The 72,089-nt window shown below is 34.4% G+C and overlaps 1 protein-coding gene across 2 annotated transcripts; it reads left to right on the plus strand.

The window, feature by feature from the left end:
• Nucleotides 1-3,525: 3,525 nt before the first annotated feature.
• On the plus strand, nucleotides 3,526-60,300 carry LOC102118731 (UDP-glucuronosyltransferase 2A2). 2 transcript variants are annotated; one of them, XM_045392536.2, is made up of 7 exons: nucleotides 3,535-4,294; nucleotides 12,421-13,050; nucleotides 48,840-48,988; nucleotides 52,257-52,388; nucleotides 53,390-53,477; nucleotides 53,937-54,156; nucleotides 59,047-60,300. In XM_045392536.2, exons 1-7 carry the CDS (start codon nucleotides 3,580-3,582, stop codon nucleotides 59,324-59,326), a joined length of 2,214 nt encoding a protein of 737 aa, XP_045248471.1. In that variant the 5' UTR covers nucleotides 3,535-3,579; the 3' UTR covers nucleotides 59,327-60,300. The 2 variants fall into 2 exon arrangements, with proteins under 2 accessions (XP_045248469.1, XP_045248471.1); XM_045392534.2 differs by lacking the exon at nucleotides 12,421-13,050 and having other exon boundaries at nucleotides 3,526-4,294.
• Nucleotides 60,301-72,089: the final 11,789 nt, after the last annotated feature.

Genomic DNA, 72,089 nt, shown 5'->3' on the forward strand with positions numbered 1-72,089 from the left:
AAGGGCAGATTAGCTTTTCAGTGATTTTAAGATCAGAATAATTACAAACACAAATTCAGACCCACATTTTAGGCAAAATCTTTCTATTTAACAACCTCTTTAAGCCTTTTGTTGTCAATATAACTTCATTTAGTTTTCTATTAAATTTGAAAACACAAATCAATCTAAAATTTAACCTGACTAGTGTGAGAAAGTTTTTAATAATGATCATATTTTTGGCTATTTATGTTGTATCAGCACATCACATATATCACATGAATTTATGCATCTATTTTGTAGTCCACAAAAATTAAAATTGAAAACACTAAAATTCATCAGTGGCATAACACCTTTGTGCACACTGCTTGTCATGTACATCCAGGTACCCTGTACTTCAACACGAGTATCAAATATCATACCTTTCATGAAGACTTTCCTATCCTCCACCCTACCCTTAATCCCCCCAAAAAGCTGTAAGTAATCTCTACGGATCTCTGAAAACACTATACCTATGCCATTTCATATGAAGGCCCTTGTTAATTTCTCTAGGGAAGAGAAGAGAAGGGATTACATGAAAAAGATAATACATTTCAAACATCACTTTTACTCCAGGTAATATACTTGTGGCTTAATAAATACAATTGTATCTATTTAAATATATAGTTTTCTTATATGTTGTATTATTACATAATTTATGGTATTTATTGTATATTCATTTTTAATACATTAACAAATATGCTTATTTTATTTTATTACTTTATATTCTCAAACAAGTTGTTTTTAATTTTCATTTTATATATGAGAAAATTTGGTCTAATAAACGTTAAACAGCATAATGTTAAGCTAGGATTCTTTGGCCTAATTTATTCTAAAATCTAAATTATGTTTATAATATCTTGCTTACTATAATGTATTACAGTGATTTTTGTCGCAGATATGTACGTATTTTTCTTATCTTCCACTGATAGACTATAAAAGTAATATGAGAAAGATCTCTTGGATTCCTCTTCTACCTAGTAGGTACTGCTGTGTGTGAATAATAGGTACCCAATAAACACATAGTGAAGCAGCTTAAGGTCACTGGAGCAGTCTCCCTGTCGGAGGTATTACCCAGAGGTCTTTGTCTTAGGACCAAGAAAATTAAGGTGCATGGACATCAAGGGTGAGGTTGGAGTGAAAGTCTAGTAAGTGAAAGGGGAAATTTCTCTACAACAGAGAGGGGGACCGAGAGGATTGCCATTTCTCAGTTGAATGCAAAGACTTTTATAAACAAGTCAATGGGGTGGGGTGTTTTTTATTTGCAAAGGTGCAAATTTCTCACAACTCCACCCACTCCCTCTTGTGTGCATGCAGGCCCTGAGTTATTCCATATTATCCTGTTTCCTTACTGCGCATGTATCAGGAGATGGAATTTTCCATTGCAGACACGCCTGGTTCTGTGTAACTAATCTTATCTGTGCACATGCAGGCATGTCTTAGGCAAGCCTCCCTGTGTAAGTTCTCTTATCTGAAGAGGATAGGAACAAAAAAGAAAAGGAACATGCTCACTGAAGCCCACAGTGTGTATATGTATATGTCTTTTGCTGGTTACAAAAGACAAGGGTCTTTTATGGTTGACCTTGCCTCTTTATCTGTGCTTGAAGGTTGTGCAGCTTCAGTCTGCCCTTTTGTTAGAAAGAATTTTACCAAAGGACCTTGTTCTAACTATCTGCCTAACTGGTTTCTTGATTTCTCCTCTCTCAATAGTACTTGAATAAAATACCATATTTTAGTTATCTAAAACTGGATCTGATTCCCAGCCAATAAATAAAATGAAGAAAATAACATCAGTGAATCATGACATCCTAATGAATCATGACAATTATTTTAAAGTTTCTTGCCAAGTCACTATGAACCAGGCTGACACCAGGAAGGCAGAAATTTTGTGCACACCATAACATCTTCTGCAGAGAGCCTAGAATGGAAATAAATTCAAGGAATTTTATGATCACTCTGTTAAACTTTGAACAGTACTTTATAAAAGTAATTGTTTGAATGAAACAGTTGATGTTTTCATACAGATTATCTTTGGTAATGGGAGAGCTTAGAAGAGACGATTTTATGATATCACTAAGAATATAGCATTTATAATTTCAGAAGGTTTATTAACACAAAAAAGATAACTCTGCTTATTCACAGACACATGCATACAAACATAATATTTTCACAGAGATCGCTTTACTTAAATTACTTGATCCGATATTATCCAATGTGTGTTACAAAATTTTGTATTGTGTTATCTTGCTTTTGGAAGGCTGCTATTCATATAGATTCCTTAGTTGGTAAGGGCACATGATACATTTTAATGGGACGATCTATCCCAGTGGTTAATACAATAGGCTGTGGGAGTTAGAGATCCTTAAGATTGCTACCATTAGTTCCCATCTTTTATTTATTCTTATTTTAGGGGTTCAAGTGCAGTTGTGCTGTCTGGGTACATTGTGTAGTGGTGAAATCTGAGCTTTTAGTGTACCCATCACCCAAGTAGTGTACACTGTATTTTCATTGTACCCAATAAGTAGTATTTTCTTATTTTGCTGTAGGAACATGGCAAGTTATTCAATCTCTTTGGGCAATGGTTTCTTTTTCTTTGATGTGGGAATAATTATAAAAGATCCATAATTGGATTTTTTTTTTAAATAAGCAATAAATGAAATTAACGTGTTAAAGAGTTTGCATGATGTCTGACATACAACGAGGACTTAATAAACGCTAGCAATCATTGAAGGGTGAGTCTAGGTGTCAAGGAGCTGTTTTTCATGCAGGCTAGATAGCTTTTGAGCAGCACTTTTGTAGATGTATGCTTGACTTAGTAATTCTCTTTAAATAGCTCCTATTCACTAGTAACATAACCTATAATCTCTTGCACATCTTTTATTTTATTCATTTATTTATAATATTTACTTGGTGATTAACATAAACTATTTTTGTAAACATGTTACTAAAGTAGTTGTAAATATAGTATATATGTTATACATATTATTTATAAGTATTTGAATTTATACATATTTATAGTAATATATATTTATAAATATCATTTGACATAATGTTATATATTATAACTATTATTATAATGTCTAATTGTGACAAATGAAATTATATTAATGCATTAAAAATTTTAAAACTTACAGTATCAACAACTTTAAATTTCTGAATGAGTTTTGGTCCTAACTAAGGTTTCAATATCTAGACCTGAATGTAGAGTGGACATATACAGAAGCTTTATCTAATTTAATTGTAAAAATTTAACAATTATGAAACACACAAAAAAGGGTTGGAGGATTAAGTTCAAAAGGAGGATTAGACAGCAGGAATCATACTAAAACATTAAAATTAAAGCAACAGGTTGAGAAGTAAGACACATTACCCATACATCTGTAAATACCCTAAAATATGGAGCTACTGTGACTAGTATCACTTTATAGCGAGAAGGGTTTTAAGGGTATTAATGGTTTGCCTCAAAACTGAGAAATCCTTTTGTCTTTCCTTTTCTTTTTCCTTTAAAAGCAGAGAAAAAGTTTTGCTTCACATCTCATCAAATCTTCTGCATCAAGCCACATCATGTTAAACAACCTTCTCCTGTTCTCCCTTCAGATAAGTCTCATAGGAACCACTCTTGGTGGAAATGTTTTGATTTGGCCAATGGAAGGTAGTCATTGGCTAAATGTTAAGATAATTATAGATGAGCTCATTAAAAAAGAGCATAATGTGACTGTCCTAGTTGCCTCGGGTGCACTTTTCATCACACCAACCTCTAACTCATCTCTGACATTTGAAATATATAAGGTGCCCTTTGGCAAAGAAAGAATCGAAGGAGTAATCAACGACATCGTTTTGACATGGCTGGAAAATAGACCATCTCCTTCAACCATTTGGAGATTCTATCAGAAGATGGCCAAAGCAATCAAGAACTTCCATATAGTGTCTCGGGAGATCTGTGATGGTGTTCTTAAAAACCAACAGCTGATGGAAAAGCTAAAGAAAAGCAAGTTTGAAGTCCTGGTGTCAGATCCAGTATTTCCTTGTGGCGATATAGTAGCTTTAAAACTTGGAATTCCATTTATGTACTCCTTGAGGTTTTCTCCAGCCTCAACAGTGGAAAAGCACTGTGGGAAGGTACCATACCCACCTTCCTATGTTCCTGCTGTTTTATCAGAACTCACCGACCAAATGTCTTTCACTGACAGAATAAGAAATTTCATCTCCTACCACCTACAGGACTACATGTTTGAAACTCTTTGGAAATCCTGGGATTCATACTATAGTAAAGCTTTAGGTATGTAACAAATTTTGTTTCTATTACTTGAATTTGAAAAAACAGAACTTTGTGGAGCCCCTTCTTTATTTCTCTATGTCTACTCTTTTTTAATTCCAAGTATTGATATACTATGTATTACTATCACTGCACAAAAGAAGATAAAAGACATTGTACTTCAGAAGTACAGTGTGTTGTTTTCTAATTGCGTGGACTTAAAGATATCAATTTAGTTCTTTTAAGGATAAAATATAGTGACAAATACTTTAGTCTAAAAGTCAGGCTGTATCTTATGTAGATATTATGCTCAAAATAGAAATTGCCTAGAAACTACAGGGATGTGTGGAGAAAGCCAGAAAATGTTAAACTTTCCACAAGCCTATTATTAATACAGACATTATTATGCATGTTTAAGAGCATACATGTATGTTGATAATCTCTGATCATCATTTAATAAATATTAAGGCTCATAAAGAAACAAAATACATTAAGGCTTTATCACCTTTAATTGTAAGGTGTGAACTAAAACCATTGATCTGGATGATTTATCCATGCTAAGCTTATTTAACTTGCTTAAGTGTGATATGGTGTTTACCTGATAAATAAAAATGTAATCAATGGTACTAACATCAAAAAGCCTATATTGATCGTGTTGATATATTTATGAACATATTTGTCTAAAAATCAAACAGGCTTTGTCCATTTTTTTGCTTTTGAATTTTATCATTTATTCCTCATTAATTATAGATTTCTTACTCTTTACTAAGCACTCTTTTAGATAGGAAGACTAAAATAAAGTCCATCGGTTCAAGGATTTCACAAACAGATAAATCAGACATTAAAAGGAATATTTATTATGTGAATTACGTAAATATGGAAATATGTACCAATTACAAAATGTAGAGGAGTTAGGTATTATGTTGACAGACAGAGTGTGTTATTTTGAAAAACTTCAGAGTTCAGGTGATGCATAAGGATACTTTAAAATACTGAATGTGAGTTTTCCTGCAAAGTAAGAACGGGGAAAGAAAAAGCATGCTCAAAGTTGAAGACAAAACAGCACAGGTGCGATGGGTATTTCCGATAATTTAGTATTGCTGAAGGTTCAAGTGTAAGGTAGGGAGGCATGGGGGAAGATGCTAATGACGTTGAAACCACAAGAATGAGTGAATGAATTCAATGAATATTTAAAAGTCTCCTGTACATCATTCGAAAAACATCTTAATCTAATAAGCAATTGAGAACCATCTAAAGGGAAATATTATGACCTGATTTTCATTTTATATAAAACACTTGGACTGATGTGGCGGTAGAGTTGAGAGGTGTGAGACTAGACTAAGTTATCACTCTAGGAAAGACATGGTAAGAGCCTGCCCTACACAAGTGGCGAATAAATGGAGGAAAATAGTGCAGTATGAGACTACATAGCAACACAATTAGGATAGCAGGAGCTTACAGACAACATCCACATAGCCGTCTGTAGCTTTGAAAAGTAATTCAGTCTCCTTGCACCTGAACCTCATTTATGTCATCTCTGACAAGGCTACTAAAAGGACTAAATTAGTTTACATCTGAAAGGATTTAGAATAGGGTGGCCCAATCAGCCATGACAGTGAATATGGGAGAATAAAAATGGATACTGTATTGAATTTTGGACATGTTGTGTATGTGACACTTTGGGGAATATTTAGCAAAATCCAATAAGCAGCTGGATATAAGGGGTGAGATCTCAGAGGTAATCTCCTGGGTTAGAGATTGAAGTGTCATCTAAATAAAGATGACACATATATACTTTTATCTCTCTTATGGTAATCTAGTTTCCATGTTTTCTGCTATCTTATTGCATGCAGGTCACCTGCTATTTTTCTGCTTTCATACATAACATATTTCTGAAATTGTCAACAATCAAAATATTTGAACTCAAGCAATACATTTACATATTCTAAACATGATTTTCTTCCCAGGCAGGTAAAATTATTTCACAATACACAGTTGCAGCTGATACTTTGTATGTAGGGTGAAGTATTATATATTTAATGTTTACTTTGCTTTCTTGCTAAACCTTACAAATGCAGACATAAACCCAATGATAATCAGATAGAGGAGGAATGTTTTTCAAATTTGATAAGTTATATTTCTCTAAGATTTTTTATCTTATTGATACATGATAGATGTACATATTTTGGGGATACATGTGCTATTTTGATACATACAATATGTAAAGATCAAATGAGGATAATTGGGATATCTGTCACCTTAAATATCCATCTTTTCTTGATAACAGGAACATTCAAATTATCATCTAGCAATTTTGAAATGTACAACAGGTTTATCAAAGACTGGGCTCAACTGTCTATTTGTACCCATTAATCAACCTCTCTTCATCCTCCCTCTCCTTACTCTTCCTAGCTGTTATTAAGTTCTGAGGCTGTAGTTTCTCATTAGTAACATTGGCACATTAATTTATGTGCATTCATTTATTGATAACAAAGTAATAATGCACAGACTGCAGAGACTGTAATGTTTGCTAAGCAGAGCTTGTAAGGCCTAGAAATGGTTACTAGCTAATGAATGAACATCCTACATGCTATTGAAAATAATTTAAAGATGACAAAGTGTACTAGGTAAAACAGTGGGTTACATGAATGTTGGCAAAAGAAGAAAGTGAGATTTCTGTGTAGTGATGCTTACTGATACGTTAGTTTCATTTCTACAGACCTCTGTTCTAAAAAAACTGTAAAGTTGACCTATATCAATCAAAATAAATATGCATAGGTTGGTATGTGAATGAAGACATGAGATACTACAGCCATGTGAATGATTATTATCAAAAGCTGGTAAGCCAGTTATAATTAACACCGATAGCAAAAGTCATAAACTCCTCTGGGTGTGTTAAGTAATTGGCCTAAAATTCAAAAACAGATCTTTATCTCTTGAGAAGTAAAAGAAAAACTAGTTATTCTCTTATTCAGAGAATACAAACTTTGCTACGATGATTATAGATGAACCTTCAAGTGTCCTATAGAGATAAAAATGAATGGGAAACATCTTATGGCTGAAACTAGATCTTAAAAGAGAGAGGAGAAAAAAATTGAAGTTTTATGAAGCAATGAAACTGTCAAGATGGCAAAATATCCTTCATATCCTCATATATGTGGTAAACTAAAAGGGACATCGGAGTAAGTGCAGCATCTCAGTTCAGGTAAGAGCGGAATGTACATAGACAGTCTCTTGGTCACAATTTATGTTTATATTTTCAATCCTACCGCTTCAGTTTTGTCAACTCCTCATCATCAACCTTGGAATTCTAATTCTCATGATTACTAATCTCTTTATTTGTGAAGTTATCTGACAGTTTACTTTACCTAGGCTGGCAGTCTCAGAATCACATGTTCCATTTTATTTTGCCTGTAAGTAAATACTGGTAATAAAAGCACACTATTCTTTCAGTCTTAATACATGAGGCTAATCTTTCTTAACAATTTGTTCAGAGGAATATAATGCAGATTTCTAAAGATGTTCTTATCCTCTGATTTTGATATATCATGTTTCTGATCAAATTACCCGCTTTTGACTTAGAATGACTACTTAAGTTTGTCTTTATTAAAACACAATATTCTTACTGATGCCAGGAACATGAACAGTCATATTTAAAAGACGAGGTAAGAAGTATTGACATGACAGAGTAACTTATTTCTGTGCAAGACTTTGTGGATGTAGAATGAGAAAGGAGAATGATAAATGGAACTGACTTGTAAAAATAACTCCTTTCCAATTTGTAATTTGAATTGATGTTCCACATTTACTTAAAATTCGTTAATCAAATCATTGTAACAAATTTATATCCACTTAGACCTCGAACAGTCTCACCTGAGTAAATAAATAGAACAAGTCCCTAAGTTTACTTCTCTGCAGTGGAATGCAACAAGAAGCTCAGAGTGAGTCCTTAATCTCTGATAATTGGTAGAAATTGGATATTTATAATGTAAAATTACTCATTTTATTTCAGATCATGGGAATTTAGCTCAAACGGATGGATATCATAATAGTGATAGCAGTATATATTAATATCTTTCTATGCACTAGCCACTGTGATAAGTGATTTACATATATTTTCTCTCAATCCTTGAACTATTGCAGTTCATTGCAAGAAAAAAGTTGTAACACAGAAAAGAATGTTGAGACTTGGAAATATCAAACATGTTAAATTATGAGAAAATAGTATTCAAATGAAAATCTTTCTCATATCAAAGCTTTGATGTCATATTTCCTAGTTCTAGAAATTGTTTTTTCTTCTTTTTAAATTTCAGGTGCAAATCTATGAACTGTTCAGAATATTTTAGGTTAAATTTTTCTTGGATACTTTTCTTCTTTTCAATGTGTTTAGCTTTTAAAATGTGCTATTCTATTTCTTGCCTATTTTTGATTTGTCAAATGAACACAATTGGGCCATTGTATCACTAGGTAACCTACTATTCATTAAGGGGTAGGTCATCATGCGATTCTGTTGTCTGGGGAGGGTTGTCTAGGGATATATCTTTGGCGTTAAGAGAGCTTTATAAGCCACTTCTAACTGAAAGGAGGTAACAGGTTCCACAGTTTCTAATGTATACATTAAAAATTTTTTGAATTTTCATGCATTTTAAAAAATGGAACCAGGTAAATTTCATTTTCACTTTTATTTAAAAAGAAAAAAAAAAAACACCAAAACTGGGGCACATTTAAGGGGAGAAAAACATAACATTTTTTGTCACTAAAAATACTTATAATCCATAAGCATTACATATTGTTACCAGCAGCACTTTACCCTTTGACCACTGTAAAAGCAAGGTTTTTTTGTGAATAATCTCTCTATATTAGAGGTGTATAACATGTAAAAATACATAACATTATATATGAATAATTAGGTGAATAATCTCTAAGATGAATGTCATCTATAATAACAGACTTTTTTGCAAGTCTATTAAATAAGAAATCTAGATTTTCAAAAAGAATGATCATAGTATCTAGATCTTTGCATGAACTCCGGACTCCCTGAGCATGAGTAATTAATATAAAATAAAGTGCTAGAAATGAAACATGAAATGTGTATACTTCCAGGATGCTTGATTTTCAGCAGTAATTTTAAAGAAGAAAAAATGCACTGGAATCTTTTCCTGTAGAATAATACATTTCTACTTAAGTCTTCCTTTTTTTTTATTTTTCTCTTTCTTACTAATTATTCCTTTGCTTTCTTCTCTCCTTCCTTTTTTCCGTTATTCTTCTTCTGTTTTAATTTACATTACTCTTGATTGGTTAGAATCTTTGAAAAACTTTCTACTATCATTCCCTTTTCTGCAATGACCCATAAGCTGAATGATAGCCACAGGCATTACATTGGAGATGTAATTGAAGTTGGGACATTGGAAATTCTTGGAGATAGTGATCACTCTATCTTTTTTGCTCCCACTAATGAAAAGGTATTAGAAGAAAAGGAAATATGGAAATTATAATTTGTGTGGATATAATCTTGAGTTTTATATGCCTATATTTCTTAAAATAAGTAATTTGTAAACTTTGGTACTCTTTGCATTGTTAATAACCTGTCACTTGTGTTCTGCCGAAAGACTGAGAGGGACTGCCTTGTGGGGAAACTTTCAGTGTTTGAGAAATTCTGCACCAAACCCTAGATTCTCCAGTCTGTCACTGTAGGAGGAGAGAAAGAGTAGAGAAGGGTCAAGTTAATGAGATCTGATTTATTTGATCATTTAAAAAATAAGATTCTCTCCCTAAAACATCATGGGTAGCTATCACTTATGGAGTCCAGGTGCTGTTCTGAATAATTTACCTGCATTGTGTCACACCATACCCAAAACTATAGGAAATAGGTGCCATTGTTCTCATCATTTGGTAAATGAGGAGGCTAAGTAACTTGCTTAGTTACAATTCAGAATGTGGTGAATCATTTGATATTAGACTCCACTCTGAGGTAAAAAGCAAAGTGCTAGAATATACGCAGTTTCTGTTTAGCAAAACAAAGCAAAACTAAAAGTACATCTAAATTTAAGCTTTTAGAGAATTAGGTTAATAAAAATCAAGAAACTCAAATAAAACTGAATCACTCATACCCAAAAGAGTATGAAAACTGGTTTCCTGGCTTTTCTGGCCTTGGGGAGACAATGAAAAAAGAGCCAGCAGAGTTGAATCCTAGCCATCAGGTGCAATGTTCTGGAAGCACTTAGGAAGAGAAGACTTTCAGGCAAGGGCACGTCTTTAGTGGAAAAATATTTTCATACCAGAATGTTGTTTTGCGGATTATCAATTCAGGCTAATGGCATTATATACATTTTACTAAATAAAATGTTGTTTTATTTAGTAAATAATAGGATAATCAATTCAAATTAAAAGCATTATATACATTTTATTGTTCTTCACTAAATTAGATAAATATTTTATCGCCCTGCAGATATTACTTAAAAGTGGAAGTTGACTAAAATCATAATTTTCCCCTTACTCTCGGTAATTTAGGAATATCTATATGTATCGAGATTTTGAAGCATATTTTGATAAGCTTTTATGTACTATTGTAGCTACATTTGTGAGTAATCCCTAATTAATTATTATATTTTCCTTACATGTAACTCAACTTTTGAACAAATCTAAGTATTTTATAGATAGACTTTCATGTTTTCTATAATGCTGTGTTTTCTTTACTTTTTACTGAAAGTTTGACAGCAACAGATTTCTTTATGAAGATTTTTTAATCCCCTTTTCCTGGGCTTATTTTGAAGATCATTAAGATTATTTACACTCTTCTCTGGCTGCCTGGTTTCAAAATCTAATTAATTTTTAAGGTACTGCCACTATATTCAAATTGAGGCTTACTCTTGAAAGGACATAAATGCAAAAATTCTAAAACCATCACTTCTCTCTCTTGTCTTTCCTGTTCTCTGCCCTCCTGGTTCTTTTGTTATTCAAGGGCCTGAAATTACATGATTTAAGGGCAACTGAATATAAATTTAAAATACATCACTTATTTTCTAATCTTAATTTTTGATTATTATCCTTTTAATCACTTTATTTGTTCATATTTCTCGTTTTAATGGTGGCCTCTAACGATTTCAAGACGGAATTCTTACGTAATTGCTACTATTCAGTTTGGAATTCACTAAGAATTGCAACACTATATCCATATCTGATATTGTTATATCCAAGTCTAGCCAGTCATTCTGCAGCCGGCCCATGGATTTCCTCATCAATCTTTAGACAAATTTATTAAACCTTTAACATTACTAAACCCTTGCTCTGTACCAAGAAGGAACAGTAGCTTTACAGATACTATTGTTAATCCACAAAGTAATACAACAAATTAATGTCATTACCTCTCATTTTTCTTTGAGAAAACTTAGAATGGGAGGGTCTCGATAATTCCCTGAGGTCAGAATTCTTATAAAAGGACAATATTTGAATCTGAGTCTATTGAACTCCAGTATCTACCTAACTTCTCTGAATAACAAAGTCTGTGCTTCTTTGGAGTACCAGGCCATATCTTCTTCATTTGTGTCATATGGAAGAAACTGAAAAATTCCCTGTAACAAAGGCATAGGAGACAATGATCAATTGGCTTTATGGAGAAGAAAGCTATTCTATATCAAATGCATAGTATTTTGCTCTGTAATCCATATAATCTAAAACACCTTGAAATCTTTGAGCAAACTTCCTCTGAGAGAAAGTTGTTTAATCAATTTTGCGAAACATGTATTATATTAAAGATGTATTTTATAAATCATAGTTATTATCCCAGAATATACAGATTGTAGGTTTATAACACCCCTGCCTCCTTTTCTTTAACCAAATTTTATTTCTGTTATTGAAATAATTATGTTAGTGCATATAGGAATTTGAATTATATTCTATTTTAATCTGAAGATCAGTTGACCCATAACTGAGTGTAACCATCGCATTAAGTATTATTTTATTTAGAAATTGACCTAGATGTACTTTGAAGTTTTTTTGTTTGTTTTGTTTTTTTACATCTTGAAGGACCTACAGTAGGATGGTTTCCATAATGGATTTCACCATGCCTAAGAAGTTTGTCCAGATGCTGGTTTTTAACTTGACTCTGACTGAAATTGCTCTAAGTGGGAATGTGTTAATTTGGCCTACAGATGGTAGCCATTGGTTAAATATTAAGATTATTCTAGAAGAGTTGATTCAAAGAAATCACAATGTGACTGTACTGGCTTCATCAGCAACTCTATTCATCAACTCCAATCCTGATTCTCCTGTGAATTTTGAAGTGATACCTGTTTCCTACAAGAAGAGCAATGTAGATTCCTTAATTGAGCATATGATAATGCTGTGGATTGACCATAGACCAACTCCTCTCACAATATGGGCTTTCTACAAAGAACTAGGAAACCTTCTAGACACTTTCTTTCAAATTAATATGCAAATCTGTGATGGTGTACTAAACAACCCCAAGTTAATGGAAAGACTTCAGAAAGGTGGTTTTGAAGTGTTAGTAGCAGACCCAGTAACAATCTGTGGTGATCTCATTGCTCTGAAATTAGGAATTCCATTTGTGTACACATTGAGGTTCTCTCCAGCATCAACAGTGGAGAGACACTGTGGGAAAATCCCAGCACCGGTCTCCTATGTACCGGCAGCCTTGTCAGAGCTCACTGACCAGATGACTTTTGGTGAAAGGATTAAAAATATGATATCTTATTCTCTGCAAGACTATATATTTCAGTCCTACTGGGGAGAATGGAATTCATACTATAGCAAAATTTTAGGTAAGTTTAAAATTTTCTCTTTTTAATGACTCCACATCCCTTATTTGTGCTTATTGTTGTACGGCAAAAGATTTCCATTCCACTGCATATGCTGAGCTGAAGATAATGGACTTCTAATATCTCTGTATAAACAACTCCCTGATTATTCTCTTTGAACAAATCCTTAAAAATGAAATGGTGGATTTAATATGTATGCTATTTTCTCTTAATGCAAACAACTTTGTGTCTATTTAGGTAATAGCTTTTCAATGTATAAATCAATTTCAAAATATAAATGAAAGTGCCTGTATTAGGATACATTATAACACTACTCAAAAATACCCTGGCAAATATTTTTGAGGTGATGCATGACTTACTGTCCCTCCTTTGTCCTTCATTATTTTCTTTGTCTGCAGAAAGCTTTGAAAAGCATAGAATCAGGCAATAGAAAACCAGAGTTTACACTCTACTCTAGTTCTCACTGTCTGTCTTTACACTTCTCTGGGTACTTGGGCACCATGTCTCAAATTAACTTCTGTCTATCCTGTGGCCAGCCTCACATTTCCTTTCATGAAGCATTCCTTATGAGAATCAAGCACGATAATATTAACCATCAAGGCCAGTCCTGATTGATTGTTTATATTACTTATTTTTCCTGACTTTTATGAGCCTCCCTATTTTTATTTCCTTCTCTCTTGAATGGTTTTGCCTCCAGATCTCTTAGTACTTGGGACACTAATTAATAGCACGAATTAAAAGATGATGCTACCACTGGTACTTTCTTGCAGAGGTAATGTGAAAGGCTTTTTACATACCTTTTGACTTCCCTTTCTTTCTCCCTCACTCCCCTTGGTCCTTCCATTTTTCCTTCTTTCCTTCCTTCGTTCCTTCCTTCGTTCCTTTCTTCGTTCCTTCCTTGCTTCCTTCCTGCCTTCTTGCCTGCCTGCCTTCCATTTTTACTTTTCTTAGTTCATTCTCTCTTGTTTTCTTTGTGTAAAAAAAAAGTATTTGTTGAATGCCAACCTAGTTCCTACAAATTGGCTAAGTGGTAGGAATACAACAATAAGCAAAGCAGATCAAATTATCTACTCTATCTCATGGAACTTACATTCTAATGAGAGGAGACAACCAATAAATAAAATAAATATATAAAATATGTGGATGTTAACCTGTGATATATGCTATGTAATAAAGTAAGAAGAACAGATAGTTCTTAGAGTGAGGTTGCATATTTAAATAGAGCAGGCAGAGAAAGTATCAAATGAAAGAACGACATCAGGCCAAAGACCTGAGGGAAGTGAAAGTGAGAATTCATAAGATCCCTGGAGGAAAAGCCTTTTAGGAGTAGGTAAGAACAAGTATAAAGACCTGTGGCAAGCCATACACACAAGAATGCTCATCAACTCACTTGATCTTACTCTCATCTTTCACAAGTGGTATTTGTGTGTCTCTTTTTTCTCCTCTTGATATTGCAAAACTCTTGCAATAATTTTTTATCAAAAACTTTTCAACTTTTTCATAGAATTTGTCTGGAGGAAAGATATTAAATATACCACATAAAAAACATATGCAAGTAAATAAAATTTGAGTTTATTTTTGAAGATGAGGTAATTAAAATTTTATAATTCTGTGTTTTTAAAGTTCCTTTAAGGCATAATCTAACCAGATTTCCTTTTTTTTCTGGCTTTCAGATTTTGTATGCCTTCAAACCACATTTTTCTTTTAATTTAGGTGTATGATTCACATGAGTATGTTTCAAGACATTTGAAATGTGTTCTATGATAATTGTCACTAGCCAGGTACGTATTGGATAGTGATTATTATAGTTACTGAATGAGTTAACAATCTATACACCTTAAATAAGAGACATACAAAAAGTAAGAAGGTGAAGGATCCTGAAAAATAAGTGTGGCTCCAGGTTCCGATTCCACTTGCTAACTGTGATCTCAGACAAGTAGCTGAAACTTTTGAGTCACAATGCTTTCTCTTCCTTAAAATAGGGTTAAAAATTTCAGTATACTCGTTAGGAGGATCATATGGCATCATTTGTGACTATTCCATATCAATTATAAAGAATTAAACTTATATTAAATATTATTTACACCAAACTACTTAGGAAGCCTGCAATGGTAAAACCCTAGTTACATGACCATAGGGCTCTGTAAATGGAAAGTAGCCAAAAAAATCTGCAAAAAATAAATGGTTTCTGGTATGTACTAAACCTTCCTTCTCAAAGGAAGCCATAAACAATTAGATAAATGTGAAAAAGACTTTGTAAAACAGCAAGTTCCCAACTTCTCACCTTTACAGAATAATAATCTAGGTTCAGAAATTCTATCATTTCAGAAATTAAATATCCTATTTACTGAAATCCTTCATGCTTCTTATGTTACTAAACATATCTGAACAACAAATAACTGCCTTGAATATTTTATTTCAAATTAAGGTATACTGTGAAGAACTGGTAAAACCACATTTTGTGTTTTGTTTGCCATCACATTCTCAAAGCATTAAGAACACCTGCTAACTGTAAACTGATATTGAAAGAGGGCAGATACACAATTTTACATAATTCTGTTTGACCACAGGAAAGCTATCAACATGTCAAATTTTTGTAGAGTTTCCATTACAGTAGTTGTTCTTCAGTTCTGTGTAGGAAAAATAGACTAGAGAAATGACATGTTAAATTGTGACAAAGAAAAACTCTGTCTTGAAGGACATCGGAATAAGTACAAGGATACATTTGATTGCACCAGTTAAGACACTTGTTTTCTATATCAGTGAGGAAGTCTTAACTGTGACAGATGAAATGAGTAAAACAATTAACATTTTCAAAATACCTTTAATAGCTAAGGGAACAGGGATATCAGGAATTATGAAAATCATTGCTACTCATATCCAGAAGCAAATCTATTAATAAATTTTGGGCAGGCCAAGTGTTCCGCATGGCACTATCAAATTTAACTGAATCTTATTTCTTTCTCTCTCTCTTTTTTATTTTTAAAATTCTTTTTTGAGATGGACTCTCACTCTGTTGCCCAGGCTGGAGTGCAGTGGCGGATCTTGGCTCACTGCAACCTCTGCTTCCCAGGTTCAAGTGATTCTCCTGCCTCAGCCTCCAATGTAGTTGGGATTACAGACATGCCACCAGGACAAGCTAATTTTTGTATTTGTAGGAGAGACGAGGTTTCACTGTGTTGGCCAGGCTAGTCTCAAATTCCTGACCTCAAGTGATCCACCCGCTTTGGCCTCACAAATTGCTGGGATTACATGCTTGAGCCAACGCGCCTGGCCTCTGAACCTTATTTCTTCCTCAACTTCTAAGAGATCTGCTGTACAGCACATAGATAGTTCTCACTGTAGAATTTGAGACTAGCCTTTGCTGCAGCAATAGAAAGGTTAAGCCCTTGAACACTGTAGTGAAAATGGTTAGACAGGTAAGGCAACTGGAAACTGGATGACTCCATTTTGCATGGGTCTTTTGGGTTTCCAGTCTGTCTCCATCCATCCCAGCGCCCTGTAGATCAAGAGAGCAGAAAGCCCAGTAATAAGCTATATGACACTTGGCTGGTATAATTTCGTTTTCACTGTCAGTACTATGTTGGGCTCTCTTTCCCTGCTGATATATTTTATTTATTCGTTTTTATTTTTTGACTTTTAATATTTAATTTAAATCTGAACTTTAATCCTTACTCCTCTTTTTAAATTTATTTTTATTTTTAAACTTTTTTGTGGGTACATAGTAGTATATATTTAGGGGGTACATGCGATGTTTTGGTATAGGCCTGCAATGTAAAATAAGCACATCCTGAAGTCTGGAGTATCCATCCCCTCAAGCATTTCCTGCTGATAAATTTCAGATGGATTCTTAGATCTAATGTTACCTTACCCCAGCCCATGAAGAAAACAAATCTAACAGTTAATGAGACACTCCCGCACAATATAAGATAAAAATGAGGGTAATGGGCCTTTTGTCTCATTCTAGATGTCAATGGAAAATCATTCATTGTTTACCATTAAGTGCGATGTTTGCTCTAGGCTAATTTTAGATACCTCTTATTAGATTGAGGAATCTCCCTTTTTCTTTTTAGTTCAAATATCATCGTGAAAGGATGATGAATTTTATCAAATGTTTTTCTGTGTCTGTTGAAATTATTATATTTTTCTTCTCTTTGTTCTGCCAATATGGTAAAATATATAAAGTGATTATCAGTTGTTAAATCAACTTTTTATTTTTGGAATGAACCCCAATTAACTTAAGAAAAAAATAGCCTCTTAACCTTCCCCCTCTAACCAACTTGTCTGGAACTGAACTAGATTAATCACAGTAATGTATTATTTGTATTTCATCTATAGTTTCTTTTCTGGGCACAGTGTTTTATTTATTGGTTCTCTTCATTTCCTATCCCAACTCTAATTCTCATACCCTACTTCCCACTCTTTCTCTGGAAAACTTGGAGCTTTCTGTTAATCTTTCCTCACAGAAGCCTTCCAGTTCCTTCTTATATGTAGCTTTCCTGCGATCAGTGTTGTGGGTTGTTGTCGTTGTTTTGTTTTGTTTGTTTTTTGAGATGGAGTCTCGCTCTGTCGCCCCCGCTGTAGCGCAGTGGAGAGATCTCGGCTCACTGCAAGCGCCGGTTCCCGGGTTCACGCCATTCTCCTGCCTCAGCCTCCCGAGTAGCTGGGACTACAGGCATCCGCCACCATGCACGGCTAATTTTTTGTATTTTTAGTAGAGACGGGGTTTCACCGTGTTAGGCAGGATGGTCTAGATCTCCTGAACTCGTGATTCGCCCGCCTCGGCCTCCCAAAGTGCTGGGATTACAGGCGTGAGCCACTGCACACGGCCGGGTTTTTAAAATTTTGTGTAATCTTTCTGTAAAACATTAATCCTAAACTTTATAGCTCATTGAAGTTTCACGAAATAACCCCACCCTTGCAACCAGCACTCAAATTAATTACACAAAACATGAATGCAATCCCTAACTCCTCCTTCTTCTGCTTATCAATCCCTACAGCTCCTATCTAAGGGTAAACACTTTCTTGGCTTCTAATACCATATATCAATTTTCCTTGAGTTTAAACGTTATATAGATGAATCACACATTATGTACTCCTTTGTATTTTTTCTTATTTTGATTAATATTATGTTTTTGAAATTCATATAAGTTGTTGCATGTAGATATGTTGTGTTCATTCTTATAGCTATATGGAGTCTATATTGAATTAATATATTGCATTTTATTTATCCATTCTACTGCTGATTGACATTTAGGATATTTTGGTTTTGCCACTTTATGATGAACACTGCTTTGAACATTCTTGTACCTAATATTGGTGAATACATGTATGCTATACTGTTGGATATATTCTTGAGAGTGGAATTGACAGGTCATAGATACCATTAAAATTTAGTTTCCCAAACGGTTATACACACTAGTAAACCTACTAGCCATATACTAGGGTTCCAGCTGTTCTCCATTGTCATCACACTTGATATTGTTCTCTTTGTTATTTATTTTCATTGTAACCATTTTGTTGATCTGTATTGTTTTTATTAAGGTATAGTTTTTATGTGATAAAAAGTACATAAAGTGTACAGTGTGATTTGTTTCATCAGATATGTTATGTGTGTAACTAACATATCAATCATTCTCTGGGATTCCTTTCTAACAAGGCCACTACCCAGACCTTTTCGGATACTTAGGCTGAATAACTCCCACCTCTTAGTTTTAATTCTTCATTCTTACTCTCTTTTAGTTTTCTTTGGTGAACTTTTTACTACATTCTCTTATCATTTTGACTTTAACATCAAGATTAAATTGTCACCCATGTCCGGTTTGTAAGCCATCAAGAATCTCTAGTGCATAACGTATTCCTTGATTAAAAATAAAAAGTTGTCTTAAATATAGTTACTTTTTTTTTTTTTTTGACCTAGTCTTACACTGTTGCTCGGGCTGGAGTACAATGGTGCGATCTCGGCTCACTGCAACCCCTGCCTCCCGGGTTCAAGCGATTTTCCTGCCTCAGCCTCCTGAGTAGCTGGGATTACAGGCTCCCGTCACCATGTCTGGCTAATTGTTGTATTTTTAGTAGAGACGGGGTTTCACTATGTTGGCCAAGCTAGTCTCGAACTCCTGACCTCGTGATCTGCCTGCCTCTGCCTCCAAAAGTGCTGGGATTACAGGCGTGAGTCACCACGCCCGGTCAGTTAATTATTTTTAAAAATATATTCACTAAGGCTGATTTCCATATTTACTGTTGTCATGCTTAAAAAGTTTGCCACCTGCCTGTTTTTAGTTGGTCATAAATAGAAATTGTCCTCAATGAGATTGTACTCTTTTGGCCTAAATGATGAAGCCACTGGATGTTTCAAAGAAATCATAATGTGGGTGTACTGGCATCATCAGCAACTCAATTTTGACTCTGAAAGGTGCTGTACATAAACTAAAAAATAATTTCCCTAGTTGTGGGAAAAAAATTACCTTATCTTTAATACAGGCCCCTTATTAACCCCCAAACCTAGTTCTTTTGAGCTTTGTAACATTACATGTTATGCCTTCCCTCTTCCTTCATGGTAGCGAATCAAATTATTTTGTAATTTCTTTTATATTTATAGCAAAACAACTTGAACCTTTTAAAAATTTATTTTAATGTAATTATCTTTGAATTCATAGGCCATTTTGTGATTACAAATAAACATATAGGAATAGATCTTTCATTTTTGTGAATCTCAAAGATACAGATAAAAATATACATCATATAAGTGAACAATTTTAGGAATAAATAAAAACTAATAACTATAATGTGGTATTTATTGGATTCATACAAATTGTGGTACTTTTATTGTCCTTTTAATGACATTATTTTGGAATCCATGTTTCCACATATTTTCTGTCTTTTCTTGACAAAAGTGCCAACTAAAGGTAGTGTGAAGTGGTAGCCTTGTGTTAAAATAGAAATTGAATTCAATCAATCTTTGTTTTTAGCTCAATTGTGACTTCCTTAAAATTAGTATCCCAACATCAGTGGAACCTAGTAGCATGTCAGTAGTCTTCAAATTCCCAAAATATCCTGATGTAGTGGCTACAGTTGTTCTCATTTTCAGGTTGTCAGCTGGGATAATTAGTGGACACATCCAGCAATGCCCATGTACACACTCCTCTCCTTGCTTGGCTGGTTTAGATACACAAATATCTGACTATATTGAAGTTATGGCCCCTCATCTCAAATAGTATTCTTCATTCTGTTATATTTTGGTATATTCTGTTATACACCTTGGAAAGATAACTAAACTATTTCTCAATATTGATGATTAGGCAGTAAATCTGTGGACAGTCTACTTGCTGGTGCTATAATCTTCAGTTTAGTATTAAAATTTATGATGACTAAACTCTCCACTGAAGCTTTTTTCTACACATTTGGATTATTATTACTAATTTTCACAATATATTTATAAAATATTATGATAAAATAAAAAAAGAGAAAAATTAAGTAACTCATTGACAAACATCATTTTGAAAAAAAATATGGGAAATAGATCTATTTACCTCCAAAGTCCACATAACTAATTTCCCTAAAATTGTATAGGTATCTTTGTGATTCTAGGATTCACTCAAGCCCTAGCTCTCTGCTTTTCCAAAGAAAAGTTGCCAATAGGAAGTGAAAAATGGAGCATTTGATATTGAAACAAGTATCACTGATTCTCTTTTTCAGATGAGAAAGTAGTGTCATAGTTTAAGAAAGAGAACAATAGAAATGTTATGTCAGTGGTTCCATATCTGGAGAGCTAAGACATCCTATCACAGAAATCAGATTCAAGTTATTAATAACATGTAAATAGTATTGTTAACTCTGCCACTTAGTCGTGTATTCTTTAGCACACACCACAGTGTAATAATTCTTACATGTATGCATATATATAATATATGTATAATTGATATAGAGTGTAATTGTGTGTTGTGTGAATGTGGGTGTGCTGGAGACTTGGTAAGTTAGGACTTCCTCCAGCAATAGAATTGCATTCACGGTTTCATCTTTAGGGTCTGTATACCACTTCACTAACATAATAAAACATATATAATTTTCATACATCCTTGGCAACTTGGCTGTAATAAATAGTTTTTATTTTGTGACCAGTTTGACTGTTGAAAATATGTGTCTCATTTTAATTTGCATTCCTTGGGGTTTTCTTAGAGGCCTATTATATAATTCCGTGTTTATAACCCTTTTCTACTTGGAGGAATATTAATATTCACATTGACTTGTAGTAGCTCAGAGTAGAATGTGTAAATATCATTGATTCTGCAAAATTCAAATGAAGGTGGTTTAAAGGAGAGGGAATAGTAATGCTTGATAAAAACTATGGCTTGTGGTGCTGGGGAAATGACGAAGGTAGCTTTAACATAGTCAGGATAAGAGTGTAACCAGGAAGAGGTAGGAATGGAGAGTTATAGAGAATAAAGATACTGCATGGCAAATCTGGGAAGAGGGAAATTGCTTAAAGACCCTGTTGCATATGGCCTCACTCCAACTACGTCAAAAATTGCGGGAGAAAAAAAATATATAGTGGCGAACTGCAGATGGAGCTATTACTATTGGTATATCCTCATTAAAACAAAGAGAAAGACAAATGTCTACAAGAATAGAAACTTAGAGCTCTGATCTATATGGCTGGATTTTAGTTACATATTTTAATATAATCTTCAATATCTTTAATCGTGTAATTTAAAGTCACATTTAAATATGAGAAATAAATTCCAGTAAATTATTTTTCATGTGGTATTTTGGAATTTTAACTATAGTTGTACATTCAAGATTAAGGAAAAAATATTTTACAAAGAAATTTCTATTGCAATGATAATATAAATTTTGTTTTACCAAATTATTCACAATGTCTTACTGATTGTTCTTATGCATCTACTCTGAGACTTGATGATCCACTAGAAGGACTCACAGGACTCAGAAGCTGCTAGACTCATGGTTGTGGTTTATTATAACAAAATAATACAGATTAAAATAAGAAGAGAGAAAAGACCCATGAAGGGTAGCCCAGAAAAGATCAGTTGCAAGCTTGCAGGGGTCCTCTTCCAGTAGACTTGCACAGGATTTATTTAATATTCCTAGCAAGGATATGTGTGACAGGATGCAGTTTTATCAACCAGCTTACCTGAACCTTGATGTCTTGGGTTATTGTTAAAGCTCAATCACACAGATGTCTAGAGCCTGTTTGACTAACCTCAGCTACCCAGACTCCAGACCCTCAGAGCAAAAACTGGTGATCATGGTAAATCACATTGATAACATAAACTATCTGGTTAAACTACTGTGGACCAAGACCTCAGATATACAAAACCCTCTTATTAGGCACTGTATTCCAAAAGATTGGAACTCAGCTCTTAGGAGACGGGTATGAGCCCGTCTTGAATATAAGAACATGAACCTTTTTTTGGGAATGTACAAGCTGAGACATCAAGACCTGCAAAGTAAACCCTTTGCAGTACACTTCCTGAATGAACGCTATTCAAAGTCCTAGGAAGCTACTGTTATTGACTGTACCACTTGGCTCCCTTTCTACTTGGAGGAGTATTAATATTCCCATCATTTGTAGTAGCTCAGAGTAGAATGTATGAATATCATTGAATCTGCAAAATTCAAATGAAGGTGGTTTAAAGGAGAGAGAATAGCAATGCTTGAAAAAAACTATGGTTTGTGGTGCTGGGGAAATGACAAAGGTGGCTTTAACATAGTCAGGAGAAGAGTGTAACCATGTATCACCTGGTATCACCTGGCTCCCTTTCTCTTTGCTATCAATTTGGGTTCAGTCAATGAATCCCCTTTGAGACTAATAGTTGAAGTAAATTGAAAGATTGTCTCTCTCAGTGTAGACTATAACTTAATAGTGGCTATAGGTTCCTTTGAATTTCAATATAGACCATAATAGCATGTAAAGGTTATGGCAGTCTTTTTTCTTTTATTCAGTTTTTAGGCATTTCACATGTATTTTATTTTGTAAGCTGAAACTTTGCATTTAGTATTAAGTAGAAGTGGACATTCTGGATCATTCATATATTTGCTTTTAAAGAAAACACTTTTTCTTTCCTCCCATTTAACTTATGTTAAATATATAACCATTTGTATTAATTCAAAAAAGTTCTCTTTTCTAAGTTTTAAGGATTGTTTTCATCAAATTTGAAGAGGTGTGGTTTAAGATAAGGCTCGAATTTCCTGCTTTTGCTTGTGGATATTTAGTGTTCCCGGCATCATTTATTGAAGATACTACTCTTTGTTCATCATGTATTCTTGACATCTTGTTGAAAGACCAGCTGACCATATATGGGTGGGTTTCTTTTAGGCTACCCATTTTATTCCCTTAGTCTATATGTGTGTTTTAATACTGTTTGGATTCTTGTCACTTTGTAGTGTATTTTGAAATTAGGGAGTGTGATGTCTCCAACTTTGCTCTTCTTGCATAAATTTGCTTTGACTATTTTTTTTTTTTATGGCTCCATATACATTTTGGATTTGTCTTTTCTATTTCTTTAAAAAATGCCAAGGGGATTTTGATATGGATTCATTAATCTGGATTGCTTTCGGTAATGTGGACATTTTGATGCCCTGAGATAAATTAAATATTCAACCAAAGACCTAAAACCACAAAAATCCTGGAAAAAAACATAGGGAAATGCTTCTTGACATTGACCTTGGTAATAATTTCTTGGATATAACACCAAAAGTAAAAACAGACAAGTGGGATTATATCCATCTTAATAGGTTCTGGCCAGCAAAAGAGACAATCAACAAACTTAAAAGCCAATCTGTAGAATGGAAGTAAATATTTGTAAAACATATATATGATAAAGGGTCACTATGCAAAACTTAATAATATTTTAATATTTTTCTCTCCATTCTCTTTTTAACCGCTAATATTGTCTATGACATTTACAAATTTTCTATTTATCCGTCCCTCCATCTTGAGTTAATTTCAATGTGATACTAATATTTCATATTTTCTTTCTCATCATTAATTACAATTTGCTTATAATTTGATATAGGAACACTTGCCTTTGTATTCATGAGTGATTATGAACCTTAAATATATTTGTTCTTCAGTCCTTTTCTGAACAGTTTGAATTGGCCTTCGGAGACTCTTTCTTTCTTTCTCTTTCTTTCTCTTCCTTCATTCCTTCCTTCCTTCCTTCCTTCCTTCCATCTTTGGAAGAAAAAATATTTATTATTTGGAATTTTGTTATAATATATACATAAAATAAAATATGAGTCTAGTATGTACTAGTATAGTATGTAGTATGAGTCTAGTAGTACTGTTTCAATGCTGTTAAGAGACTCATTTATCAGACAAGTATTTTTCCATAAGCAGTAAATTTGATTTTTTTACAAATCTCTGAGTAATTCTAAAACAAATTTCATGTGTTTATTAAGGCTTATCAAATAGGTAAATATTGTGTTATTATGGCAAAGGTTTTTTACTGTTAAAAATGATTTAGAAATAGAGAATAGAAAATGTGTATGTGTGTATCAGTACGTGCAAATATATTTTCTCTCTTTGTCCACTGAAAATATGTGAAACCCGGTAACAATGAATTGACCTAAAATGTACATCTTGAGTTTTATATGCCATTATCTAATAAAATAAAATATCATTCGCTGGAGAAATGGTTAATTTTAAGTTTGAGGCAGTGAAAACAGAAGTTGAGTCTAAACTATCTAGTAATGCCAAAAAGTCAAAAGTGCTCAGAAATAATGGAGCTATGTCAAAAGAATACAGGAACTACTGTGAAGAAGTTTCCAAAATCTGGGACAATTTGAGACACCAAATAAATAATCAGTATGATTTAATAGAACATATAAAATTCATTAATATTTTATTTTATACTGTATAAATAAAACATTCAAGCAACAAGCTATCTCTTAATTCAAATTAATGAGTATAAAAGGAATAATGAAAATTTTTTAAATGACCAGCTTTCTTTAGTATTTTATTTTTTATCTTCTGCTTTTATTTTAGCTTCCAAGCGTATATTGCAAGTTTGTTATCAGAGTATATTGCGTGTCACTAAGGCTTGATGTATGAATAATCCCATCACCCAGGTAGTGAACATTTTACCCAATAAGTGTCCTCAAGTCTGTTTTGGAATACTGATCTGCACATGCATTTAAGGAAACTACTGAAACAGGGCATAAAACCACTAGAAATTGTAGGTGGTCCAATAATAGTTACTTCATATATATGTACATATATAAAAATCATATATATGTACGTAGTTTTTTTCACCATGGTTAAAAGTCTCCAAACATCAAAACAGAGTCTTTAGATGTGTATGGCCTCTTTGGTGGAATAAAATTTACTCTGAAATAAAATGTTAGAATATGATCTAATAAACTTAAAAGCAAGCCCTAGTGGATGAAATTACAAATATCTCTCTACCAGATCGAAGTGTCCAAATATTTAAAATAATTTTTTAAAAAATAGCCCAGTATCCAACAAGGTAAAATCAGAAAAAAAGTTATGAAGCATTTGACAAAGCATAAATATATAAGTGACAGCAACAAATGGCATATTATTAAATAGATAAGTTCACAGTAATGACATAGATGATAGAATTAGTAGACAAGTACTCTAAAACTGCTGTTATAAATAGCTTGTGGTTATTGAGTAACTTTAAGATAACTCTGATGATAGTTTTTGTTGCAATTCTAAACATCTCATTTTGTAACATTTTGTAGTTGTATCTGGATTAGATAATGCTATTGAATTTTGTAATTTGATATTATGTTGGACAACTTGCAAGACTCTTTAATTAATTTTAATATTTGTTTACTGATTTTTTAAGTCTTCCTGCCTGGGACTTTTGAAAAGATACATCTTTACACCACTTAGCAGTTGCTCTGTATTTCTGTAAGTAAATTTTAAATTTACATAAGTGATAAAGTGTAGACCTAAAAAAAAAAAATAGTGTATGGCCAAAAGAACATAAAAGTAAGCATATAAAGAGAAAAATAAAATATCTAAAAATAAGCCTATATTAAACTACCAGAGATGAAATGCACAATATCTAAAATTAAAAATATATTGGATAGTATTTATAGATTGGACACAACATAGAAAAAAGAATTTAAAGATATAGTAATAGAAACTATACAAAATGGAAAACAAAGAAAAATAATCACTTCTCCCTTCCCCACAAAATAAACAGAGCATCCTAACGTATAGTATTTCAAGATCCTAAAGGAAGGAGTATCAGCAGAAAAAAAAATTACAATAAATAATGCCCCCAAATTTTTCAAATTTCGTGAATTCCATATATGAATAGATCCAAGAAGCTCAATTAATGAAGTGAAAAGAAAAATAAAATGCCTCTATCACATTATAATCAATATATTGAACAGTGATAAAGAGAAAATCTGAAAAATGGAAGGGAAATTTTAAAAATACTTCATCTAACAAAGAAAAAAAGAAAAGAATGAAAACAGACTTCTCATTAAAATCAATGCAAGCTACAAAACAGCAGTTACACCTAAAAAGTACTAAAATAAATTAAAATTATCATAATTAATACATATATTCCCAGCAAATGTAATACCCAGCCAATATAATTTTAAAAATAAAGGCTGATTTTTTTATTGTTGCTACAAGAACCAAGAAAATTAATCTTCTATAGACCACCACTTCTTGAAGAAATGTTAAAGGCAGAAGAAAAATGATCTCTAGTAAAAATTTGGATCTAGATAAAAGAATGGAAAGACAAAAATTGTAAATAAGTCAATGAATAAAAAAGGCATTACAATTTTTATTTAATATTACTAAAGGTTAAAAGATGGCTTAGAACCAAAATAGTAACTACTGTTTTTTATTGTATTTTGAAGGTATAATACATAGAAGTAAACTGTATGGCAACAGTAGCACAAAATCCGGGAAGAAATATAGGATGTATACTGTTGTAAAGTTGTTATGCTAAAAATGATACTAACTGCAAATTTTACATACTACCCCAAAAAAGTAGAGCAAAAAAAGAATATTTAATAAGCTAATAAAAATATCAACTAGGATCATAAAATGTGTTCAACTAATAAAAATGAAGGTAGGAAGGAAAAAAAAAGAGATGAGATAAATTTAAAAAAAATAACAAAATGATAAATTCCAACTCAAACATGTAGATAATCACATTAAATGTAAAGTGCTCACAACCCTCACCAATAGTTAGACATTGTCAAATTGGATTATTTTTTTTTTTTTAAAGCAAGACTAAACTCTCTTCTATCTTAAAAAAACTCATAAAGAAAAAGGTTAAAAATAAAATGAGAATATACCTATGATGCTAACAGTAAAGCAAAGGTGGAGTGGCTGTATCAATATTAGATAAAGTAGATCTTCAGAGAAATGATTATTATGAGAATAAAGGTCATTTTATAAGTAAAGGTGTTAATTCATCAAGAAGACATAATAATCACAAATATGTATGTACCTAAGAGGACCAAAGTAAAGAAAGCAAATTGATGAAGATTAAAGGAGAAATAGACAGATTCCCATTTACACTTGGAGATTATGATGGTCCTCTCTCAGTAATTGATAATACAATTACACAGAAAATAAATGAGGAAATAATAGAGTTCATACTGTTCATGGAAAAATAATTTGTGAAAATTACATATTTTTGTTATATTTCACAATATATAAGATACTTCTTTGAGGTGCTTGTTTTGGGCATTTTGGCCGGCATTAATTTTGTAAAATCTTTATTTTTCTGATTTGTATTTTCTGAAATGCTTTTGCTCAAGTCTTTACTTTTATTTAATTTACTTTCAAATGAATCTGTATATAAAAGCATTAAGCTCAATTTTCTACCTTCATCTCAAAAGTTTTATTTGAATTATTTTAATAATGTATCATATATAATTTTACACATTACATGAGATAAATCCTAATCCATTTGATAGCCATCTGAAGAAATTAAACGTTATAATATAATTTTATATCCTGGCTGCTCATTTGCTCTTTAAAACTGTGACTTCAGTTCTTTGCATCTGTTATATTTCTTTGTACATTTTGTATCTATCATTAAATAACATAAAATGTTATTTTATATTTTTTAAAAAAATTATATAAACTACTCTGTTAAATATTATGCTATTTTTTTACATGTATGCACAGTTTCCTGCAGTGGCAAGTGACTTGGTAATGCATTCATATTGGCTTTTGTCTTTTCCCTACCCCATTTTATCCACTGCCTTTGTGGTATTACTTCGGGATGATTCTCAAAGAAATTATTTGTATTCAAATTCTTTTTTCAGTGCTTCTTTCTTGGGGAATCAAAACAGAGTGTTACATTGTAGTAATCCTAGGCTAGGTAGCTGTAAAGACCACATTACTGGTAGAAATGGGGTAGTGGTATCACTTGGCATGTAGTACAATCACAATTACTGCAATTTTCATTTTTGGTGAATTGTCATGAGGAACAGATGGAAGAGGATGAATTACCTTGTGCCAAATCAACAGCTGAAAAGTGTGGAAGCAATAATAATTATAAGAATTATGTAACTGTTAGCTGTGTTTATTGCCTTCAGTAACAGAAGGTAGAAAATTTCAATTAATTCAGACACGTAAAACTCAGGACACAATATAAAGCAGAACACATCCATGACAACTTTTAAAAGACCCTTATGACCCATAACAAGTGGGTATACTGTGTTGAAAATTATAGCCAAGACCTAATTGTTGGCTTAGCGGAATTATAAATTATGCTGAAATTTTAGCAATTTTTTTGTCAGGGAATCTCCTACGCCGAAGTCAAGACATAGGATGTGGACTGCTGGACTAATGTGTTTGAGGACCTTGAACCTCTATATTCCTGTTGACCCTATGGGTCATTCTCTTTGCTAGACAATAGCAGCATCCCATTGTCTGGATGCCATATATAGAATTGAAGCTCATAACACATGAAATCTTCAATACATGCCCCCCTCACCTTTGAACCTCTAGACTAAGAATTGGCAGTACAATATGCAATGCATATATAATATGAAGATATATTATTCATTCAGTATATTGTATCCATTATATGGATTCCCTGTGTCTATTATATAGATAATGCATAATAACAATTTTTTTCAAACCTATTTAGTGAGTTTGTAATTGGTTTTGTTACACATAAAAATACAGTTCTCTTTTACATTCTATGTAGTTAAGAATTGTTTCAGATCATTAATTCAATAATTCATATTTTCCCCATTTCTCAATTGTATGCAATACACTGGCATATTAGCTATAAATACATTTTGATCTCTAACTTTTTGTATGCCAATTTCACATCTTTGTGTTGTTATACATTATATTATTACTTTGTTATGTAACTTGATACACGTTCAGGTAAGTATTCATAACTTTTTTCTTACAATTTCTCTTGGCTATTTTAAACTCATATGTTAATTATTTTTATTTTTATTTTTAGAAAGAACCTTTTTGTTCAGGAGTACATGTGCAGGTTTGTTCTACATGTCATGTGGTACACAGGAGTTTGTTGTACTGATTATTACAAGACCCAGGTATTAAGCCTACAACTCAATGGTTATATTTTCTGTTCGCCTTCCTCCTTCCACCATCCACCCTCAAGTAGGCCTTAGTGTCTCTCGTTCCCCTCTTTGTGTCCATGAGTTCTCATTGTTTAGCTCCAACTTATAAGTGAGAGAAAGTGGTATTTGATGTTCTGTGTCTGCATTAGTTTGCTAAGAATAATGACTCTCTCCCCAGCTCCATCTATGTTCCTGCCAAAAAAATTTCTCATTCCTTTTTTTTTTGGCTGTGTAGTTTTCCATGATGAATATATACCACACATTCTTTATCCAATCTGTCATTGATAGACATTTAGGTTGACTTTATGTTTTTGCTATTGTGAATCATGCTGCAATGAACATTCACATGCATGTGTGTTTATAATAGAATGATTTATATTCCTTTAGGTATATACCCATAATGTGATTGCTGAGTTTAATGGTAGTTCTCTTTCTAAGTCTTTGAGGAATCACCACACTGCTTTCTACAATGGGTGAACTGATTTACACTTCTACCAACAGTATATAAGTGTTTCCTTTTCTCTGCAACCTCGCCAGCATCTGTTATTTTTTGATTTTTTAATAAAAGCTATTCTGACTGACATAAAATGGTATCTCACTGTGGTTTTAATCTTCATTTCTCTAATAATCAGTGGTATTTAGGTTTTAACTTTTTAATATACTTGATGGTTGTATGTATGTCTTCTTTTGTAAAGTGTCTGTTAATGTCCTTTGCCCACTATTTAATGATGTTGTTTCTTTCTTGTAAGTTTGTTTAAGTTTCTTATTAATGCTGGATATTAGACCTTTGTCAGGTGCATACTTTGAAAAATGTTGTCTCTCATTCTGTAGATTGTCTATTTACTGTTGATAATTTCTTTTGCTGTGCAGAAGCTCTTAAGTTTAATTAGATACGTTTGTCAAATTTTGCTTTTGTTGTGATTGCTTTTGACATCTTTGTCATAAAGTATTTCCTCTTTCTATGTCCGGAATAGTATTGACTAAGTTGTCTTCTAGGTTTGTATAGTTTTAGGTTTTACATTTATGTTTTTAATACATCTTGAGTTGATATTTGTATGTGTTGTAAGATAGGGGTCCAAGTTTCGATCTTCTGTATATGGCTAGCCATTTATCCCAGCACTGTTTATTGAATAGGGAATCCTTTTCTTATTGCTTGGTTTTGTTAGTTTTGTAGAAGATCAGATGGTTGTTAGTTGTGTAGCCTTATTTCTGAGCTGTCTATTCTGTTTCCTTGGTCTATGTTTCTGTTTTTTTACCTGTGCCATACTGTTCTGGTTACTGTAGCCCTGTAGTATAAAGTTGGATAACTCGATAACTCCATCTTTGTTCTTTTTGTATAGCATTGCCTTGATTTTGGGGGCTTTTTGTTTTCATATATATTTTAAAATAGTTTTCTTTTTATTTCTAATTCTGTGAAGAATGGTATTAATAGTTTAATATGAATAGCCTTGAATCTCTAAATTGCTTTAGACAGTATGGCCATTTTAATGAGATTGATTCTTCCTATCTATGAGCATGAAATGTTTTTTCATTTGTTTGTGTCATCTCTGATTTCTTAGAGCAGTGTTTTGTAATTTTCATTGTAGAGATCTTTCACCTCCATGGCTAGATTTATTCCCAGATATTTTATTCTTTTTTAGAAATTGTGAATGGGATTGCCTTCCTGATTTGTCTCTCAGCTTTGCTGTTGATGTATAGGAATGACAGTGATTTTGTAGATAGATTTTGTTTCCTGAAACTTTGCTGAAGTTTTTTATTATTCTCAAGCAGCTTTGGACCTGAGACTCTGGGGTTTTCTAGGAAAGTTTGACTTTCTCTCTTCCTATTTGGATGCCTCTTATTTCTTTCTCTTGCCTGATTGCTCTGGAAGGCCTTCCAGTACTTTGTTGAATAGGAATGGTGAGAGAGGGCATACTTGTCTTTATCAGTTTATAAGGATAATGCTTACAGATTTTCCCCATTCAGTATGATGTTGGCTGGGGGTTTGTCATATATGGTTCTTATTATTTTGAGGTATGTTTCTTCAATACTTAGTTTATTGAGTTTTTGTATAAAGTTATCAAAGGCTTTTTGTGTACCTATTGAGGTAATCTTGTGGTTTTTGTCTTTCTGTTTACATGATGAACCACATGTATTGATTTGTGTATGTTGAGCCAATCTTGCCTTCTGCAGATAAGGCCTATTTGATTGTCATGGATTAACTTTTAGATATGCTGCTGCATTTGGTTTGGAAGTATTTTGTTGAGGATTTTTGCATCAATACTCATCAAGGTTATTGACCTGAATTTGTGTGTGTGTGTGTGTGTGTTTCTGCCAGGTTTTGGTAACAGGATGATTCTGAGTTCATTATTTTTTATCACAGATTTTAGAATGTGTTTAAGTTTCACACAAACAAGTGGAATAATTTACCTGAAAAAGATTATATTCCTTTTATGTTAGATTTATTTTTGGGTATGTAATTATTTTTAGAGTCTTCTTAAATGTTATTTTAAAATTTCACTTTTATTTTTGTTGGGTATGTAAGACTGCAATTTATTTTTGTACGTTGGTTTTATTTTATTTTATTTTATGTATTTATATATGTATGCATTAAGACAAGATTTTGCTCTGTCACCCAGGCTGAAGTACAGTGCTGCTGATGGTGGCTCACTGTAGTCTCAACCTCCCAGGCTCAAGCAATTCTCCAACTTCAGTCTCCAAAGTAGCTGGACTACAGGCTTGCACCACCACACCTGGCTAATTTTTTATTTTTATTTTTGTAGAGACATGTCTTTCTGTGTTTCTCAGGCTGATCTCAAACTCCTGGGCTCAAGCAATCCTTCTGTGTTGGCTTCCCAAAGTGCTGGGATTGTAGGCATGAAGCACAGCAGGTGGCCTGTATATTAAAATTATATCTATCAATATTGATAAACTTTTTTCTGACATAAATAATGTTAATTCCTACATTTACAAATGTATATACATATATTGTATATTATAATACATAACTTTTTCCATGTATTATTTTATAATTAAATTATAAAAGTCAACATTAATTTAAACTATGTTAAGCAACATCTTTGTCTTGATCCTGAGTTTTTAAAAAATTTCTTCTAAGCTTTCAATGTTGAGTACAAAGTTTTCCGAAGTTTGATTTCTTGCTGGTCTTATTTTGTTTGTTTTATGTCCTTTAATAGTTGTTTCATAATTTTCATCTGTCTAAGAAAGTTCACTTCTATTTTTTAATCAATAATGGTATTGGATTATACTTAAGGCTTTTCTACATTTATTGATATAATCATATAATTAATTGAACTTAGAATTACACTTTTAAAGAAATTTCAACCAAAGTTGAATCTGAAAAGCACGGAGATTTTACTGTATCGAGGATTTCAGGGATTAATGGTCAATATAGTCTTTGTGTACTTGCACATGAAAATATTGTTAATATGAATATGATCTATTTAAATTCTCATTCAATGGCCACATGGTTAAAATAAATTTATTTTTGGCAGCAGAAATAGACAAAGAACCTTTCAATCAATAAAGTTAGAAATGTGTTAGAATTCACCAAGATATTTTTGTGCTTTTTAAATCTCTTCTCTTGTGAAGAAGTCTTTTGCCAACCTTTAGTGGAATCTCCCAATTAGATTGATTAGTTACGAGTTCCTGGGGTTACTGGTTTTATTTAATTTAACACCCCAAAAATATTTTTAAGAGAACTATAACCAGTGTTACCAAATTTAATACATTCTTCCCACTTCAACACACACGCACACAAACATATACACACACACACACACTACTGGCCTATTTCTCTGTGAAATAATATTTTCTCATAGAATTATGATGATTACATACACGGATACTAAATCTCTGTATAAAAACATGTAGTCCAATTTTTCTTTAATTTGAATCTATTTAGACCCCTAATTAAATGATGTCAAACAAACAGATTCTTAAGAACTGGAAAATTTTCTCTCATTAAATCCCAAATGTGAATGATTTCTGAAAAACATATTTAAACACAATAATGTTAGGAATGTAAAGTCTTGTTTATCATTTTTGTTGTTGTTGTTACTGTGTGGTTTTGTTTTTTCCTCAGGAAGCTAAGTATTGAAGATTTTTAGATAAGAATTATTGTTCTGTTCTATTTTGAAACCTAGTTATATTTTATTTCAATTACCTTGAAAATTACATCAGAAAATCTTAGATAGTAAGTGGATTATAATGGAAATATTTTTAGAAATGTTATTTCCCAATAAAGAATAATAATTTATGTTATTTTAGTGTTTAAAATTATTTTAAAGAACGTATTAATGGATCCTGTATGTTGCTAATGAAATCTCCTTAAACTTTTAATGTTAATGTTAATATTTTATAATACTATAAAATAATATCATTATTTTAACTTATAAATAGCCCTAACCCTAATTTGAAACAGTCTTTCTTCCTGAATCTGAAGGAAACTAGTGCTTAGAGAGTGGCTACAATATTTAATATTAAATACGTTGTGTGTGTTCATCTTGGTTTTGTACATCTACTTATACACGCACACATAATGTTTTATAATATACATTTCTTATATGTTATAAACACATATATTATATATTTGTATAAACATAAATAGATCTAAATGAACTTTATTTTTACGCCATCAACAAAATTACTAAACTCCTAATAATCTGGACTCGTCACACTTATTCAGCACTATCAAGCATCATCCACAGGAGGGCAGCACATCCTAAAGCTTGGTAAACTGCTTGACGAAAAAGGAAGTCTCAAATGAGATTTACTTTTAACCTAAGGCCTAACATTCAACAACTGCCAAAGGATGCACATTTTTGTTTTATAGTTATGAAAGTGTTTTTACACATAGTTTATTGTTGAACACTTGCAAAAGTTCTGTGATTCTAATTTTATTTTACAGATGAAGAAATCGAGATCAGAGAAGTTGAGAATTTTCTGGCAATTGGAAACAAATTATATCCCATTTCCACCAGCTACATATTTCTTATTCACCTACATTTTAACTACAAGACAGTAGTGAAAACAGTGTGGGCAGAAACTTATGCAGATATTTCTTTACTCCATTGTCATTGATTATAGATGTCACATACTCAGAAGGCAATTTCAAGTGGGAAAATGAAACTTAGAAACCACTACTCAAAAAATAAAATAAAATAAAATAAAAAATGGCAGAGAAATTTAGAAAGTGTCATTAGCTTTTGATTTTTATTATAATGAGAAGCTACAGTTCCAACTAAATGGAGGATTTATAGCTTACACTTTTCAATTTCTTATCTCCCTAAATGAACTATTGCATATCCTAGTTAGAAGACAAAAATATCATATTTTTCTGGCTTCATTTCTCTCAAATTAATTGAATGAGTAAGCCAGTGGCTTTCCAGGAAATGGTAAACTGGAAGTTTCAAACGCTTCAGTTCCTTTTTGTTGGTGGGATACATGTTATAATTGTTTAAGTTTTCGTTTTCAATTATCATGTATACATAATAGTTGTACCTATTTACAGGAAACGTTGATATTTTGATGCAAGCATAAAATGTGTAATGATCAAATCAGGATAATTGGGATACTCATAACCTCAAGCATTTATCATTTCTATGTTAGGAAAATTCCAATTCCACTCTTAGTTATTTTAAAACACACAATAAATTATTATTAACTATAGTCACCCTATTGTGCTACCAAATACTAGATTTTTTCATTCTAACTATATTTTTGTAGCCATTAATCATGCCTTCTTTATACTCTCCTCACCCTGCAAGACCTTTCCCAGCCTCTGGTAACCATCTTTCTACTCTGTATCTTCTCTATATCTTCATTCTTTAATTATTGTTTTTAGCTTCCACATGTGAATAAAAACACGGCATATTTGTCTTTCTGTGCCTGGCTTATTTCACCTGACTTAACTGGAGGAAACTCTAATTTCATCCAAGTTATTGCAAATGACAGGATTTTCACTTGTTCATTGATTCACCCATTTATGAACATATAGGATGATTCCATATCTTGGCTATTGGGAACAGTACTGCAATAAACAAGGGTGTGCAGGTATTTCTTTGATATACTGGTTCCTTTATTTGGATATATACCCAGCAGTGGGATTGTAGGATTATATGGTAGTTTTATTTTTATTTTTTTTTGAGAAACATCCACACTCTTCTCCACAGTGGCTGTACTCATTTTATATTCCCACCAACAGTGCACAAGGGTTCCCTTTTTCCACATCCTCACCAGCATTTGTTATTGCCTTTTTTTTGGGGGGGTGGAGGGGGGACAGGTAAATACCATTTGAACTGGGCTGAGATGATATCTCATTATAGTTTTTACTTGCGTTTATTTGATGATTAGTGATGGTGACCATTTCTTCATTTGCCTGTTGTCTGTTCTTTTGAGAAATGTCTATTCAGATCTTTTACCCTTTTTTTTTTCTTTTTTTTTTGGGGGGGGGGGATTACTTGTTCTGTCTTTCCTTATTGATTTGTTTGAGCTCCTGATATATTCTACTTATCAATCCCTTGTCAGATTGGTACATGGAAAATATTTTCTCCCATTTTGTAGACTCTTTCTTCAGTTTGTTGATTGTTTTCTTTAATGTGCAGAAACATTTTAGGTTGAGGTTGATGTGATCCCATCTGACCATTTTTGCTCTGGATCCCTATGCTTCTGAGGTCTTACTAACCAAGTCTGCCCAAAACACTGTCTTAGTGTTTCCTCAGAGTTTTGGGTTTTAAATCAGTGAGATTTAACTTAAAGATGAGAAGGATTAGATTTAAATTAGAGTGATTTAATTTTTCAGTGTGATTTGATGTTTGTATATGGTGAGAGATAGAGACTGATGTGGTTTGGCTCCTTCGTCCCCACCCAAATCTCATGTTGAATTGTAATTACCAATGTTGGGGGAGGGACCTGTTGAAAGGTGAGCAGATCATGAGGTCGGGTTTTCCACTTGCTCTTCTAGTGATAGTGAGTTCTCATGAGATATAGTTGTTTAAAAGTGTGTAACACTTTCCCCTTATCTCTTTCTCTCTCCTGCCACCATGTGCTTGCTTCCTCATTGCCCTTCCACTACAATTGTAAGTTGCCTGAGGCCTCCCAACCATGCCTCTTGTACAGCCTGTGGAGTTGTGAGTTAATTAAACCTCTTTTCTTTATAAACTACAGAGTCTCAAGTAGTTCTTTATAGTAATGTGAGAACAGACTACTCAGAGGTCCAGTTTCATTCTTCTACATATACACACCCAGCTTCCCAGCACCATTAAGAGTCCATTCCTTTCCCAATGTATGTATTTGGCAGCTTCGTTGAAAGACAATTTACCGTAGATGTATAGATTTATTTCTGTTTTTATGACAGTGCCATGCTGTTATGGCTACTAGCTTTGAAGTATAATTTGAAGTCAAGTAACATAATTCCTCCAAATTTGTTCTTTTTGCTCAGAATAGCTTTAGCTATTCTTGTCTTTTGTGGTTCCATACAAAGTTTAGATATATATTTTTTTCAATTTGTGAAGAATTTTATTGGTATTTTGATAGGGATTGCATTGAATCTGTAGATTGTTTTGGGTGCTATAGGTGTTTGAATACTTTTTATTCCTCTATTCTATGAACAGAAAACATATTTTCATTTTTTGTGTCCTGTTCAATTTTTTCATCCGTATTTTATATTTTTCATTGTAGATATATTTCTTTTATTTGATTCAGTTTAACAGGTATTTTATTTTATTTGTAGCTGTGGCAAATGGGATTACTTCCTTTTTTAACGTATGGTTCACTGTTGGCATGTAGAAATGCTACTGATATTTGTATGTTGATTTTGTGTCCTGGAACTACTGAATCGGTTTATCAGCTTAAAACAGTTTGTGGTAGGGTTTTTAGGTTTTTCTAGATATAAGATCATATTTTTTGTAAATAAGAATAATTGATTTTATTTTCTTTGCAATTTGAATGCCCTTTACTTCTTTCACTTGTCTAATTGCTCTGTCTAGGACTACTACTATGACGTTAAGTAAAAGTTGTGAAAATGCGTATCCTACTCTTCTTCCAGATCTTAGAAGAAACTTTTTCAATTTATACTCATTCAATATCATGTTTCCTGTAGGTTTGCAGTTTATGGCTTTTATCATGTTGAGCTATGTTCCTTCTATAATCAGTTGTTTTGAGAGTTTTTAATCATGAAGGGATGTTAATGTTCTCAAATTTTTTTTCATCATCAAATAAAATAATCAAATGGGTTTTGTCCTGGTACTGTTGATATGATGTATCACATTTATTGATTTGCATATGTTGAAACATTCTCGCATCCATGAGATGAATCACATGTAATAATGATGAATGATCTTTTGATATGTTGTTGAATTCAGACTGCTAACATTTTGGTAAGATGTTCGTGTCTATGTTCATCACAGATATTGGTCTGCTGTTGTTGTTGTTGTTGTGTCTTTGGTTTCAATATTCTAAACATAGTTGGAATACTATGTTTTGGAACATATTTCAATGATGTTTGGAATAGTTTAAGTAGAATTGACATTAGTTATTCAAATGTTTGGTAGAATTCAGCAGTGAAAGTTTTCAGGTCCTGGGCTTTACTTTGATGGGAGAATTTTTATCACTGCTTTACCCCATTATTTAATATAGGTTTGTTCAGGTTTTGGATTTCTTTTTTTTTTTTTTTTTTTTTTGAGACGGAGTCTCGCTGTGTCTCCAGGCTGGAGTGCAGTGGCGTGATCTCGGCTCACTGCAAGCTCCGCCTCCCGGGTTCACGCCATTCTCCCCCCTCAGCCTCCCAAGTAGCTGAGACTACAGGCGCCCGCCACCACGCCCGGCTAGTTTTTTGTATTTTTAGTAGAGACGGGGTTTCACCATGTTAGCCAGGATAGTCTCGATCTCCTGACCTCGTGATCCACCCGCCTCGGCCTCCCAAAGTGCTGGGATTACAGGCTTGAGCCACCGCGCCCGGCCAGGTTTTGGATTTCTTCACAGTTCAATCTTATGGGTTGTATTTGTCTAGGTAACTGTGTATTTCTAGGTTTTCCAATTTATTTGCATGTAATTGCTCGTAGTGGCCTGTATTTGAATTTCTGTGGCACCAGTCGTAATGTCTACACTTTTTTGCCTCTGCTTTTATTCATTTGAATCTTTCCTTCTTTTCATTAGTCTGGCTAAAGTTCTGTTCATTTTGTTTATCTTCAAATAAATAACTGTTTATCTTTTGTATTATTTTGTTAGACACAATTTTATTTATTATGTTCTAATCTTTATTTTTTTTCTACTAATTTTTGATTTGGTTTTCTCTTTCTTTTCTAGTTTGCATTTCCTAGTTTATTTTTTTTGTTTTGTTTTAAATTTCAACTTTTATTTTAGATGTAGGGATAGGTGTTTAGGTTTGTTACAAGGGTATATTGTGTAACACTAACGTTTGTAGTATGCATTCTGTCACCCTGGTAGTAAACACAGTACCTAAAAGTTAGTATTTTAGTCCACACCCCCCTTCTTCTGTCTCCACTCTGGAAGTCCACAGTGTCTATTGTTCCCATATTTAAGTGCATTTGTGCTCAGTGTTTAGCTCCCACTGATAAGTGAGAACTCAGGATATTTTGGTTTTTGTTCCTGTCTTAATTCACTTAGGAAAATGGATTCCAGCTGTATCCATGTTGCTGTAAAATACATGATTTTGTTCTCTTTATGGCTGCATAGTATTCCATGGTGTATATGTACCATATTTTATTTACCCAATCCACCATTCTTGGCAGATGATTTCTTGTCTTTGGTATTGTGAAAAGCACAATGATGAACGTATTAGTACATGTATCCTTTTATGGAATGATTTATTTTCCTTTGGGTATATACCCAGTAATGGGATGGCTGGGTGAAATGGTAGATCTGTTTTAAGTTTTCTGAGAAACTTTCAAACTGTTACACATGTTGGCTTAACTAATTTACATTCCAACCAACAGTTTCTAAGCCCTTTTCTTCAGAACCTAGTCAGTTTCTGTTGTTTATTAACTTTTTAATAAGAGTCATTGTGACTGGTGTGAGATAATATATCATTGTGATTTTGATTCACATTTCTCTGATGATTAGTAATAATGCACAATTTTTCATATACAGGTTGATTGTATGTCTTCTCTTGTGAAGTGTCTGTTCATGTCTTTTGCCTATTATTTTTTAGTGGGGTTATTTGTTTTTTGCTGGTTAAGTTGTTTAAATTCTTTGTATAATCTGGATATTAGACCCTTATCAAATGCATAGTTTGTAAATGTTTTCTCCTATTTTGTAGGTTGTCTGTGTATTCTCTGGATAGTTTTTTTTTTTTTTTTTTTCTGCAGAAGTTCTTTATTTAATTATGTCCCACATGTCAATTTTTGTTTTTGTTGCAATTGCTTTTGATGATTGAGTCAAAAATTCTTTGCCAAGGCTGATGTCAATAAATAATATCCTAAGTTTTCTTCAGAGATTTTTATACTTTGAGGTCTTCCATTTAAATCTTTGATCCACATTGCATTAATGTTTGTATATGGTAAATTGTGACAATCCAGTTTCTTTCTTCTGCATATGGCTAGCCACTTATCCCAGCACCATTTACGGAATAGGGAGTGCTTTCCCTATTTCTTGTTTTTGTCCATATTGTGAAAAATCAAATGGTTGTATGTGGCTTTATTAATGAGTTTTGTTTTCTGCTCCATTCGTCTATGTGTCTCTTTTCAAACTAGTACCATGCTTTTAAAATTATTGTAGTCTTATCGTTTGAAGTTGGGTAGTATGGTGCTTCTGACTTAGCTCTTTAATTTGACTATCCTTGCTATTTTGGTTCCATATGAATTTTAGTATAGTTTTTTTTTTTTTTTTTTTTTTTTTTGAGACGGAGTCTCGCTCTGTCAACCAGGCTGGAGTGCAGTGGCCGCATCTCAGCTCACTGCAAGCTCCGCCTCCCGGGTTTACGCCATTCTCCTGCCTCAGCCTTCCGAGTAGCTGGGACTACAGGCGCCTGCCACCTCGCCCGGCTAAGTTTTTGTATTTTTAGTAGAGACGGGGTTTCACTGTGTTAGCCAGAATGGTCTCGATCTCCTGACCTCGTGATCCGCTCGTCTCGGCCTCCCAAAGTGCTGGGATTACAGGCTTGAGCCACCGCGCCCGGCCGAATTTTAGTATAGTTTTTATCTAATTATGTGATTATTTTGGTAGTTTGACATGAATATCATTGAATGTGTAAACTACTTTGTGCAATTTAGTCATTTTAATGATACTGATTCTTCCAATTCATGAGCTATCTTCCAACTCACTATAGTATATGGAATAATTTTATATTTTATTTAAAATAATTCTAATATTTGAAATAATTATGCTAATATTCTACTCTCCGTTACTTTTGCTGATTTTCAGACATGAACTCTTGTTTCTTGGTAAACAGGAGCTGCCTACTAACCTTGGAATTTAATTTGTGGGAAGTGTTTGGGGCTAGGGTCAGTTTCTTCCAAAATGCTTTTCTAGCTTGAATTTTAACTGGAACCTCACAAGAGTGCTGACTATGTTAATTCTCAGAGAAGGTATTTTTCTTCCACACAGGGACAAGTCAACACAGGAAATTTTTCTTGCTGTACACTTGCATGTAATGAAATTTATTTGTAAGAGTGAGGGTAGATTTGGGGAGTTGAACTAACATGAATGCATATGTGTAGTGAGGGACACTACGGCAACCCTTTAGGCTTAGCTACTTTCCCACCCTAAAACATACTGTGTATTTTCAGAAGGAACCATTCAAGTTTTACTAAATTGTGTATTTCAGAATTCCTGTTTTTCCTTTTTTTGGCAGTGTGCTGATTTCATTTTCTTGCTGACTCAAAAGTGACTTGCAAAGGGAACAATTTTATATTTCACCCAGCCTAATGAAAAACATTCCCATACTTTTAAATTTATGCAATTAAGTTATACTGCTTAACGTGAGCTAGACTTTAGTTTTCTCAGATAAAATAATTTAGAGGTATTTCTATGCTAACACAAAGATTTGGAGAAAAACTCTGAGCTATATTATGTAGCATTGCTCTTCATTTAAAGTACTTCATAATATATGATGAAACTTGTCATAGTGTGTGCATATGTTTATCAGTTTTTTTCTTATCATTTCTGGTTTATCTTGTAGAAAAGGACTTCCATTCTCTAAGGTTATAATGTTACCTCTGTTTTCTTAGAGTACTTTTATGACCCTGCTATATTTTGTTGTTTCTGACCTTTTTTAAAATTTGGCACAATTAATAGCAATTAAGAATAGCCAGACTTGGCGGTGAACACCTGTGGTTGTAGCTACTGGGAGATTGAGGTAGGAAGATTGCTCGAAACCAGGAGGTCGAGACTGCAGTGAGCTGTGTTGGTGCCACTGCACTCCAGCTTGAGGGACAGAGCAAGATTATGTCTCAAAAAAACAAAAACAAAAACAAAAACCCCCAAAACAGTGGTTTTCTTTTTTAACTTCACTGATAACATTTATTCTCCCTATTTTAAAATTATTTGCCAATTCTGCTAAATAATGGTTTTGCTTTCTAATTTTTATATACACAGCTCTCATCTAAATACATCAACTGAGGTAGGCTTCCACTCCAACTATTATTTTTGAGAATCATAAAGAAATGTGAACTAAGAAACCAAAGATTATACTGGGTATGAAAAATATTAGCTAATTTAACTTCCTAACCAGTGGTGTGTAGCTATAGCAGTGCTAGCAAACTAATACAAGAACTAATAATAACAAAAGTTTATTTTCTCACAGTTCTGATGGTTAGATGTCCAAAATCAGGGTTTGCCAGGTCTGTTTTTTCTTGAAGCTTTTGTGGTCACCATCTTATGTTCTCATATAGCTTTTTCTCTGCATATGGGCATTCCTGGTGTCACTTTCTCTTCTTGGAAGGACACTAGTCATAATGGATTTGAAACCCACCCTTGAATCATTTTAAGCTTAATTATCTCTGAAGGCCCTATCTTCAAATACAGTCAGGCTTCACATACAAATTTTAGTGGAACACAATTCAATTCATAACACTGACTTATAAAATAGATTATTTAAAGTTTATGTTTAAAGTTTTAAAGGGTGCATAATGTTAATCGGTTCATAAGTCAACTGAAAAAATATTTGTAATAGATATCACAGGAAAAAGGCTTAAATTACCTAAAATGCCATAACAGTTACAAGTCAAGAGGAAAGGTGGCCAAATAGAAAATGAAATGATTTGTACCCTGCCCCAGAACATGTCTGAGGGTAAACACTAAATGATTAAACAATTTTAGGCTGCTTCATGCTAATTCATAAAGACAATGAATTAAATGCAACTTATTTTTGGTAATAGCAGAATTGGAACAATGCAAGATTAACCCATGAACTTTAATTTGTGCACATTTAAAAATATTTTATGTATATTTTAAACTATGCATGTATTTTCAGCTTTTAGAAACTATATCAACTTTGATAATATATGAGTGTAAAGTTTTGCCTTCAGTATTAGAAACATGATGCTTCCAATGGAAACCAGAAGCCTGACTGGTTTTAACGTTTTCTCTAAAAATTTTATAGGTCTGCTAATTATGTGTTATTTCCTCAATATTCTATTATTTAGTTTTTTGAAATGTATACAAACACATGGGTAAAATTTCTACTTATGTTCAACATTAGTGTAGAGATACAGTCGTGTATTTCCTTTTTATTTTTCCCCAAGTTCTATAGACAGTTTTCCATCAGGTGACTATATCATGACATTCTGTCAAATGACAATTGACTATAGATTATTGTGTGTGTGTGGAATGCAGTGAACATTTGGTATGTGTCTCCTGTTCCATAAGAACAATTGTATTTACAGGATATAAGCCATTTATTTTCACCCAATAAGTATAGGTATAGGTATAAGTGTAGTTATAGGTATAGGTATCGGTATGGGTATGGGTGTGGGTATGGGTATAGGTATAGGAATATGTATAGGTATAAATAATCTCATCTCAGACAGATTATACTAGTTTATACTTTCACGAGTAGGGTGTTATATTTCCCATTGTTCTGCAAACTATTCAATTCATTTAATGATTTTTATTAACAGTTGTATTGAGATATAATAGACACGCTTTCAAATTCACAGTTTAAGTCTGCAGTTCAATGATTGGTGCACCTGTAATTCCAGCTCTTTAGGAGGCCAAGGTGTATCACTTGAACCCAGGAGTTTGAGGCCAGCCTGGGAAACAGAGAGAGACGTCATCGCTATATAAATAAATAAATAAATAAATAAATAAATAAATAAATAAATATTTTAAAAAAGAAAACAAAAAGAATAGCTAGGTTTGTGGTGTGCAACTCTGGTCCCAGCTACTGAGAGGCTGAGGTAGGAGGATTGCTTGAGCCCATAAGGTCAAGGCTGCAGTGAGCTGTGTCGGCACCACTGCATTCCAGCCTGGAAGACAGAGAAAAACCCTGTGTCAAAAAAAAAAAAAAAGAAAGAAAAAAAATTATCGTATATTCTAAATAAGCCTGGGCCAGTTTTATATATTGCAGATATCCTCCTATAGTTTATGATTGTTTTCTCATTATGTTTTAATATCAGATAATGAATTGTAGATTTTAAATCTAATGGAAGTGAATAATTTTTCTTTATGCTCCTGAGGAAATCCTTTTCTACTATGAAATTAAAAATAATATTTTTTATGCTGTCTTCATGGAAGCTATGGTTTTGCTTTTACTTTAAATATCTGAATTTATTTGCAATTATTCATTTTTTGCAAAACTTACCGGACATGGTGGCATGTGCCTGTGGTCCCAGCTACTCAGGAGGCTGAGGTGGGAGAATGGCTTGAACCCGGGAGGCGGAGGCTGCAGTGAGCTGAGATCATGCCACTGCACTCCAGCCTGGGCAACAAGAGTGAAATTCTGTCTCAAAAATAATACTAATAAAATAAATTATTTTTTGTGTGTATTTTGTAGAGTTGAGTTCATTTCTTTGCATATTTTTCATTTTTTCCCTCTTTCCTTCTTCCCTGACTCCCTCTCAGCCTACCTATTTTATTTTTTTTCACCTTTGCACAAGTAAGGAGTTGTCCCATCACCATTTATTGAAAACATTTTTTCCTGCATATCTGCATCTTTGTCATTCATGAATTTCATTACTTCAGTGGTTTTGTTTATTTTCACTATCTTACCTGCTTTCCTTTATATTAGTTCTTGATATCTGATAAAATAATATTCTTTCCCCTTGTATCTCTTCATCTGGAGTACCTTATTTTTGGCTGTTTGATTTTCCATATGGATTTTAGAATCACATATAAAGTTCTACAAAATTTGTAAAGGTTTATGAAACTTGTAATTTTGAAATTTTAATGTTTTTAAATTTTTAATTTTTTAATTTTTTTAGACAGAGTCTCACTCTGTCACCCAGGCTGGAGTGCAGTGGTGTGATCTTGGCTCACTGCAACCTGCGCCTCCCAGGTTCAAGCAATTCTCTGCCTCAGCCTCTGGAGTAGCTGGGATTACAGGCACCCGCCACCACGCCCAGCTAATTTTTTTGTATTTTTAGTAGAGACTGGGTTTCACCATCTTGGCCATGCTGGTCCTGACCATGCTGGTCAGGAGTTCAAGACTCCTGACCCTTAATAAGATCTCCTGACCCTTAATAAGATTCATAATTAATCTATAAGTTGATTTTAGAGAATGGACATCTTTATGAATTTTGATCTTATCTGTGAACATATTAGCTCTATTTACTTTTCTATTGTGGGTTTTTATACAATTTTGTAATACTAAGCATGAATAGAGTATGTAACTTTTATAAAAATTATTCTAACTTTTCAAGTGGAAATTTAGATTTGAAATTAAATTTTGATCTACTTGTGCGCAGAAATTTCAGTTGCTATGTTACAGTTTTGTATTGAGCAAAACTAAAACTTCTCTTGCTCATTCTGAAGATATATCTGTATATTATTTTGGATTTGTTACACAACATGATATCAGATAGATAGATAGATAGAACTCCTCAATCTTTTTTATTCTAAAAATTGTTTTTCTTGTTTAACTGCAGTAGTGTAAAATATTGCTGAATTAAAGTTGACTTTTTCTCATCTTGATAAGAATGCTCTTACTAGTTTAACATAAAGGTTACATTTGGTGAAACTTTTTTGTTTGGAGTGCCTTTGTTGGTGTAAAGAAATTATTTTCTATTTGTAGTTTACTAATAGAATTTGAAGATTATGAACGACTGTTGAGTTTTTATTGCTTGAGATGGTAAGATTTTTCTCTTTTTACCTTTTAATAAAGTGAACTTATTTATTTTTCGATTTTAAGCTATCATTTCATTGCTATAATGCGTCCAGCTTTTTCATATCTTTTGTTAAAATATTACTAGATTTAGTCAGATAATCATTTTAAGTGTAACAGCATCTATTTTTGAGTATGATTGACTTTTAATTTGATTTCTATTTCAATAATATACTTTTTCTTGATTATATTAATTATTCAAGTTTTCTTAGTTTTACTCTACCCTTTAACTTCTCAAGTTGCATGGGTGTGGTGCAGTCCTACTTTGACTCAGAGTAGGAGTCTCTGAGGGCCAGACTACTATGAATGCTGCTGCTCCTCTGGACCTAGCCACCCAGTGGGACTGTCAGCCTACAGACTGGTGCTAGGGAATGTCTGCAAGGGATGTGACCTGTCCTCTAGTCTCCCATCAGTGGGTACCAGCACCAGCTCTGACAGGGGTGGCAGGGGAATTACATAGACTTTGTGAGATTCCTTGATTATTGACCTTAGCAATGCTGACTTTCTCAAATTACTGTGGTAGTAAGGTACTGGCATGTGGACAAACTCAGGACCTCCTGGTTACCCAAAGTGATGCAGGCAATAGTGATAGCGGAGGTCATGCACAAGTTTTTTCCTTCCTGGCTTTGTGTTATTCTGCCTGCAGATGCTGTAACGGACTATCATTTGGCCTCTAGCCAGGAGGAGGCACTTGAAAAAGAGCTCTAACTGTACTGGTAGAAGTGAGTTTTGTGTTTGCCTTGTGTTACCCAGGATAAGTACTCTTGGTTGGGGGCAGGCCGTGGAGCTCCCCACATTCTCTGTCCTTTCTGTTAAGCTACCAGGGCAGGTGCAGGGGCAAGGACAGGTGGAGGCTGGGTCAGTCAAGTCTGTGCTCTGGCTCCCCCTATGTAGGCACGATCAGTGGTCACAATGAGGATCAGAGCAAAGCTCTCTGTCTGCTGGGGTAATGTTCGAGGGAGAAGTGCAGCTGCCTCTGCTGCACAGAAGAATCCACATGCGGAGTATGTGTAGCAGCAAGAAGTAAACCTCACCTGGCTCTTACACACTTGGCAAGGCAGGTCTCACATTTGCAGTGTTCCACTAGCATGAGGTAACTGGATTCCAGGCACACTACTCTCAAAATTCAAAAATGCCCCAGGTCATAAGCCTTCTCCACTGATATGGTTTGGATCTGTGTTTCTGCCCAAATCTTATGTCAAATTGTAATCCCTAATGTTGGAAGTGGGGCCTGGTTGGAGAGGATTGGATCATGGGGGTAGAGTATTCATGAATGGTTTAGCACCATCCTCCCTTAGTACTGTTCTTGTGATAGTGAGTGGGTTATCATGAGGTCTGCTTTTTTTTTTTTTTTTTTTTTTAAGTGTATATCACCTTTGCCCTCACTCTCTCTCTTGCTCCTGCTCCCATCATGCAAAACAACCTGCTGCTCCGTTGCCTTCTGCCATGCTTAGAAGCTTCCTGAGGCCTCTCCAGAAGCAGAAACCACTATGCTTCCTATACAGCCTATGGGACCATAAGCCAATTCAACCTCTTTTTTTAAAAAATAAATTTCTCAGTTTCAAGTATTTCTTTATAGGAATAAGAGAATGGCCTAACACACCCACTGAGATATAAACTGTTGCTTTCAGGCCATGCTCCTCTGAAGCAGGGGTGTCCATCCCCTGTGGCTGTGGCCATAGCACACTTCCTACTCATTCCTCAATTCTGACCAAAGGGAGTTTGTCCCCACTCAAGACTGTATTGTGATTCTCACTTGGGAGTTTCTCTCAACCTGTGACCACAACCTGAGTTAGTTGGCAGACTTCCGCAAGGTCCCTTGTGATGTAGGATTAGGAGTGACTTTTCTCTGCTCCTGCTGGAGTCTGAGAGTGCACACAAACCACGTCCAGATGCTGCTATTTCACATCTATTTCCCACTGCTCACTGAAGCAGCTCCAGTACTGGGTATGGTTAAGGCATTTCCCCGTGTTCTGGATGGCCAGGTTTCCCAGTGGGAGTATATATCCCATAGGCAGTTTCTCCCCACTCATACTCTTGGGACTCATAATTTTTCATGTGGGTCGCAGGATAGGCTGCTGCCCACCACTTTTTTCAAAGGGTTTATGGTTACTTTTTTGTTGTTGTTGTTAAGTTTCTGTGTTGCTTCTTGTAAAAAAAATTCAGAGCGTGAATCTCTACTCATTATATTGTCTTTTCAAGTGGGAGAGGCATGCTAACAGTGTCTCCAGTATGGTGTCCTGGGGAAAAAAGTTATCTGGCATTTAATTGAAGAGAGAATATGAATGTTAAATTTATCAGTATTTGTAGTTATAGTTTAATTTTAGTTGATTTATTATTGTGAAATGACACTTACACATTACTTCTTTTTCACTAACTAAAAATCCTCCCTCCTTCCTTCCTTTCTCAGGCCCCACTCTACTCCCTCTCTTCTTCCCTGTCTCCATTTCTCCCTCTCTCTCTCTTCCTCTGTCTCTTTAGTTCTACCTCTTTCTTCCTTTTTTCTCCCTTTTTCTTGCTTTTGTCTCTCTCTCCCTCCTTGCTTGCCTGCCTGCCTGCCTTCCTTCCTTCCTCCCTTCTTTTCCCCTTTCTTCCTTCTTTCCTTCCTTCCTCCTTTCTTTTCTCCTTCCTTCCTTCCTTCCTTCCTTCCTTCCTTCCTTCCTTCCTTCCTTCCTTCCTTCCTTCCTTCCTTCCTTCCTTCCTTCCTTCTTTTCTCTCTCCTTCCTTTCTTCCTTCCTTCCTCCCTTTCGTTCTTCTTTTCTTCCTCCCTCCTTCCTTTCTTCCATCCTCTTTAATTTTTCCTTCTCCTTAATATATAAACATGATATGTATTCTAGAAGAACTAACTGAATTTTTTCTTAATAGCTTTCAGGAAATTACTGATAGTTTTTTTCCCTTCAGCAAACATACAAGCTAATTTTGTCCATCCAACTTCTTTCTCCAGGAAGACCCACTACCTTGTGTGAGACTATGGGGAAAGCTGAAATTTGGTTAATCCGAACTTATTGGGATTTTGAATTTCCTCGTCCATACTTACCTAATTTTGAGTTTGTTGGAGGATTACACTGCAAACCTGCCAAATCTTTACCTAAGGTAGGTCTACAACAGTGGAGGACTTTATGCTCCTCATAATAAAATACCTAATTTTCTTTTAAAGTTTATAGCCTCAATAACAAATAAATTTTGCTGGAAATTTCGGTTTGCTACTCCACATCTATTTTCCTCATGATAGAGGTCTCCTATAAGTAATATTAGGTGTTTTAGACTTCACATTGATAATTTAAACTGAAGAATAAAATGATTCAAGTTGTGTGTTACAAATATCAGTGTGACTATACCTTGATGCTGGACCTGGGGAGATAGAAAACCAGATCATAGAAATTACTAAGGAGATTGCCATAGTCTTCTTAACAAGACACATAGCATTATGAACAGGAATATTTACCAAATTTCTTTTTTTTTTCACTTTTTTTATTATACTTTAAGTTCTAGGGTACATGTACACAATGTGCAGGTTTGTTACATATGTACACATGTGCCATGTTGGTGTGCTGCACCCATTAACACATCATTTACATTAGGTATATCTCCTAATGCTATCCCTCCCCCTTCCCTCCACCCCATGACAGGCCCCAGTGTGTGATGTTCCCTTCCTGTGTCCAAGTATTCTCATTGTTCAGTTCCCACCTATGAGTGAGAACATGCGGTATTTGGTTTTCTGTTCTTGCGATAGTTTGCTGAAAATGATGGTTTCCAGCTTCATCCATGTCCCTACAAGGACATGAACTCATCCTTTTTATGGCTGCATAGTATTCCATGGTGTATATGTGCCAAATTTCTTAAGAGATAAAGATGTCTTCATGAAAACTCTTGGGTGAATTCCACATAACTTGGTGAGTAAGAAGTCATTATTGAAGAAAGACAATGAAATGAGGCAAGACTCTTAGGTTTTAATCTTGTGAATTTATTAGATAGTTGTGACTTCTACTGTCAGGAAACAATTGGTAAAAAAAAAAAAAAGAAAAGAAAAGAAAAAGAAAAACTCTTTTGTGTCAACAATGGTGAGTTACTTTTTGACTTATTTACTTTAAGGAGCCAAAAGGATTTTCAGTAATTTCTAGAAATCATTTAAGTAGTACAAAGTGTAAATCCAAGCAGAAAGCATTTAGAAATAGATTCAGATTCATCAGCATAAAGTAACTATTATAAAACTAAGAGACTCAAATATTGTATTGGTTCTTTATAAATATAGTGTCAGGTTTTATGGCATGAAAAAGAAATTGTATACTACAATATGAAGCCTTCAGAGAAGAAATGTAGAATATAAGAAATGTTATACAGAAAAAGTGTTGAGAAGCAAAATAGACTACAGGTACACATGGTAGGAACAACGTATTTAACTATCAATAGGGAGTGAGGAAATAGGCTGTTATTTATTTGGTTCATACACAAACAAAAGCAATCTTTTTAGAAAGTTCCTGGTTCCCATAAGAGTACTAAATTTCTGTTTATGGTAAAAGACATATTTAAGTTTAAAATTTTATTTCAGGATTCTGAAAATTTTATTTAAGGATTTTCTTGCCAGTCAAGTTATGACTGCAGGCAAGCTCTAGTGAATGTTTATTATAGGAGATAATGTGCCAATATCTAAATAAAGACACAGAAATATACATGACATATCCATAGGTCGCTGGATAATAACCCATGCCACACTATTATGTTTTTCCTCCCAAACCCACTTTTTACACAAACACACACAAATACATATGCTCTCACAATTTCACAAAGACAAATCAGTTACATTTTACAACAGCAGACATTATACCATTACGTATTCAATCAATTTAAATATTGATATAGGCTTTGCGAAATATCAATACCAATCATGGATTATATTGATGATAATTACACCAATCACTGGATACACAGAATACAAAAGTAACAAGAGACTGTCAAGTGAAAAATCCATATCAGTATGGTAGGTTTGAATGTGTGTGTATGTGTATGTTGTGTGTGTGTGTGTGTATTATTTTAATTAATGAATACCTGTTTGGAAACTAAACCAATATGGTATAGCACCAATTCCTGGGACTTCAGAAATATTCTCCTGACATTAATCAAAAATTGCAGTCTATTTTCACTTAAGATACTACCCTCCCCTAATAATTTGGCTAGTCAGAAACTGATCCATCAGTGATTCCAGTGTGATCATGACAAATATTTGCACATGTAATGCAGAATACATCTCTAGAAAGTAGCATTCACATAGATATGATGTGAAAGGCCTTAATCTCAGATTTTGCAGCATCAAATTTGCAAAACTATAAGTAATGACCTGGGGAATTTTATTGGCAGAGAAATTTATATTTTACTTTTGCTTTAAGGCTCAAATTAAGGGCACGTAGCTAACATCACACTCATGGCAGCTTATACATCAGGAAGAAGAGATACACTGTCTCATAAGCATCATTGTGATTATAGTTGGAGAAGCACTTTGTTGTCTCGTTCTAAAATATGTTACTATTAGATGACATTTTACACAAATTTTTTCTTAGACCTATTAAACAAGGAAGGCATAAACTTGACAAAATGATCATGAATGCTTAACAGAAACCAGTAAATGTATTAATAATTTATTAGATATAACTGGCATGCTAATAATTTTAAAAGCCTAACTCAGTACCCTTTACTGTGCTTCCTTCCAAAAACTGTTTTTATGAGTTTGCAAACAACCTTGTTGGTTGGTTAAATTAAGCCTTGGGGGTAGCAATTTCAGTTACCATGAGAAAGGTTGTCTCTTATTTAGTGTTCATTTCTGTCATGGTTTTGGTTCCATGCTTGGACTTGTAATCACTGATTTTATATTTAAGTTATACATTTCAGAGACATGTTTCCTCTTAAGGAGACTAGATCTGACTGGGTACAGTGGCTCATGCTTGTAATTCCAGCACTTTGGGAGGCCGAGACAGGTGGATCACTGGAGGTCAGGAGCTCGAGACCAGCCTGGCCAACGTGGTGAAACCCCATCTCTACTAAAAATACAAAACTTAGCCAGGCACGGTGGCATGTGACTATAATTCCAGTTACTCAGGAGGCTGAGGTGTGAGAATCACTTGAACTGGGGAGGTGAGTTTGCAGTGAGCGGAGATCATGCCACTGCGCTCCAGCCTGGGCGACAGACAGAGACTCTGTCAAAAAAAAAAAAAAAAAAAAAGAAACTAGATCTTTCTACATGTCAGAAGACAGACCAGGTTAATAATTTCTCTAACATATATCTTAATTTAACCTACTTAAATGTGTAAGTAAACTTATTTTTTCTTATGACTACACCTTTGTAATAGAAAATATATTATGTATGCAGGAAATGGAAGAATTTATCCAGAGCTCAGGTAAAGATGGTGTTGTGGTGTTTTCTCTGGGATCAATGGTCAAAAACCTTACAGAAGAAAAGGCCAATCTTATTGCCTCAGCCCTTGCCCAGATTCCACAGAAGGTCAGTACAGCCTGGGATCCTGGTACCCAGCTTTTTACTAAGGGGAGACACAGTGCGTCTAGTAACGTTCTTTCCATATGAAAATTGAAACTCATTATACACTGAGTACCATTAGTAACAGTTGTAAGTAAAATTGTGTAATATATTAAAATTATGTACATTAGCACATTGAATCATTTCCCTACTGAGCCTTGGCATTATTTTGGGAACGCATACTTTTTTGAAGTCATTTATTTTTAATGGAATAGAAATGAAAACTTTAAGCCCCCACTGAACTTTTACTATTTGAAATTTTTTGTTCTCCACTGACTACTTTCAAAACTTCTGAAGTTTGTTAGCTCCATGGCCCAGGAAAAGAGAGTGTGTATACACAAAGCAGGGAGAAATTATGCTAAAAATGTAATTCAAATGTCTAGGTTTTATTACAACTCTTATCAAAATGTAGTTGGTTTAGAAGTAGAAGTCTGGATTCAATTAGTCTTTCTAAGTTGAATAATCTCTAGCTAAAACCAATTAAAATTCAAATATTATAGTCCAACAACATGCATCTTCTGATTTATGTTATTCAATTAACCTTCATTTTTATCTCTACAATTTTGCATTACTATTCTTTTTATATTTCTATTCATGAAACATCCTAGGACTCTTTATATTTATGTATTGGTTAAAGCACCTAACACGCTTCATGATTTTTCTCCTCCATGTTGTGATTGATTAAACTGGTCTTGTTTATGTTCTATTTCTTCACTTAAAATATAACTTCCAAAAGCTTTTAAGTGATAAATATCAAAACAATAATACTATACTTAATAGATTATTAGTACAAGACTTTACAAAAAGGTAGATATAACAGTCCTACTATATATCTCAACATTTGTAAACTTCTGCTTACATAATTGCCATCTTCCATGTAGCTGGCTAAATGATTTCTAAATAATTCTACCAACTTAAAATGTCCTCATTGTGTTTTTCTTGCAAAATTAAAGTACAATTTTCCACAGGTTTTATGGAGATACGTAGGAAAGAAACCAGCCACATTAGGAAACAATACTCAGCTCTATGATTGGATACCCCAGAATGATCTTCTTGGTAAGACAGTTGGAAAAGAAAAGCTGTACAGTGGGACAATAGACAAGTTAAGTAACTCTTTAATAGAAAATACATTCCATAAATTTTTAATAATTTAAAATTTTGACACCCAATTTTAAAGCAGATGTAATTACCTAATTGGTGGTTAATTTTATAGATTCATATTTTCTGTTTCACAAAAGAGCATTTTCAGTTAAGATTAATTACACTTCACGTTTCATTTTCAGTTCAGATACCATCTCCTCAGTAATATATTCCCAGAAAATGCAAATGCTGTTAGTTACTGCTTTTCCTGGGATCACAGTTTTCTGAGAGGGCAACGCCCTCTGTGATCTGCTTTTGTAGAAAATGTATCCTTCTTTAGAGAGTTATGTTATAGCTTTTGGACCCCTTCTGTCTCTCAGATTCTGCTAATGTGTTATTATTACACACCCACTTCTCACTCCATCCTCAAATCAGGTCATCCCAAAACCAAAGCTTTTATCACTCATGGCGGAACTAACGGGATCTATGAAGCTATTTACCACGGAGTCCCTATGGTGGGAGTTCCCATGTTTGCTGATCAGCCTGATAACATTGCTCACATGAAGGCCAAAGGAGCAGCTGTGGAAGTGAACCTGAACACAATGACAAGTGTGGATTTGCTTAGCGCTTTGAGAACAGTCATTAATGAACCTTCGTAAGTACTAAGCCTCCTAAAGACTTGTCTAACATTAATTACGTTTTTTATAATACCAGAAAATGTACATTCTTTAATACTTTTGTAATTATTTTCCAGTAACAACCATAACCTGTCCAATATAAAAACTATTTTATTTGCCAAACTGCTGAAGTGATTTCCTGAAATCGGAAAAAAAAGAAAATCCTAAGACTTCAAATATTCTTCCAATATTTTTCAAAATAAAGAATGCTATGATTATATATATTCTCATTTTTTTTCTGGGTAATCTGCTTAATTTTATAAACTAATTAGTAAGTATGTACATATTATAAACTAATCAGTAAATACAAAATTGAAATGATAATATGCCCACTAATAATCATTCAGAAATAACTATTAACACTGAGTATTTACCATTCTATACCTTTCATTAGTGTATGTATACACACAGAGAGAAAATATATAGGGTAGTTAATAATTGTTTAAATATTGATTGGTACTATCTGTGATATTTTAAATAAAATTTAAGTATAATTTTATCTGATTTAGCTTTTAGATTGAAATGAATCTATAAAATATATTGAGCTATATATAGACACATAGCTTAGTATATAATATGTATGTCTCTATATATAGCTTAGTAGATTGTGTGTGTGTGTGTATGTCTATATATATATATATACTTGTGTCTTATCTTTTTTCTCTGAAAGATTTCACCAAATCTGGGAAATAATATGATCTATGTATATGTAATTTTGAGTCTTTATTTTTGATGATATGTTTTAATTTTAGCCACATATAGTTCAACTCCTGCTTTGAAATTTATCTCTATTTCATTCCAAATTTGTATTACTTATATTGTAATTTTACTTTACCAATATTTGTCATTTTTTCTCACATTTATTTAGTCTTTTTCCTATATTTTAAGTGACTCAGTGTTCACCACTGAATTACAGATTATTTATTCTAAAATATTTACAATTTATTTCTTGACTGATTATCTCACATGGAATTTTATTCCAGTAAAGACTTTGATATTGAATTCTCCGAGATAATGTTTAGCAATATTCTCTCACTGCTTTGTTATGAGAATGACTTCTCTCTGAATATAATTTATTTAGCTCTTGCTTTCTTTCCTTCAGACCTGTGGAAATATCACTCATGGCCTTCCATTTCAAATTGTGCTATAGGATTTCTGAGTCATGCCTGACCATTTTATCATTTTGCTTTCTTTTCAATTTGGAAAAAGAAATTGTTACTTTTTAAAAATCAGAAACTCAATTATGGTATATTCTTACAAATTATTTTATATATTTTTCTTCAGTTATACTGTGTCCTTACAGCACTGTTAATCTAGCATTAAAAAAATCCAGTTTTTCTTTTCAGAAATTAATTCTTTTGTGTATTATTTCTTAGAATACCTTTTATGTCCATTTTTTTATCTTTAATTCTGGAGCACCAGTTTAGTCTTCTCTATGATAAAATATTTTGGTATGTTTTCCTCTATTATTTCCTAATTGTTCTAATCAATTTTTACTATTCTTAATTCATTGAGATTGTCTCAAATAGTTCACAAATTAGTAAATTCATTATTTTTACCATGAGCATTGCTTGCTATTTCTAATTTCTTTATTAATTCTTTAAACTGCCATTTTTAACAACTTATTTCATCAGCTCACCTATCTCCTTACCACTTCCTCTTGCTTTATAAATCAATTTTGATAGTGTATTCATTACCCTCCCGCTGTTATTATATTTTGAATCTCCTCTTCTTTGGACTATATGCCATACCTAAATGCATTTTTTTTTTTTTTTTTTTTTTTTTTTTGAGACGGAGTCTCACTGTGTAGCCCAGGCTGGAGTGCAGTAGCCGGATCTCAGCTCACTGCAAGCTCCGCCTCCCGGGTTCACGCCATTCTCCGGCCTCAGCCTCCCAAGTAGCTGGGACTACAGGTGCCCGCCACCTCGCCCGGCTAGTTTTTTGTATTTCTTAGTAGAGACGGGGTTTCACCGTGTTAGCCAGGATGGTCTCGATCTCCTGACCTCGTGATCCACCTGTCTCGGCCTCCCAAAGTGCTGGGATTACAGGCTTGCGCCACCGCGCCCGGCCCCCTAAATGCATTTTTAGTTTCTCATTTATTTTTCAATATATGTAAGTGGTTATCAGGCTGTTATTTTTTCTTGGTCTTGGTGTTTGCTCTGAATTTGGGTAGGTGCCTTAAACTTGCTTCTATGTTGTATTGGACTTAATTGTTTTCATGTAGAGTCAAAGCTTGAAGAATAGATGTAACCTTTCATTCAGTTTTCCTGAAGGCTGAGATTCAGGAAGTAGAGGAGAAGGTAAACTCAGATGGAATTTAGTGCTTTTCCTTAATGGAACTAACCTGCTAAAAACATCTATTCAGTGTCCTTTGCCGGGCATTTTAGACACGGGGGCAAGTGTACTCATTTCGGAAAAGAAAGACACTCAATACTTGGTTTAGATTCATACCAAGACTCAGCCCTGGTTGTCCACTTTTGCTTCCCATCCACATTCAAATTAATTGACTTTTATTAATACATACATGTTGTATAAGTCATAATTTTAGAAATCATAATGCAGGAGCTAAGTGGTGGGTTAGGAGCTTCTGCAAGACTCAGTATGAACTTTTTTTGACTTCAGTGTCTAGTCAATTAGACTATTACAAAATTGTTAGTGGCTGACAATTTGGTTCATTTTATTAATTATCAGCATAGGTGCGGTCTGTGATTCTCTTTAACTCTAATGCTTAAAATGATCATTAAATATTATTGTTGACTTGAAAACTGTAAACCAAAAATAAAATTCTAAGCCTCCCACCCAACCATCTGAATGGACTTCCTCCTCAGCCAGGCCTCCTTTAAATTTAATCTTAGAGTCTGTTTTAGGCCATGATGGGAAGTGAGGGTCAAACATGCCTCAGTATACCTCTCTGGCATTAGCATCAACACAGACTTTAAGTCTGATAAGAAACATTTCACAACCTATTCTCTCTGAAGCCTACTACCTGAAGGCTCCCTCTGCAAATAAGGACTTGGGTCTTTGCAATCCTTTATCTTAACCAAGGCATTCCTTCCCTTTGATCACAGGTCTTTAGACAAACTCAACCAATTGTCAACCAGAAAATGTTTAAATATACCTGTAGCCTGGATGTACCTCCACTTCAAGTTGTCCCACTTTTCTAAACCAAACCGATGTATTTCTTAAATGTATTTGATTAATGTTTATGCCTTCCTAAAATGTAAAAACCAAGTTGCATCCCCAAAACCTTGGGCACATATGCTAAGGACCTCCTGAGGGCTGTGTCATGGGCCATGAACACTCATATTATGCTATAAGTAAATATCTTCAAATATTTTAGATTTTGACTCATTTCATTGACAAAAATATTGATGCAATAAACAAGAACTATAAATACTGTGAGAAGTTTCTAAAAAAATGCCTAAAAATTATTTAATTTAAAATACCGTCACTTTAACCCTAAACCAAATACTACCTCTGGGAACACAGGGTACAGTTTAGAGTATACATATGGATGTGTTTATACTCCATTCTGTTATTCATTAAAGCAATTAATAAACATTAACAATTACACTTGAATAGATAGACCATCATAAGCTAATTATTCAGAATATTTTAACATATCAGTCATAAAATATTAGTGTATAATAAAACATGAAATAATGAATTTTTGAGTATGGTCTTTGTCCCACATCATTTATAGGAAAACATGTTTTCTTCTTGTTATTATTTTTTGATTCACATGTAGAAATTTATTTATTGTCTAAAGTATATTAGGATGATCCATGTGAAATTACTGTCTTGACCCTACCTAAGGTTCAATGCAGTTGCAAGTATGAATATTCTTTTTCACTAGACACACACACACACACACACACTCAACACATGTAAACTACTTCTGCTGCTTAATCTAGTGTACCATATTCTCTTGTAAATGATCACCATATTCCCCATTCCCCAGTCCTAACAATGTCCTGCCAACACCAGGACATCTCTACACAGACCTTTTACCTTCTCTCATCTTCATGACTCCAGGCTGGAACTTTTATTCCAGACACAAACCAAAATGAAACCTACTAACTTTGGTTTAACAACTGGGGAAACTGCAAGTGAAGACATAATTTGCCTTTTAAATATGTAGATATCCATCCAATATTGTTTGAGAAGCTATTAGAACTGTTATCTCTGTGACTATTGCTATTGTGATGGTAAGTTGATTAAGAGCTCTAATTCTAGGGAGATGTTTCAATTGAAACATCAAAGTTCAGGTACTTGGATATGCCACTTCTTAAATCACCAGAGTAGTTTTGTTCAGTCTTCATGTTACAGATACAGACACTGTCCTTTTCATCACAAACATACAAATGTGTGCCACAGAGTAATTATCACAGTGCCAACATCTTAGAACTGTCAAATGACTCACTAATGCTGACTGCCAATGTCCTTTGTCTGTCATATGAACTAGTCAGACATTAGAAGATATGCTTATGTATGTGTTCAATGATTTTTATCCCACCATATTAGGTTATGAACCATCTTGGTCTTGGAATCATCCTGCACAGTATAATTCACACAGTATCAAAATTACTTTTGGAAAAATTATGCTAGATATATATGTTTACAACTGGCTTACTCTACTTTTTTATGTCTACATTTGATCATACTTGTGTTAAGAATATATTTCATCCACATCTTCCCTTTCGTAACGCTTAAAATCCTATGCACTAGCAAAGTTCATGCAAAAATTATATTCTTGCTCAACATAATTACGGCCTTTAACTTGTATAGCAAATATGTATCACACGTTTATCTTCAATGAAAATGAAAACAAAAATTATCTAATTTCTGCCTATTTATTTGTCTTCTAGTTATAAAGAGAATGCTATGAGGTTATCAAGAATTCACCATGATCAACTTGTAAAGCCCCTGGATCGAGCAGTCTTCTGGATCGAGTTTGTCATGCGCCACAAAGGAGCCAAGCACCTGCGCCCAGCTGCCCACAACCTCACCTGGTTCCAGTACCACTCTTTGGATGTAATCGGGTTCTTGCTGGTCTGTGTGACAATGGCTATATTTTTGGTCATACAATGTTGTTTGTTTTCCTGTCAAAAATTTGGTAAGATAGGAAAGAAGAAAAAAAGAGAATAGGTCAAGAGAAAGAGGAAATTCTATATATATATAAAATTTTTATATATATATAAGTTTGGCAAAATCCTGAATGTTATAGTCTTATTAATTCCAGCCAAAAGGAGTTTAACAAAAGCACATCTCCCATCCTGTTTCCAAATTTTCTATTTCTCTACCTGCAATAAGCCTACTGATAAACCCTAGATTTTGGCATGATTATCATTAACTTGTGAGTTGTAGTCTTCTATTTCTCCTTTGTCTTTCCCTGCTGACTATACCCTCTTCCTTTCACTCTTCTAACACAAGGATACTACCTAATTTTAAATATGTTCTATTCATAGTATCAAATTATTTTATAGTTCACCTTAATTAATGATTAACATTATGCTGAATCCTGGTAATGCATACAGTGTAGATAGAATTTGATAGGTGTAAGGAAGAGTCAAATTCACAAGTTTTCATATACCAAATAATTCAGGGAGCCACCATAGGACAGTAGTGTGTTATGAGAAAGGTAATGATTTCCTTATTTTAATAAAAATAAACTCTTCTGTGTGCTCAATTTTGCAGGAGATAGAGAATGAATTTTAAGTGTGATGTGCATCTCTATTTAATGTCTACAAAATTTTTATTGAGCATATCCAGAAAATCACAGTGTAACTTGCCTGCCTTTCTTCAACATATATTCTTATATAAGCTGTAGTGGAAGATTTGGGTACTGTCTTTAATAAATAAATCAATTGACTCTTTGATTTCAAGGCGAAAGTTCTATGTTATATATTGAAGGTGAACAGATCATATATAGAGGATATAATAAAGAAAAATCTAGAAAATAATAAGTAATTTTATAAAATTTTTAGTTGTGCTCAAATAATTACATTAAATATCAATTAATTATGTTTAAAAAACACTAATGCTCATAATATATAATCACCATTTATAATCAAAAGTTTAATTTTATGCTGAAAAATAAAAAATGCTTACTTGGAATTTGAGGTCATTGCATTATTTTTGTCTTTATCTTCCACAAATTTAAATTTATCAATTAATTGTTATGCTGTGTATATAAAAGACTAAGAGCTTGACCAAGGATATGGTATAATAAATTTTTACCAATGGAAAGCACTAGTTGGAGGCAAATGCTTTTACTTGATTCAGCTTTGCATTAATTTAATAAATATATTAAAGATTTTGCTTTATTTATCCTTTATAAATTTAATAACATTTCTAACTAAAGTGTTAATTTCAATATTTGAAATTGAGAAGATAAATTACATTCACTGGCTTAGTAAAATTTTTGAAATTCTTTCTTTCATTCTTTCTTTTTTCAATTTTACATTATTTTAAGTTCCAGGATGCATGTGCAGGTTTGTTACATAGCAAACGTGTGCCATGGTGGTTTGCTGCACCTATCAGCCCATCACCTAGGTATTAAACCTAGCATGCATTACCTACAGGCATATAGCTAGACATACACTCACTTTTAATAGTTTGTAAAATCTGGAAATATAGCCAAACATAGAGTCAACTGATATTTGACAAGAATGCAAAACTATACAAGGAAGAAAAAAATAGTCTCTTTAACAAATACCAGTGGGCAAACAGATTTATCAATATTCAAAAGAATAAAATTGAACCCCTTACCTCAAGCCATATATAAAAATGGACTCAAAATAGATTATTTAAAAAAATCCAAATGTAAAAGCAAGAACTATAAAACTCTTAGCAGGAAGAATATGGGTATAACTTTCTAACCCTGAATTTTGCAAGGTTTTTAGATATGACACCAAAAGCAGAAGCAATCAAATTAAAATTGATAAATTGGACTTCACTGAAATTAATTTTTTTGTACATCCAAGAACACCATCACTAAAGTCTGAAGAGAAAACAGACTTTGGAGGGTATAGTTGCAAATTACATACATGGTAAATGACTTGTGTAAGAAATTTATAAAGAAAGCTCACAGCTCAATGATTAAAAAAACAAAAACAAAAACAAAAAAAACCCACAAATGACCCAATTCAAAAATGTGCATAAGATCTGAACAGGCATTTCTCTAAGGAATATGTAAATGTCCAATAAGGACAAATGAACAAATGTAATGTCCAATAAGAACAAATGAGAAAAATGCTCTGCATTATTAGGTTCAACATTATTACAGGAAAATGTTAGTAAAAATCACAATGAGATACCACTTCACCCTTACTAACACGGCTATTATCAAAAAGATAAATAATTAAAAGTGTTGGCAAGGATGTGGAGAATTTGGAATCTTCATACTTTGCTTGTGTGAATCAAAAATTATTCAGGCATTTTGAAACAATCTGCCAGTTTATCAAAAGTTTACACATAGAGTTACAATATGACCCAGCAATTCTACTTCTAGTAGTATACCAGAGACAAATGACAATAAGTCTATACAAAATTAATACATGCATGTTGATAAACAACATCTTAACCAAAACTGGAAGGAAAACTACAGTCATCATTGATAAATGAATAAACAATATGATGTAGAATATTATTTGGCAATAAAAATAATGAAGTCTTGATGCATGCTATACCATTAATGAAACTTTTAAAAACACTATACTAAGTATAGATGTCAAACAACAAAGATCACATACTGTGTAAGTCCCTTCATATGAAATGCTCTTAATAGGAAAATCAGTAGAGATAAAAAGTAGGGGAACCGGGCACAGTGGCTCACGCCTGTAATCTCAGCACTTTGGGAGGCACGAGCTCAGGAGATCGAGACCACGGTGAAACTGCGTCACTACTAAAAATTCAAAAAACTAGCCTGGAGCGGTGGCGGGCTCCTGTAGTCCCAGCTACTCGGGAGCTGAGGCAGGAGAATGGCGTGAACTGAGGCAGGAGAATGGCGTGAACCCGGGAGGCGGAGCTTGCAGTGAGCCGAGATGGCACCACTACACTCCAGTCTGGGCGACAGAGTGAGACTCCGTCTCAAAAAAAAAAAAAAAAAAAAGGAGGATAAGGAAAGGCTGAGGGTACAGTGTTTCTTTTGGTGGGTGATAAAATACTCTAAATCTTGTTCTAGTTGTTGAGAAATTCTATGAATATACGATTAACCATTGAATTGTATATTAAAAACTTTGTTTTGGAAGACAGGGTTCACTTGTCACCAAGGCTGGAGTGCAGTATTGCAATCTCTACTCACTGCAGCCTCAACCTCCTGGGCTCATGGCGTCCTCCCACCTCAGCCTCCCAAGTAGCAGGGACTGCAGGTGTACACCACCACAGCCAGCTAATTGTTCGTTTTGTTTTTGTTTTTTGTTTTGTAGAGATGAGGATTCACTGTGTTACCCTTGTTGATATCAAATCCCTGGGTTTAAGCAACCCACCTTCCTGGGTTTCACAAAGTCCTGCGATTACAGACGTGAGTCATTGCACCCGGCCATTGAGTTGTACACTTTAAACTGATAAATATATGATATGTGTTTTGTATGTGTACAAACTTTTTACACACAAAAGTATCTTGAATGGTGACATCCAAGAAATGGTAATTCAGCTGTATAATTACTTTATCTTCAGTTCTGTGTCAAGGAGACTGCAGACAAAGAAGTCTCCATTTGTCACTGTACTTGACACTTCACAAACCTCTTACATGACTTCGGTGTCTAGAAAACACAAGTTCAACTCTTACTGGGGAGTAAAACACTTGTAATTTTAAAAGACACATTAACGCACACTTGTAAGCATGAGATCATCTGCCTTTTCTTGATCCATTTGCCATCCAGAAACTGTGATTGTTCAGATAATGTATTTACTTTGACATTGCTATGGTTTGAATGTGTCCCTTCCAAAATTCAGGTGTTGCCAATGTGACAGATTATGAGGAGGGGCCTCTTAGAGGTGATATTGCCTTCTTCGTTAATGGGATGAAGGCCTTTATAGAAGAGGATTCAAGCAGCATTCAGCAGGCTTGCTTTTCCACCACATGAAGATACAGAATTGGTCACTTTTGCCATTCCACTTCCATCATGTGAGGATGCAGCAAGAAGGCTTTCCCTAGATACCAGCATCTTGCTCTTTAACTTGCCAGCCTCCAGAACTGTGAGAAAACAATTTCTGTTCTTGGTAAATTATCCAGTCGTATATATCTTGCTATAACAGCAAAGCTGCGTAAGCCAGATGCGTTGGAGTTTTCTTTTAAATTCTTGATGATTTCTCCTTAGTTAGAAGCAACAGCAATAGCATAGAGAAATAAGCATTGCAGTTAACTAGGATGCCTGTGAAATGAACTTCAGTTTTGCTCCCCCTACAGTTGAGTTGTTACTTTAGGTAGAGTTGTGGAAAGGTGCTGGTAAAATATAGACATTGGATCAATACGAAGTGAATTGAGAACTGTAATGAAGTGAATTGAGAACTCATATGAAGTGAGTATTGAATAAACTTGTACAGAGACGTCACGCAGTGACTGTTCTAGACCTTTATTTTCCATTTTCCTTGATCTCAATAGACTATCTAGTATTAAATTTGAACTTTTTAATACATGTTGCACTATAGATGGACTATAGAATTTTTTGACAGGATAGATCAATGCATAAAAGACGTGCCCAAAGATACATTTTGGACAGATATGGCACTACTATGAAACAATTATGGGGATATTCTGAATGTCATGAAAATCTTTGTAAAAATTTGGTTTTGAACAAGAAACTTTAAAAAAAAAATACAAAATTTGAGGTTTTATGTCATTCTTGCACCTGCCAGTGGTCTCAGTGGTGAGCTGCTGACTCAGCTACTAAAGCATCCTTTTTGTACAGTTTCTGTTTCTTTCCTGGATACATACTGGAGAAATGTAGTGGAGGACTTCAATTACCTCTTTCCTACATGCGTGTTGTTCCATCAAAATTTTATAATCAAATAACATAAATGGAGAACACAACATATATATGTGCGTGTGTTTTCTTTTGACTCTTGGTTTCAAACATTCAATAAGAAATGGGATCACTTTTAAAGTGTGCCATCAGGGCCTGGTGTGGTGGCTCATGCCTGTGTTCTCAGTTCTTTGGGAGGCTGAGGTGGGTGGATCATTTCAGGTCAGAAGTTTGAGACCAGCCTGGCCAGCATGGTGGAAACTTGTCTCACCTAAAAATGCAAAATTGGCTAGGCATGGTAGCGCATGACTGTATTTCCAGCTACTGGGGAAGGCTACCTCATCTTGAACTCGGGGTCAGAGGTTGCAGCGGGCCAGGATTGCGCCACTGTACTTCAGCATGGGTAACGGAGTGAGACTCCGTCTCAAAAAATACGGTAAAAATGTGCCATCAAGTTAGAAGTTCTAAATTCGTGGTACAAGAATTGCCATAGATGTGCCTGAAAGAAACACACAGATGACCTTTTTCTGAGACAAGGTCTGTGTTGCACAGGCTGGAGTATGGTGGCAGGAGCATGGCTCACTGCAACCTCAACCTCCCAGGCTCAAGAGATCCACCTGCTTCAGACATTCATGTAACTGGGAATACAGGTGTGTGCCACCATGAACAGCTGATAGTTTCACTTTTTGTAGAAAGGAGGGGGAATTTAACATTGTTGCCAGATTGATCTTGAACTCCTGGGCTCAAGCGATCTGCTCGCCTTGGTGCCCAAAGTGCTGGGATTACAGGTGAGTTTCTTTCTTTCTTTCTTTCTTTTTTTTTTTTTTAAGAGACAGTCTTGGGGGCAGAGCAAGAAGGCCAAATAGGAATAGCTCCAGTCTCCAGCTCCCAGCGCGAGCGACATAGAAGACAAGTGATTTCTGCATTATCAACTGAGGTACTGGGTTCATCTCACTGGGGAGTGCTGGATAATGGATGCTGGTCAGTTGTTGCAGCCCGACCAGCGAGAGCTGAAGCAGGGCGAGGCATTGCCTCACCCGGGAAGTGCAAGGGGGAAGGGAATCCCTTTTCCTAGTCAGGGGAACTGAGACACACAACACCTGGAAAATTGGGTAACTCCCACCCCAACACTGTGCTCTAAGCAAACGGGCACACCAGGAGATTATATCCCACACCTGGCTGGGAGGGTCCCACACCCACGGAGGCTTCCTCATTGCTAGCACAGCAGTCTGTGATCTAAAGGCAAGGCAGCAGCCAGGCTGGGGGAGGGGCGCCCGCCATTGCTGAGGCTTAAGTAGGTAAACAAAGCCCTGGGAAGATTGAACTGGGTGGAGCTTACAGCAGTTCAAGGAGACCTGCCAGTCTCTGTAGACTCCACCTCTGGGGACAGGGCACAGCTAAACAACAACAACAACAACAACAACAAAAAGCAGCAGAAACCTCTGCAGATGCAAGCGACTCTGACAGCTTTGAAGAGAGCGGTGGATCTCCCAACATGGAGGTTGATCTGAGAACAGACAGACTGTCTGCTCAAGTGGGTCCCTGACCCCTGAGTAACCTAACTGGGAGACATCCTCCACTAGGGGCAGACCGACACCCCACACCTCACACGGTGGAGTACACCGCTGAGAGGAAGCTTCCAAAGCAAGAATCAGACAGGTACACTTGCTGTTCAGCAGTATTCTATCTTCTGCAGCCTCTGCTGCTGACACCAAGGCAAACAGGGTCTGGAGTGGACCTCAAGCAATCTCCAACAGACCTACAGCTGAAGGTCCCGACTGTTAAAAGGAAAACTAACAAACAGGAAGGACACCCACACCAAAACCCCATCAGTACGTCACCATCATCAAAGACCAGAGGCAGATAAAACCACAAAGATGGGGAAAAAGCAGGGCAGAAAAGCTGGAAATTCAAAAAATAAGAGCACATCTCCCCCTCCAAAGGAACGCAGCTCATCGCCAGCAATGGATCAAAGCTGGATGGAGAATGACTTTGACGAGATGAGAGAAAGCTTCAGTCCATCAAACTTCTCAGAGCTAAAGGAGGAATTATGTACCCAGTGCAAAGAAATTAGAAAGCTTGAAAAAAGAGTGGAAGAATTGATAACTAGAATAATTAATGCAGAGAAGGCCATAAACGAACGGACAGAGATGAAAAACACGACAAGAGAAATAAGTGACAAATGCACAAGCTTCAGTAACCAACTCGATCAACTGGAAGAAAGAGTATCAGCGATTGAGGATCAAATGAATGAAATGAAGTGAGAAGAGAAATCTAAAGAAATAAGAAGAAAATAAAAATGAATAAAGCCTGCAAGAAGTATAAGATTATGTAAAAAGACCAAATCTACGTCTGATTGGGGTGCCTGAAAGTGAGGGGGAAAATGGAACCAAGTTGGAAAATATCTTCAAGATATCATCCAGGAGAACTTCCCCAACCTAGTAGGGCAGGCCAATATTCAAATCCAGGAAATACAGAGAATGCCACAAAGATACTCCTCGAGAAGAGCAACTCCAAGACACATAATTGCCAGATTCACCAAAGTTGACATGAAGGAAAAAATCTTAAGGGCAGCCAGAGAGAAAGGTCGGGTTACCCACAAAGGGAAGCCCATCAGACTAACAGCAGATCTCTCGGCAGAAACTCTACAAGCCAGAAGAAAGTGGGGGCCAATATTCAACATTCTTAAAGAAAAGAATTTTAAACCCAGAATTTCATATTCCAGCCAAACTAAGTTTCATAAGTGAAGGAGAAATAAAATCCTTTACAGACAAGCAAATGCTTAGAGATTTTGTCACCAGCAGGCCTGCCTTACAAGAGACCCTGAAGGAAGCACTAAACGTGGAAAGGAACAACCGGTACCAGCCATTGCAAAAACATGCCAAAATGTAAAGACCATCAAGGCTAGGAAGAAACTACATCAACTAACGAGCAAAATAACCAGTTAATATCATAATTGCAGGATCAAGTTCACACATCACAATCTTAACCTTAAATGTAAATGGACTAAATGTTCCAATTAAAAGACACAGACTGGCAAACTGGATAAAGAGTCAAGACCCATCAGTCTGCTGTATTCAGGAGACCCATCTCACATGCAGAGACATATATAGGCTCAAAATAAAGGGATGGAGGAAGATCTACCAAGCAAATGGAGAACAAAAAAAAGCAGGGGTTGCAACCCTAGTCTCTGATAAAACAGACTTTAAACCATCAAAGATCAAAAGAGACAAAGAAGGCCATTACATAATGGTAAAGGGATCAATTCAACAGGAAGAGCTAACTATCCTAAATATATATGCACCCAATACAGGAGCACCCAGATTCCTAAAGCAAGTCCTTAGAGACTTACAAAGAGACTTAGACTCCCATATAATAATAATGGGAGACTTCAACACCCCACTGTCAACATTAGATAGATCAACGAGACAGAAAGTTAACAAGGATATCCAGGAATTGAACTCATCTCTGCAGCAAGCAGACCTAATAAACATCTACAGAACTCTCCACCCCAAATCAACAGAATATACATTCTTCTCAGCACCACATCACACTTATTCCAAAATCGACCACGTAATTGGAAGTAAAGCACTCCTCAGCAAATGTACAAGAACAGAAATTTTAACAAACTGTCTCTCAGACCACAGTGCAATCAAACTAGAACTCAGGACTAAGAAACTCAATCAAAACCACTCAACTACATGGAAACCAAATAACCTGCTCCTGAATGACTACTGGGTACACAACGAAATGAAGGCAGAAATAAAGAAGTTATTTGAAACCAATGAGAACAAAGATACAACATACCAGAATCTCTGGGACACATTTAAAGCAGTGTGTAGAGGGAAATTTATAGCACTAAATGCCCACAAGAGAAAGCTGGAAAGATCTAGAATTGACACTCTAACATCACAATTAAAAGAACTAGAGAAGCAAGAGTAAACACATTCAAAAGCTAGCAGAAGGCAAGAAATAACTAAGATCAGAGCAGAATTGAAGGAGATAGAGACACAAAAAACCCTCCAAAAAATCAATGAATCCAGGAGTTGGTTTTTTGAAAAGATCAACAAAATTGACAGACCGCTAGCAAGACTAATAAAGAAGAAAAGAGAGAAGAATCAAATAGACGCAATAAAAAATGATAAAGGGGATATGACTACCAACCCCACAGAAATACAAACTACCATCAGAGAATACTATAAACACCTCTATGCAAATAAACTAGAATATCTAGAAGAAATGGATAATTTCCTGGACACTTACACTCTACCAAGACTAAACCAGGAAGAAGCTGAATCCCTGAATAGACCAATAGCAGGCTCTGAAATTGAGGCAATAATTAATAGCCTACCAACCAAAAAAAGTCCAGGACCAGATGGATTCACAGCTGAATTCTACCAGAGGTACAAGGAGGAGCTGGTACCATTCCTTCTGAAACTATTCCAATCAATAGAAAAAGAGGGAGTGCTCCCTAACTCATTTTATGAGGCCAACATCATCCTGATACCAAAGCCTGGCAGAGACACAACAAAAAAAGAGAATTTTAGACCAATATCCCTGATGAACATGGATGCAAAAATCCTCAATAAAATACTGGCAAACCGGATCCAGCAGCACATCAAAAAGCTTATCCACCATGATCAAGTGGGCTTCATCCCTGGGATGCAAGGCTGGTTCAACATACGCAAATCAATAAACATAATCCAGCATATAAACAGAATCAAAGACAAAAACCACATAATTATCTCAATAGATGCAGAAAAGGCCTTTGACAAAATTCAACAGCCCTTCATGCTAAAAACGCTCAATAAATTTGGTATCGATGGAACATATCTCAAAATCAAAAGAGCTATTTATGACAAACCCACAGCCAATATCATACTGAATGGGAAAAAACTAGAAAAATTCCCTCTGAAAATTGGCACAAGACAGGGATGCCTTCTCTCTCCACTCCTATTCAACATAGTGTTGGAAGTTCTGGCTAGGGCAATCAGGCAAGAGAAAGAAATCAAGGGTATTCAGTTAGGAAAAGAAGAAGTCCAATTGTCCCTGTTTGCAGATGACATGATTGTATATTTAGAAAACCCCATTGTCTCAGCCCAAAATCTCCTTAAGCTGATAAGGAACTTCAGCAAAGTCTCAGGATACAAAATTAATGTGCAAAAATCACAAGCATTCTTATACACCAGTAACAGACAAACAGAGAGCCAAATCAGGAATGAACTTCCATTCACAATTGCTTCAAAGAGAATCAAATACCTAGGAATCCAACTTACAAGGGATGTAAAGGACCTCTTCAAGGAGAACTACAAACCACTGCTCAGTGAAATAAAAGAGGACACAAACAAATGGAAGAACATACCATGCTCATGGATAGGAAGAATCAATATTGTGAAAATGGCCATACTGCCCAAGGTAATTTATAGATTCAATGCCATCCCCATCAAGCTACCAATGAGTTTCTTCACAGAATTGGAAAAAACTGCTTTAAAGTTCATATGGAACCAAAAAAGAGCACGCATCTCCAAGACAATCCTAAGTCAAAAGAACAAAGCTGGAGACATCACGCTACCTGACTTCAAACTATACTACAAGGCTACAGTAACCAAAACAGCATTATTCTGGTACCAAAACAGAGATATAGACCAATGGAACAGAACAGAGTCCTCAGAAATAATACCACACATCTACAGCCATCTGATCGTTGACAAACCTGAGAAAAACAAGAAATGGGGAAAGGATTCCCTATTTAATAAATGGTGCTGGGAAAATTGGCTAGCCATAAGTAGAAAGCTGAAACTGGATCCTTTCCTTACTCCTTATATGAAAATTAATTCTAGATGGATTAGAGACTTAAATGTTTGACCTAATACCATAAAAACTCTAGTAGAAAACCTAGGTAATACCATTCAGGACATAGGCATGGGCAAGGACTTCATGTCTAAAACACCAAAAGCAATGGCAACAAAAGCCAATATTGACAAATGGGATTTAATTAAACTAAAGTGCTTCTGCACAGGAAAAGAAACTACCATCAGAGTGAACAGGCAACCTACAGAATGGGAGAAAATTTTTGCAATCTACTCATCTGACAAAGGGCTAATATCCAGAACCTACAAAGAACTCAAAAAATTTACAAGAAAAAAACAACCCCATCAAAAAGTTGGCAAAGGATATGAACAGACATTTCTCAAAAGAAGACATTCATATAGCCTACAGACACATGAAAAAATGCTCATCATCACTGGCCATCAGAGAAATGAAATCAAAACCACAATGAGATACCATCTCACACCTGTTAGAATGGCGATCATTAAAAAGTCAGGAAACAGCAGGTGCTGGAGAGGATGTGGAGAAATAGGAACACTTTTACACTGTTGGTGGGATTGTAAACTAGTTCAAACATTATGGAAAATAGTATGGCGATTCCTCAAGCATCTAGAACTAGAAGTACCATATGACCCAGCCATCCCATTACTGGCTATATACCCAAAGGATTATAAATCATGCTGCTATAAAGACACATGCACACGTATGTTTATTGTGGCACTATTCACAATAGCAAAGACTTGGAATCAACCCAAATGTCCATCAGTGACAGACTGGATTAAGAAAATGTGGCACATATACACCATGGAATACTATGCAGCCATAAAAAGGGATGAGTTTGTGTCCTTTGTAGGGACATGGGTGCAGCTGGAAACCATCATTCTCAGCAAAGTATCGCAAGAATAGAAAACCAAACACCGCATGTTCTCACTCATAGGTGGGAACTGAACAATGAGATCACTTGGACTCGGGAAGGGGAACATCACACACCAGGGCCTATCATGAGGAGGGGAGAAGGGGGAGGGATTGCATTGGGAGTTATACCTGATGTAAATGACGAGTTGATGGGTGATGACGAGTTGATGGGTGCAGCACACCAACATGACACAAGTATACATATGTAACAAACCTGCACGTTATGCACATGTACCCTAGAACTTAAAGTATAATAAAAATAAATAAATAAATAAATAAATAAATAAATAAATAAATAAAAAGCACCTCCCACATTCAAAAAAACAAAAAAGAGACAGTCTTACGTCATTTTGCCACACAGTTTAATGACTTTCTAAAATTGCAGAAAACATATTAATCTAAAATTTGTGCAATTTTTATAAATTTGTAATTTTGTAAATTTGAAATTCGTGTAAATTTCTGCAAACTAAAATTGCAGAAATAATATTATATTCTTGCTCTTTATAATATTGTGGTCATACCAAAGAGAAAGAGTATTTCTCCCTAAAGAAAATTACAAGTAAAAAATTTATGTTTTACTTTTACTCATAAAAGGTATTGTAGAATACAAAACATTTTTCAAACTGGTTTTGTCTTTGGTTGGCTTTTATAATCCACACTTCACAAAAAGAAATGCGTTTAACTTTTTAGAATAACTTAGTCAAAAAGTATAATGTTACCTTGCCTTGCACAACTTTTAACTATTGCAAATGATGTTTTGTCCTTCCCCTTTGTCCAGTATTTTCCAAATGGTAAAAAGTTTAAATATTTAAGCTTACACTGAGAAACCTTGCCACATTTCAGCAGTTTTGTTTTGCTTTTGGTGGAGAGCACCTGATCTCGACTTTACAGACAATGTATTTACTCTAAATTACACTTTTATAGACACAAGGGAAAGTGTAGCTTGTGAAGGCACTCAGGAGCCATAAAATGTGGTCAATCACAATAAATAACATAAGCTAAACAAAGTATTCACACTTTCATTTTTTAATAAGGAATTTAAGATCCGTAGTAAAAGTTTAATGCTTGGAAGAGACACAAATTTAAGTTGATAAAAATATTAATTAGAAAATGCACAATATGCCTCAAGTATATCAACACTGGACTCCACAAAGAAGACATAACTATGAAAACAACACTCCCTTTATTTTGGGCTCCCA

Source organism: Macaca fascicularis, chromosome 5 (assembly GCF_037993035.2).
Source record: "Macaca fascicularis isolate 582-1 chromosome 5, T2T-MFA8v1.1".
Classification (NCBI taxonomy): domain Eukaryota; kingdom Metazoa; phylum Chordata; class Mammalia; order Primates; family Cercopithecidae; genus Macaca; species Macaca fascicularis.

Excerpts from the sequence above, each read along its gene's own strand:
- LOC102118731 (XM_045392536.2), top strand. The coding sequence starts at position 3,580 with ATGTTAAACAACCTTCTCCTGTTCTCCCTTCAGATAAGTCTCATAGGA. Across the intron at positions 4,295-12,420 it reads ATACTATAGTAAAGCTTTAG|ATGGTAGCCATTGGTTAAAT; the intron begins GTATGTAACAAA and ends TTTGGCCTACAG. Across the intron at positions 52,389-53,389 it reads TTGCCCAGATTCCACAGAAG|GTTTTATGGAGATACGTAGG; the intron begins GTCAGTACAGCC and ends AATTTTCCACAG.